Source organism: Hemitrygon akajei, chromosome 15, assembly GCF_048418815.1.
Source record: "Hemitrygon akajei chromosome 15, sHemAka1.3, whole genome shotgun sequence".
Taxonomy (NCBI): Eukaryota; Metazoa; Chordata; class Chondrichthyes; order Myliobatiformes; family Dasyatidae; genus Hemitrygon; species Hemitrygon akajei.
In genome coordinates, this window is record NC_133138.1 from 71,828,114 (window position 1) to 71,889,061 (window position 60,948).

Below are 60,948 nucleotides of genomic sequence, written 5' to 3' on the forward strand. Positions count from 1 at the left end.
ATTTATATGTTTATATGTTTAAAGGAGATTTGTATACATTTATAAGTTTAAAAGAGCATTTAATGTTTTGGGCCTGTATTCACTAGAATTCAGAAGAATAAGGAGTGACCTAATTGGAACCTACTGCATGGTGAAAGGCCTTTGGACAATGGATGTGGAGAGGATATTTCCAGTGGTGGGAGAGTCTAGGATCAGTGGACACAGCCTCAGAATAGGCAGGTGTCTTTTTAGAATGGAGATTAGGAGGAATTTCTTTAGCTGGAGAGTGGTGAATCTGTGGAATTTGTTGCCACAGGCAGCTGTGGGGACCAAGTCTGTATGTATATTTAAGGCAGAGTTTCTGGCCTAAGTGCTTGAAAATGCAGTGAGCAAAACAGTTCTGAATTGTCTTATTGCTTATTTCTCACCACTAATAGTGACAAACGATCATTGTTTTTAAACATAAACACATGCAGCTAACGCTATTTGAAAGCTGTTCACAGTAAGCACAGTGCAGTGTCTAACGGGCATACAAGTACACTTGACTGTCACTTGTTGGAAACTGCTTGCAGCAAGCTCCACCCCACTTAAGCGTCATTATGTCAAAATAAACAAAGGAAATTTTGATTAGTTTTAGTTCTTTACAACTTGTCCTAAATCAATGGCTGCCCCAATTAACCAGAACCAGTATTTATTTGACTTTTCTACTGATCCACAACAAGCACCAACCACCCTTTCCATTAATCCTATGTTAATGTTGTTTTAGTTTCTTTGCAATTCCCATCAATGACATCAGATTCTACTATTCGCCTACACACTAGGGAGAATTTAATGAGGCCTATCAATCTACTGGCCCACACGTCTTTGGGATGTTGGAGGGAACTGGAGACATGGAAGAAACACAGACAGTCAAAGGAAAACATGCAAGCACCACACAAACAGTAAGGGAGATCAGAATTAAATCCAGGCCACTGGAGCTGTCACTACCTGCATCGCAGTGTACCTTGTCACATATTAGCCAATGTTGTCACGATACGGCTGTAGGCGAGCATTGGTTACTCAGCACTAGATGTTGCTGGGAAAGAATAGTCTGTTGATTCAACCAGATTCTTTAATATACAAATGAAAGGGACATAATGAAGCATTCAGAGTCAAATTTTCCTTAAACTGATAGGCGACACATTGACCATGCCCAGTCACCGTGTGTAGATGAGTTGGGCCAAAGGGCCTGTTTCTGTGCTGTAATGCTCTATGACTATTATGGATAGGAAAAGTGTAATAGGCATGGAGTTTTCTAAATCACCTATATGTTCAAATTCTTGATCTTAGTAATCTATTTTTTAAATGATTACTTCACATAAAAAGGCTTGGATTACAAGTCCCCAGTACCACACAAATACAGCGACAATGCAAAGGAAATTACTCCATTGATGCTAATTATTTAAGCTGCACAAATATAATGCCACAGTACATCTGTGACCTTTATCTTGATTTATTGTCCCATATTAATTCACCTGCAACTTTTCTGATTATAGTAAGGGAGTGAGGCAGGAAACATCTGAAAGCAGTACCAGGAACTGTGGGAACACATTTCTTGGAAATTATGCAACACAGCTCCACTCACGAAGAACTATTTGTTAACATCATCATTAAGGTTATCAGAAAAGGTTAATAAATGTGATTCAGATATGGAAAGAAACAAGGAGAATTAATTTATAGAGCAGTTTCACATTCTTAGAGTGTCCCATAATACATTAACTTTTGAAATTCATCATGAAGTAGTAACACGTAGAGCTAGCTCCAATGAACAACAAATTAAGGAAGTGCCCAGTTAATTCTCTTTGGTAATATTTGCTCAGGAATGGATGTTGGTCAAGGTATAATATTAGAACAATTCTTTTCAAATATCATCCAAATAGATTTTCGTCCTTTGGAAAGTAGTTTCAGTGAAATGCTTCATGCAAACAAAAGTCTCTTAAAGAATGGAATACACTCCAAGCCCAACACAGATAACTTACTCGGGTACTGGAACTGAATCAAACTGATGTTACTGAGTCACAAAGGAATAGGGCAGTAGAGAGTAATGCCAGTTAAGTAAAACCCTTACAATTCATATGATAACATAAAAGTCAATAGATATTAAGCATTTTCTACCCATTGTCCATACTGTATCCGGATGGCATTCAGAAGATTTACATTTGTGGCATTATATTGGGCAGAGGAGATTAAACATATGACCATACATTGTATCAATGAACTGTACTTTCTATAATTCCTGATAATATATAATACAGAAATTAAAAAAGTAAAGACAATAATATTTTCATGCCTTTTTCAGAGATTTCTTTAATGAAGGATATGAGTCAAAAGGGAACAGTTTAAGATTACATCCTACTTACCGAAATCTAAACAGTTCCTATTTTACTAATTTAGCAATAGAAAGCCAATTGAAGTCTCATCAACAGTGCACCAAATATTTGGATTTGGAAATTTTTTTCATGTTGCAACAGAGGCTAAAATTGTTTCCATCATGTCCATATGGGTGATAAACTGACGCTCAGAAGACAATGGGTACCCACAGGCACATCAAAAGACACAGAATACTCACTTGACATCACGTGCACAAACCATTACAGTTCATGTAGGGTTTGCTCATTCTTAGTCCTGGCTAAAAAGCCAAGGATTATAGGATTAGACTTCTAGGAAATGTCTCCCAGACCTTCTATCATCCTCTGCCCGAATGACTCATGCCATCATCTGCTAGACTTCCTGAGTCCTATATCACATGATTTACTTAACCACTCAAATTTACAACGAAGAGGAATCACTGAGGAGGATCTCTGTGCTGTACACAATTTTGAAAGTTCTTCCACAGACCATACCAGAAGTTGGTCCAACATAAATGAGGCCCACATGCTATAGTTTGTGGTGCCTGACCTAGGGTGGACATCTTGGCAAGTGAGTGATGCCACTGTAAGTACACATGATGCATAACTGGTGTTAGAAAGCTAATCTTCATGGAGTTGATATAATACTCCCAACTAGTGCTTCAATTATTAATTTTGAATGAAAGCAATGCTATTATGAGGCATTTAACATAAATTCAGTATCAACTGAAATGCTGTTTCTTGGACTTGAAAATTTAAAACAAACAGTAGAAAGGAAGGGAAATAGTTTCAGGATAAAGCATCAGCCATATTGGACAGAGAAGGAGCTTTGCATCTTTGAATACTGCATTGGACAATGAATGCTTCCAAGCATATATTCAGGGTGGATGTTGATAGATTTTGAAGCACTAAGGGCATGTTTAGAAAAGAATATTAGGCTGATTGGGTGGTTATGTGACCTATTCATTCATTTTTCATGGCAAGCTGTACCTGAAAAAAGTGAAACCAATATCATAAAAATAAAATAGACTTGTAAGCAAGACATCAGACTAATAATATAGAATGAGAAATCTGATTAAAAATATATAGAAATGTAAACAGGAATGAACAGGAATAGAAACCAGAGGACAAATTAAAACAAGGCAGATTATTAATCAAATGGCCGAAGACTGGAGAAAGCCAGAATGTAATAGTAATGGAACTACTGGTGAACCAGGAATGAAAACAGTAATGCTCAGAGCTTTCAAGATAAAGTGGATGGCTGGGAGGCCTTAACACCTAGAATGAAACTTGATACTTTGTGTGTAAAATGGTTTCACGAAAAAAAGAGTGCTCATTAAATATTATTGGATATAACATACGTGAGAAGAAAAGTATAGAGCAGCTATACCAGTTAAAGGTGCTATTTCAGCAATATCGTAAATGAGGAAGCTTGCTGAAAGAGAAAATGAATTCATTTTGACTGAGGGACTATGGCATTCACCATAGACTTCTAAACAGCATGAGGAAATTGGAGTGAGAAATAAGCAAATCTGCAGGACATTAAATAATAACTATGGGAGATTTCAGCTCCCCACAATTATCCTGGCTGAGAGAAGTAATTCAAGGAGAGAAAGCAGTCAAGAGAGCCCTTTCTCTCAATGCACAAGAACGGAATCACCACTGTACCTTACAGCAGAAATTAGAGCAGATAGATCAACTTAAGAGCAGGAGGGCTTCTTCGTGATAGTGATCGGAACATCATAATGTTTGATTTTAGGACTAGAAGTAGCATAGAAAGAACAAACAATAAAGCAATAAATTTGAATAAAGCAAATGAGAATAAAAGAATAAAGATGGGAGAAAACCATAGAAACATAGAAAACTTACAGCACAATACAGGCCCTTTGGCCCACAATGCTGTGCCAAATACATAATTAGTTTAGAAATTACTTAGGGTTACCTGTAGCCCTCTATTTTTCTAAGCTCCATGTACCTATCCAGGAGTTTGCTAAAAGACCCTGTCGTATCTGCCTCCACCACTGTCGCCGGCAGCCCATTCCATGCACTCACCACTCTGCGTAAAAAAAATTAACCCCTGACATCTCCTCTGTACCTACTTCCAAGCACCTTAGAACCGTGCCCTCTCATGTTAGCCATTTCAGCCCTAGGAAAAAGCCTCTGACTATCCACACGATCAATGCCTCTCATCATCTTATACACTTCTATCAGGTCACCTCTCATCCTCCAATGTTCCAAGGAGAAAAAGCTGAGTTCACACAACCTATTCTCATAAGGCATGCTACCCAATCCAGGCAACATCCTTGTAAATCTCCTCTGCACCCTTTCTATGGCTTCCACATCCTTCCTGTAGCGAGGCGACCAGAACTGAGCAGAGTATTCCAAGTGGGGTCTGACCAGGGTACTACATTACCTCTCGGCTCTTAAACTCAATCCCACGGTTCATGAAGGCCAATGCACCACAAATAGAAAAAGAAAAACTTTGGAAAATGATTAAAGCCGTAATCAATGACATTCTACAACAATTCAACAAAATGCTTTTGTTCTCAGTTCTGATGAAGGGCCTCAAACCTGAAGTGTTAAATATTTTCCTCCTTACAAGCCTGCTGATCTTTTCCAGCATTGTGTTTTGATTTCAGATTTCCAACACATGCAGTACTTTTTAAATTTTGCCTCTTCTAAAATATAGTCATTATATACTAAATAGTGGGAACCTAAATAGGGATGCATTGGGTGAACGACGAAATAATGGATAACATTACAAAGGAAAACAAACAAAATTTATATTCTAAATGAGAGAAGTATAAAAGGAATTACATGTGCTCCCTGAATTACAGACAACCTGACTTATGGAAATACAACTTTACAAAAATTCTCCCACACATTTTTAATGTGCTTTTCAAGGCAGTAATAATAATGAACAAAATGATAATTGGTTTACTATTGTCATGTATACAGTGAAAAATTTTGATTTGCATGTAATCCAGATAGAGTAGATAATTCCAAAACATAAATATAGTGCAATACATAAAGTTAGTACAGTACTGTGCAAAAGTTCTGGGCACCCTACCTATATATACGTACCTAAGATTTTTGCAGAGTACAGTAATAATTTTATACATTGCACTATAATGCTGCAGCAAAACAAAATCATGACACGTGAGAGATAAACCTGATTCTGATATGTGTCTCTATTGTGTACTGAGATTGGGAAGGGGGTATGGAATCATGGTTGAGAAAAGGGGAAGTGAGTGGCGAGGGAGCGGGAAGAACCAGAAAGACATTCAGTAATGATCAAAAGACCTGGTATTTTAGGGCTAGGTGTGTCTACTACTCCCACCACCGCTCCCCTGGAACTCCTTCTCTGCCACCTATCCCATACCATTCTCAACACCCTTTGCTCCCACCAGATTTACAAACCTGCTCTTTGCACTATGTTGACAAATACAGTACTGTGTGAATGTGTTAGGCAACCTAGCTATATTATTGTTCTTGTTCCTTTTTGCGCCTTGTGGTGCATCGGGTGGCATTTTTGCTGCTTCCTTAGCATTTGACTCTTTCTTTACAAGGCCAGGTTGCTAGCTCAATGCTCAGTCTAGCACAGATGGAAAGCATGCAAGGAGCCGGCTGAATTTGAACTTGAGACCGTTCACATTGAAGTCTGGTACTGATGCCACACCACCACCAGTTGGCCACCCTAGCTATATATATGCGCCTAATGCTTTGTCACAGTCCTGTACATCAATGTGGTACAAAAGTAAAAGCATTAATACAATGCAGAATCTAATGTTTCAGTTACTGTTACCGAAAAAGTGCAGAGCAGGTAGGCAACAAGGTGCAAGGTCCACGAGGGGCAGGTTGATAGATCAACAGTTCATCTTTATCATTCAAGAGGTCCATTCAGGGGTCATAAAACAATAGATAAAATATGTCCTTCAGCCTGGTGTCCAGGCTTTTGTATCTTCTGTCCAACGGAAAGGGAGAGAAAAGAAAATGACAAGGGTGGGAGGAGTCATTCATTATGTTGGCTGCCTTTTCTGAGGCATTCATTAATGACTGGATACAGTACATATTGCATTAATTTAACTGTAGGTAGTGTTAAGGTTAAAATTTGATGAAATAAAAGAATTATAGCAAGCGTCAATAGAATGATTCTATATGAGTAGCTGTAGGAAACAGACATTTCTGATGTACAGAGAAATTGGTTTATAGATAGTTCTCAGGAACTTGGGGATTGCCTGTACCAAGAATATAATAGAAAAGTTACAAAAATCATGAAGACAAAGAAGAATTACAAAATTGAATTATCAAGGGATTAAAAAGTGATGAAAGGTTCTGAACTCAGAGACATAAGAAAGGAGGACTCAAGAGCCTCACTGTTCTCGATAAATGGATGAGGACACATTTATTCAATATGGACACTTAACTAGAGCATAAGCTTCAGAAGAAAATAAATATAATTGGCAAATCACCTAAAACCAAAAGAGGATAAAGCCACAATCCTGTAGACTTCATCAGAGAAATGATTACATATGTGCTTATACAATATATATCTAAATGCTTTGTAGTAGAGTGTATAATAGCAGAATGTTTGCAGACAGCTAATGTTTAAGGAAGTTAAAATTACCTCTGGAGGCTGCTTCAATTTTCCCAAAGGCACCTGAGAAATCCCAGTTCCTTAAATTAGCACCAAAGCAAGCCTCAATCTTCCATTGAAGGCCTCCATCAGTGTTCTCGGCATGCAACATGTTGTCAGTGTGGTACAATTTTCATAAGTGATATCAAAATGAGAATTGTGCACTATCATTGTGAAGAGTATCCAGGCAACAATATTTTCCCAAATTAATTGCATGATTTTTTTCCTCTCCAATGTTAATTTAAAAAAAAAATTCTATTGACCCCATGCCATTCCACAGAATATTTAAAATCTCTCAAGGGTGTGCAGTCTTCATTATTTATAATAAGGTCCTACAATCCACCTTTAATCCTGTCTCTCTGGGCTCTCAAACATTTTCTTTATTTTGCGTCCTCTGCTATCAGAGGTACCTGTAACCAGAATGTTAACCCAAGACAGAAATGACCAGGTAATCTTGTCATTCCACTTCAGTATTTCTCAAAGTGAAAAGTGGTCATGTTACTGAAGGTTGAAAATCAATAGAAGGAAGTTGAAAGAATTGGAATACAATGAGTGTTAAAACAAAGAGTAATTTATACATCGATCGAACTATAACCACAAAATCTATAATTGCACATAATTTCAATATTGAGGCCAGTTTGATAATAATATATACAGAGTGAAATTTGCACAAAGATTCTTCATCTTCTTAAGTTGTTTGGACAAATACAGATCTTTATTTCAAAATAGGAAAGAAACCGGCAGCAAACAAATTGAATCACACAGTGTCAGAACACTGACAATTAAACCTTTTAATAACACAGGAAGAGCATTAGAAAGCAATATTCCCTGACAATTTGGACAATAAACAAGATAAAATACAAAATATACTCTGAGGTATAAAGAAATAGAGCATATAAAAATGAAAAACAAATGAAAAAAAGACTGCCTCCAGTCACTGACTTCTTCACTTGCCTTGCTATAAGGGAGTGTTGCTTCATTCTGTTGGTATATTGATTTAGTCTCCCTACACAGAACCATGTTTTTTTCTCTTTTCAGTTGATTGTTTGTGGAATGAAATGCCACAGGCAACTGAAAAAGCTGCAGTACTATTAAAGATACATTAACTTATGGGGTTAACAAGCTGTTTCTTTCACAATCACCACAACTCCCCTCATGGCCAACAGATGTTCTCTTGATAAATTGTTCTGCGACAATTGGGATTCTAAAGACACTTCTAGCAGTTTCGCACTTGAATAATCTACACTCAATGACAATTGAGTTTATTAGAGTTAGTTCAGAGGCATAAATTATTTGAAAACTTTGCCTTCAAAACAAGACGGAAATATCAAAAGCAATTCAGTGATTCATTCCCAATGACCAACAGAGGGTACAAATGGATGGGTTAAAACTGACCATTATGAGGTTGGCAGTGACTTTCAATATATAGCTTCATCTGTGCTAGTCTTGGATGTGAGGTGTAACTTGCACTGCCCAGATGCAGAATGGACAATATTCAAGATTCACTAGTGTAGGTTTTCACTGCTTCCTAAATTAATCCAAATCCTGCAATCGGAACAGCAAAGGGTTTGCTGCAACTGAGTCTGGATGAGAACTTTAAAAACAGACAGCTAATCTACGCAAAATGCTGGAGGAACTCAACAAAGCAGGCAGCATCTGTGGAGCTGGAAAAACAGTCAATGATTCAGGCCAAGACTGCTCTAAAATGTCGACTGTTACTGTATTTTCCTCCATAGATACTGCCTGACTTGCTGAGTTCCTCCAGAATGTTTCATGCGTTGCTCAAGACTTCCAACATCTGCAGAATCTCTTGTGCCTAAGACTTCTAATTCAAAGTCTTTTGGAGATAGACCTGATACTTTTTAACATAGAAATTAAGGAACAAAAAGCATATCTCAGAAATTTAAATTTAATTCACACACATTAGAGATCTGTTAACGGATACTAAAAGTGTCACCCACAATCAGCAATTCTCAGGCAGAAACAATGGAAAAGAAACCACAATGCTGCAAAAGGAATTACTTTAATGAGACCAGGGTGAAAGCACATTACACTGGACAACAAAGATCTTGTATCTTACGGATGTTGGGCTGCTGATTGTGAAAATCGCCATGAAATTTCCATATCACACACTTTTTTATCGACTATATTTGTTATTTCAATTCATAATTCAAGTCAGAATAACTGGTTGCAAGATTAAAACTGGTCCCCAAATTAAACAGGTCATTAATGGCAAGAAATTTGAAGAAGTTCTAATGGGACTGAACAAAATCGCATGGAAGGCATTCAAAGATGTTGATGGGTTTTTTTAGCAACTAAAGAGCACTAAACTATGTGCAGCTGGTTAACAAAATGTTTTCAACATACAAATACTTGAAGTGCAACATGTCACTAAAGATTCATTTTCTGCATTTCCATTTAAACTTCATCCCTGTAAATTTTGTCGCTGTCAGTGACAAATATGGTGAAAGGTTTCAATAGGACATTGTGATCATGGAGAAATGCTAACAGGCCAACTGGAATCCATCAATGCTGGCTGATTATTGTTGGACACTTAAGCGAGAAGTCTTAGACACTGTATACAAACAAAAATCAACAAAACACTTTTAGCATAGTTGAGCAAAGCTTAGTTAGCAAAGTGTCAGCACCATTATGGAATTAAACACATTATATTCAATAAAAGTTAATTTCTTGTTTCTCCAAATTCCTACGTGATACAAGTAATCTGAAATTATATTTGTGTTTGGCTTCAAGTGGTTTATCATAAACAAAGAAAATTTCTGAGAAAGCAACACTTCTGAAAAGATTTGCTGTCTGTTGTGATCATGGATGTGTGAAAATAAACAGCCTGCATGATTCCCATCCTGAACTCTGGGAACTATTGAATTCTAGACTTCTATATGATTTTCTCCAGGATTTACTTGGATACAGGAATTGCTAGGTAATTAAAGTACATCCTTAAAACTGTCAATTTTTTTCCATCACTGTTGTCTTCATGAAAATACATTGAAAACCATTCATAAAATCATAGACAGTATAGCACAGAAATAGTGTACACCAGCCCTTAAACTATACCAATTTTTTTCAAAGAACTATCAGTTAGATAGATAGATAGATACTTTATTCATCCCCATGGGGAAATTCAACTTTTTTCCAATGTCCCATACACTTGTTGTAGCAAAACTAATTACATACAATACTTAACTCAGTAAGAAAATATGATATGCATCTAAATCACTATCTCAAAAAGCATTAATAATAGCTTTTAAAAAGTTCTTAAGTCCTGGCGGTAGAATTGTAAAGCCTAATGGCATTGGGGAGTATTGACCTCTTCATCCTGTCTGAGGAGCATTGCATCGATAGTAACCTGTCGCTGAAACTGCTTCTCTGTCTCTGGATGGTGCTATGTAGAGGATGTTCAGAGTTTTCCATAATTGACCGTAGCCTACTCAGCGCCGATGTTAAACTCTCCAGTACTTTGCCCACGACAGAGCCCGCCTTCCTTACCAGCTTATTAAGACGTGAGGCGTCCCTCTTCTTAATGCTTCCTCCCCAACACGCCACCACAAAGAAGAGGGCGCTCTCCACAACTGACCTATAGAACATCTTCAGCATCTCACTACAGACATTGAATGACGCCAACCTTCTAAGGAAGTACAGTCGACTCTGTGCCTTCCTGCACAAGGCATCTGTGTTGGCAGTCCAGTCTAGCTTCTCGTCTAACTGTACTCCCAGATACTTGTAGGTCTTAACCTGCTCCACACATTCTCCATTAATGATCACTGGCTCCATATGAGGCCTAGATCTCCTAAAGTCCACCACCATCTCCTTGGTCTTGGTGATATTGAGACGCAGGTAGTTTGAGTTGCACCATATCACAAAGTCCTGTATCAGTTTCCTATACTCCTCCTCCTGTCCATTCCTGACACACCCCACTATGGCCGTGTCATCAGCGAACTTCTGCACATGGCAGGACTCCGAGTTATATTGGAAGTCTGATGTGTACAGGGTGAACAGGACCGGAGAGAGTACGGTTCCCTGCGGCGCTCCTGTGCTGCTGACCACCGTGTCAGACCTACAGTCTCCCAACCGCACATATTGAGGTCTATCTGTCAAGTAGTCCACTATCCAATCCACCATGTGAGAGTCTACTCCCATCTCCATTAGTTTGTGCCTTAAGATCTTGGGCTGGATGGTGTTAAAGGCACTAGAGAAGTCAAGGAATGTAATCCTCACAGCACAACTGACCCCATCTAGGTGAGAGAGTGATTTGTGCAGCAAATACGTGATAGCATCCTCCACTCCCACCTTCTCCTTATACGCAAACTGAAGAGGATCCTGGGCGTGCCTGGTTTGCCATCTTCTGCCATTTCTCTGTTTCCCATAACAATTTCACCCAATTCATTCTTCAAGGGCCCAACATTGTTCTTAACTATTTTCTTTCTCTTCACATACCTAAAAAAGCTTTTGCTATCTTCCTTTATATTCCTGGCTAGCTTGCGTTCGTACCTCATTTTTTCTCCCTGTATTGCCTTCTTAGTTAAGTTCTGTTGTTCCTTAAAAACTTCCCAATCATGTGTCCTCCCACTCACCTTAGCTCTGTCATACTTCCTTTTTTTTAATGCTATGCAATCTCTGACTTCCTTTGTCAACCACTGTGACCCCTTTCCCCCCTTTGAATCCTTCCTTCTCTGGGGGATGAACTGATTTTGCACCTTGTGCATTATTCCCAAGAATACCTGCCATTGCTGTTCCACTGTCTTTTCTGCTAGGCTATCCATCCAGTCACAAAGACAAAGACCAGTCAACCTAGGCTATCCGTCCAGTCACATTTTCAATGTGTCAATTGAAAATAGCACATGAAATTCAAAAAACAAGGGATTTTGCCGATGTTGGATATCCAAAGTAACATGTACAAAATATTGTAGAAACTCAGCAGGTCAGGAAGCATCTGTGGAAGTGAACATTTCAGGCCAAGACCTTTCATCAGGACTGGAAAGGAAAAGGGAAGAAGACAGAATAACAAAACGGGGAGATGAGAAGGAGTACAAGCTTGAAGGTGATAGGCGAAGCCAGGTGGGTGGGGAGGGGAGGGGATGAAGTAAGAAGCTGGGAGGTGATACAAACGTTTGTAGATGGAAAAGGTAAAGAGCTGGTGAAAAAGGAATCTGATAGAAGAGGAGAGTGGACCATGGGAGAAAGGGAAGGAGGAAGGGCATCAGGAGGAAGCAACAGGCAGATGAGAAGAAACGGTAAGAAGGGACTGGGGAATGGAAGAAGAGCTTGTAGTCCTCTTCCTCTTCCCCCCACCTTCTTATCTTCTTATCCTTCCTTCTGTACTCTTTTTTCCAGTCCTAATAAAGGGTCACGGCCTGAACTAATGACTGTTTATTCACCTCCTTAGATGCTGTCTGACCTGCTGAGTTCCTCCAGCATTTTGCGTGTATTTCTTAGCAGCCAGGACACTATGTTGCAGTTATACAAGTCATCGCTGAAACAGAACTTGAAGTATTGTGTACGGTTTTGGTCACCCATTTATAGAAAAAAAATCATCAGGCTGGAGAGGGTGCAGAACAGATATACAAGGAAGCTGCCTGGATTAGAGAGCCTGAGTTATGGGGAGAGGTTGGCTAGACTAGAAATGGAGCATAGGAAAATAAGGGTGACACATAAAAGTTTATAAAATCATGAGGGGTATGATAGTCATCGTCCTTTCCTTGGGGTTGAGGAGTCAAAAATTAGAGGACACGGATACAAGTGGGTAGAGATTTAAAAGAGCCATGAGAGATAGAGGACAGTATGTACCTGGAATAAACTGCAAGTAGAAGTGGTCGATGCAGATACAATAGCAATATTTATGAAGCATTTTAGTAGGTAAATGGAGGGGAGGGGCTTTTAGGATTATGGCCAAATGTGGGCAACTGGGACTAGCAAGGAGTAAGCTGTAGTTGGCATGCATCAGTTGGTCCGAAAGGCCCCTTTCTATGCTGTATTACTCTATGAAATGGAATTTAATCCCAAAAGTACAAAGCTTAGATATACAAAAATAGCGCAAGAGGAACAGAGGGATTTTGATGTAGAAATTTAATGATCCTTGAAGGTTATATCATAAATAGATATGACATTAAGAAGAAATATGGAAACTTGCCTTATTTAGCCAAGGTAGACTGTAAGAGCAGGGAAGTTATGGTGCAAGTTTATAAAACATTGGGTAGGCCGCCGCTGAAATGATGTATCTGGTTCTAGGTGCCAAACTATAGAAGGACACAGAGGGTGGCAAGGAGATTTCACCAAGTTATGGCTGGGATAGAACACTTCAGTCCTGAAAGTTGCCTAGGCACAGAGGAAGCTGAGCTGGGACCTGATGGAATTATAGTAAACTCTGAGGCGTATAGCTGGGAGGTTTAGAAGGGTTTTCAGGATGATTTTCTTTTTCCCCACCCAGCTGATTGGAGTCTGGAGCACATTTCCTGATAGAGTAACAAGCAAGTACTGCCACAACCTATTGCTAAGTATGTGTACAAGTACTTGAATTGCAGGACGCAGAAGGCTGGAGAATGGGATTAGTGTAAACCACCAGGATATTGAGGAAAAGATGTGCAGGCAGATTAAGGGAAGATGTAAAAACAATAGGCTTGTTGTCATGGGAGACTACACCTTCTCTCATATGAACTGAGACCTTAGTGCAAGAAGTCTAGATGGAACAGAATTTGTTAGGGGTATCCAGGAGGGCTTTGTAAATCATTATGTAGATACTCCAACAAGAGGAGGGCTGTACTAGTGTTGGGTAATGATCCTAACCATGTGATCAACCTTTCAGTGGGTAGTGGGTGAGTAGTTAGGGAACAGTGACCAGAAATTCTTAAGTTTTAAGATAGCTATAGATAAGGATAAGTATGGACCTTTTGGAGAAGTATTAAATTGAAGCAGAACAAATTACAAAAGTATTAGGCATTAACTAGAGAGAGTTAATTGGGAATAGCTGGTTTTGTGCAAGTCCACATCTGACATGTGGAGGGTGTTTACAGATCAACTGCACAGATTACATAACAGGTATGTTCTAGTCAGAAGGAAGGACCAGGATGGCAAGATAAGAGAACGTTGCATGTCCAATAAGGTGATAAATTTGGTCAAGAAGAAAAAGGAAAAGTATGTGAAGCTTAGGAAACCAGAATCAAGCAGAGCTCTTGTGAATTATAAAGAAGTCATTAAAAGAACTCAGGAGGGAATTACAAAAGACAGGAGAGGCCATGAACAGTGCTTGGCAAGTAGGACTAAAGAGAATGCCAAGACATTCTATACATACATCAAGAGCAAGAGGACAACTAGGGGAAAGGGTAGGACTACTCAAGGATAAAGGGGGAGAAATTTGTTTGGATGCAGAGGATATGGGTGAGGTCCTTAATGAGTACTTTACAGTATTTACCAAGAAAAACGATATGGTGGATAAGAAGATCAGTTCTGAGTGTATTAATATGCCAGAGGGAATTTCAAGGTTAAGGAGGAAGTAGCTTTGGGTCTCTAAAAGAGCATTAAAATAGGTAAGTCCCCAGGGCTTGATAGCATATACCTTAGGTTATTGAGAGAGGCGAGAAATAAGCTTGCCGGAGCCTTGATCAATATCTTCCTGTCCTTGCTAGCCAGAGGACTGGCAAGGAGCTAATGTTGTTCCATTATTCAAGAAGGGAACCAGGGATAATCCTGGAAATGATAGACCAATGAGCATTTCAGTGGAAGGGAAATTACTGGAGAGAATTAGGGATAGGATTTATAAGCATTTGGATAACAATGGCCTAATTAGGGGGAGCCAGTATGGTTTTGTGAGGAGCAAGTTGTGTCTTACTAATTTGATTGAGCTTTTTGATGAGTGGTCAAGGGTGATTGATGAAGGTGGAGGTTGATGTCTAAGTGGATTTTACTAAGGTGTTTGACAAGGTCGCTAATGGGAGGCTCCTCCAAAAGATTAAGATGCATGCGATCAATAGTGAATTGGCCCTTTGGATTCATAACTGGCTTGCCCATAGAGGACAGCAGATAATGGTCAATGGGACTTACTGTAACTGGAGCTCTATGATTAGTAGTGTTCAACTGGGACCTCGGGTGTTCGTGATGTATATAAGTGACCTGGATGAAAATGTAGATGGATATGTTCGTAAGTTTACAGATGATACAAAGATCAGTGGTGTTGTAGATAGCATAGAAGACTGGGAAAGAACACAGTGGGATATAGATCAGTTGCAGATATGGGCAGAGAAATGGCAGATAGAGTTTAACCCAGCCAAATGTGAAGTGTTGTGCCTGGGTAGTCAAATGTAGGCAGACAGTATAACTGTTAAGGGAAAGACACTTAACAGCGTTGATGAGCAAGAGGATTCTTCCTCGTCTTCTCCTTCTTCTTCTTCCCATCACCCCTACTCGGACATAGGCCACCGACAGCAGCTTGTCAGAGTCCTGTGCCCTGGACCAGTCTTTCAGGTTTTTGCAGGTGTAGCCCATCTTCTTGGGGTATCCTTCTTCTCCCAAGGATGAGGTCTTGGGAGCTTTTGTTGGCATTTCTGTAGCACTGGGTTTTATGGGATGGGGTTGCTAGCCCCATGCTCATCCTCCTCTTGAAGCTGGGCTTGGGACCTTCCATGGCTGAGTTGGGAAGTTGCAGCTTTATAAAGTTCTAGTTAGGCCTCATCTGGAGTATTTTGTGCAGTTCTGCCCCCCCCCCCCCCATTATTGGAAGGATGTTGAGGCTTTGGAGAACAAGTAGAAGAGGTTTATCAGGATGCTCTAATCCCTGCTGTGCTTTCATCATTCCCTTTGACCTTCCCCTCCCTGAGGCAGAATGTTCTGAACTCAGCAAGAGCCTTACCTTTTACTCCCTTTGCCAGCTCCTCAGTGAGTTCTGTACCCGCCACAGCACCAAGCTTCTCTTCTTTAGCAAGAATTCCCCACCCTACACTGATGACCCCTTCTCCCATCTCCAACCCTCCTCCTCTTCTTTGGCATTCCACCCTGGTTCTCTGCCTGCTCAAGATCTTTTCATCTGTAACTGTCAATGAGGCATCAACCATCTAGACTTCAGCGCCTCTCTCTCCTCCTCAAACTTACCCCCTCTGAACGCACTGCCCTCCACTCTCTCCATACCAATCCCAACCTTACCATCAAACTCACAAAGGAGGTGATGTTGTAGTGTGGCGGACTGACCTCTACCTTACTGAAGCACCACAACCCTCCTCCATCTGGGAGAACTGCTCTTCACCCTCAACTATTTCTCCTTCAGTTCTTCCCACTTTCTCCAAACTCAAGGTGTAGCCATAGTTACCCATATGGGCCCCAGCAATGTCTGTTTCCTATTGGCTACTTGGAGCAGTCCATGTTCCAAGCCTTCCCTGATAATACTCACTGACTTTTTCTGCACTACAATGATGACTGCATTGGTGCTACTTCATGCACCCACGCTGAGCTCGTCAATTTCATCAATTTCCACCCTGCCCTTAAATTCACTTGGTCCATTTCTGACACCGCCCTTCCCTTTCTCGATCTCTCCGTCCCCATTACTGGAGACAAACTGTCTACCAATATCTTTTATAAGTCTACCAATTGCCACGGCTATCTTGCCTATACCTTTTCCAAGCCTGTTTCCTGTAAAAATGCTTTTACATTTTTACAAAAGGAAGCACTTTTCTCGCTTCCTTTGTCTCCGCCGCATTTGTTGCCAGGATGAGGTTTTCCTTTCCAGGACATCACCAATGTCCTCCCTCTTCAAAGAACAGGGGTTTCCTTCCTCCACCATTGATGCTGCTCTCATACCCGCATCTCCTCTGCACCTCAGACATCTGCGCTCACCCCACCTTCCCACCCCCTTAGCAGGGATAGAGTTCCTCTTGTCCTCACCTACCATCCCATGAGCCTCAGCATCCAACATTCTCTGTAACTTCCGCCAACTTCAACAGGATCTTACCACCAAACACATCTTTACCTCTCCCACTCTCCCCTTTCCACAGGGATCACTCCCTCTGTGATCCCCCTGTCCATTCATCCTTCCCCACTAACCTCCCTCTTGGTATATCTCCCTGGAAGCGACAGAAGTGCTATGCCTGCCCATTCATCTCCTCCCTCACCTCTATTCAGGGCCCTGAACAGGCCTTCCAAGTGAGCTAACACTTCACCTGCAAATCTCTTGGGGTTGTCTATTGTATCCAGAGCTCCCAATGTGGCCTCCTTAACATTAGTGAGACCCAATGTAAATTCACCTTCACTCCATCCACCAAAAGCAGACATTTCCTGGAGGCCAGCCTCTTTAATCTTATCCCCATTCTTGTTCCAACATGTCGGTCCACAGCCTCCTCTTCTGCCAAGGTGAGATCACCCTCAGGGTGGACAAGCAGCACTTCATATTCTGTCGAGGTAGCCTCCAACCTGATGGCAGGAACATCGATTTCTCCTTCTGGTATTTTCTTTTCTTTTCCCCTTCCCTCTTCTTCTATTCCCCACTTTGGCCTCTTCTCATTTGCCTATCATCTCCCCTGGTGCCTTCTCCTCCTTCCCCTTCACCCATGGTCCACTCTCCTCCCATCAGGTTCCTTCTTCTCCTGCACTTGAACTTTCCTACCCACCTGGCTTCACCTATCACCTTCCAGCTAGCTTTCCTCTCCTCCACCCACTTATTTATTCCGACATCTTTCCCCTTTCTTTCCAGTCCTGCTGAAGGATCTTGGCCTGAGATGACAACTGTTTATTCATTTCCATAGATGCAGCCTGATCTGCTGCATTCCTAAAGCATTGTGCGTGTGTGTGTGTGTGTGTGTGTGTGTGTTTTGCTCTGGATTTCCAGCATCTTCAGAACCTCTTGTGTTTGCCAGGACATTACCTGGATTAGAGGGTATGTGCTATAAGGAGAGTTTGGAAAAACTTGTGTTGATTTCTCTGGAATGGTGGAGGTTGAGGGGATATACATTCCCAACCTCTTTTATGCCCCTACCATTAAGCGACAGGTCTGTGGAACCCAGGTTGAGAACCCTGTATAGAGATTTATAAGGTCGTGCGAGGAGTAGAATAGACAGACAGTACCTTTTTCTCAGCACATCCATTTAAGGTGAGGGGATAAGTTTGATTAAGATCTAAAGGGCAAGTTTTTTTTACACATAATGATGGGTGCCTGAAATGCACTGCCTGGGGTGGTAGTGGAGGCAGCTACATTAAGGACTTTTAAGAGATGTTTGGATAGGTACATGCATGTGAGGGAAATGGAAAGGTATGGAAATTGTGTAGGCAAAAAGGATTAGTTTCATTTGGCCATTTGATTACTATTTGAAGCAGTTTGGCACAACATTGTGGGCCTAGGAGCCTCTTCCTGTGCTGTACTGTTCTATGTTCTGAGAAACTGCCCTGTCATTCAACAAGACCATGGCTCTCCTTCTACCTCAAACATGATTTCAATACCATAACCCTAATGTTACTTTGTTTAACATGCAAAAATCAGTATGTTTTGAGTGTAATAATTAGACAGGCTTCTACATCCCTTAAGTGCAAAAAAATTCCGAAGATTCATCAAACTGACAACCAACAACACCAGCTCTTTCCCTTTCTCTCTCCACGTATGCTGACCAACCTGCTGAGTGTTCCCCACAGGTTGAGCTGCTTATTTGAGATTTCCACCATATATAGTTGATTGATTTTCATTCTTCTAAAGTCAATAGTGACGCAGATAATTCAATCTCCCTTCAATGACAGGTCTGCCGTGCCTTAAAAAACATTCTATGGCGAATCTTCGAATGATCTTCTACAATAAAGTGTAGCTCGTTTAGAGAGAGGCCAAATGACATAATATTGCAAATGAAGTCTCATCAACTGTTGCAAAATATCTCTACTGTTGTGTTCAGCTATCTTCTGGAGAAGGTCAACGAAACTGGATGAAATTGTGGATTACAAAACACCATGACAGCTCAAAAAGATTACCCTGCTGAACCACGAAGAGTGTTGGAACAACCGGTTGACTTGCCGCCCCACCTGTCAATTAAGGTCCGCCGTCGTCCCATGATGCCCGGCGAGCCCGCGGGGCACCCTGGGCCGAGTTGTAGTCCGATTCTCTGAAGCGCGGGGAGGCAGTGCGTGCGCCCGTCTTTGCATGACGTCGGCGGAATGTAGCGGCGTTCTCGCCGAGCTGGGAGCTGGTCGGTGACAGAGTGTCAGCCGCACCCCGGAGGGCGGAGGGACGGGGCCAGTCGCTGCCCGTTCAGCAGCTCGTCAGGGGCTGTGGTGGGGGGGGAGGAGGCCGTGACGAAGCTGCCGGCGAAGGGAAAAGGGGTGAAGGGAGCGGGGGCTGCACCCGGCGCTCCGGCTGGCTGCAGTGGGAGGAAAGGAAGGCTGGATTGGTGCTGGTACCGGGCGAGGGCTGCGACCTGCTCCGTCCGATAACACTGCACCAATCCGCGCCAGTTTACCGTCGGTCGATCGTGACAGCTCCTTCCTTCCCTCCCTCCCCCTTGGGTAATCCGTTCAGCCCCGTCTATCAATAGCACTGAGGCGAGTCAAACTGGGCTTTACGGTGCGGCTGGTAAATCATCTGTAACAACATGAAGATCAAAGACGCCAAGAAACCCTGTGAGTTCATTAATTTATTGATCCGTGGCCCTTTTTAACTTCGAAAAATAACGCCATTACACGATACAATCCGTGGCTGGGATTAGTTAAAATTCCGATTTATTCTGCATCGTAGTAGATTTGACGATTAATCAATGCGCGATGCCTTGAGCTCCGGACGAGGAAGACAATTTCTAGTAAATCGAAGTGAAATATCCACTGAATTGAAACGACGTCCGACAACCATCTTTCAGGAAATAGCCATTCGCTGCTCTGTTTCCCTCCTCCTTCCCCAGGAAGTAGAGCCACCATAGTAATGGAAGAGACCCGTTGTGTTCTCGTTTGCGAGAAGCGTGCAGATTGGTTTGATTGTTGGTGATAGGATGTGTGAAAGTGTATTTGCCACTTGAGATCACGTCCGCAGTGAGATATCCCTTTGACTGACAAAGGCGGAATTGGCAGTTTTAGATTTTATTCACCATTTTTGTCTTTACCAGGAGAGCTTTTATATACGAGTGCGGTGTAAGGGTCGATCTGATAGGTTATCTGATAGAGATCACTAAATACGCCAATAAAATATACTATCAGTTTTGTCGAGAGTAACTTATCGTGGCAAGCCGACATATTTGTAAAAATCCCCTCTTGAATGAATATGACATTAAATGTTTTCAATTATATTGGTTTCTGGTTTGTGTAATGCGATTGGGATTTTATTTAGGGATCATACAATAATTCAGTTTCTCCGTATTTTTGTATAATCCTTGGAAAATAATATGTATATAGTGGAGCAATAAGTTGACTTCTGATAACTGACAGTGGAAAAGAAGTAACTAAATGTACTGCTCTTTTATCATTTTAGTGTAAATTTTGACTTGCTTTTAAAAGCTAGTGAAATATTCAAATAAATAGGAATGAATGGCATCAAGGATAGCGTTCTCCAAAAATAAATAGTTAATGTATATGACAGACAGACATACTTTATTGATCCCGAGGGAAATTGGGTTTTGTTACAGCCACCAACCAAGAATAGTGAAGAAATATAGCAATATAAAACCATAAATAATTAAATAATAAGTTAATCATGCCAAGTGGAAATAAGTCCAGGACCAGCCTATTGGCTCAGGGTGTCTGACACTCCCAAGGGAGGAGTTGTAAAGTTTGATGGCCACAGGCAGGAATGACTTCCTATGACGCTCAGTGTTATATCTCGGTGGAATGAGTCTCTGGCTGAATGTACCTAACCAGTACATTATGGATTGGATGGGAGTCATTGTCCAAGATGGCATGCAACTTGGACAGCATCCTCTTTTCAGACACCACTGTCAGAGAGTCCAGTTCCACCCCCACAACATCACTGGCCTCACGAATAAGTTTGTTGATTCTGTTGGTGTCTGCTACCCTCAGCCTGCTGCCCCAACACACAACAGCAAACAAGATAGCACTGGCCACCACAGCCTCGTAGAACATCCTCAGCGTCGTCCGGCAGATGTTAAAGGACCTCAGTCTCCTCAGGAAATAGAGACAGCTCTGACCCTTCTTGTAGACAGCCTCAGTGTTCTTTGACCAGTCCAGTTTATTGTCCATTCGTATCCCCAGGTATTTGTAATCCTCCACCTTGTCCACACTGACCCCTTGGATGGAAACGGGTCACTGGTGCCTTAGCCCTCCTCAGGTCTACCACCAGCTCCTTAGTCTTTTTCACATTAAGCTGCAGATGATTCTGCTCACACCACGTGACAAAGTTTCCCACCGTAGCCCTGTACTCAGCCTCATCTCCCTTGCTGATGCATCCAACTATGACAGAGTCGTCAGAAAACTTCTGAAGATGGCAAGACTCTGTGCAGTAGTTGAAGTCCAAGGTGTAGATGGTGAAGAGAAAGGGAGACAGGACAGTCCCCTGTGGAGCCCCAGTGCTGCAAGTGCACATACTGTGGTCTGCCAGTCAGGTAATCAATAATCCATGACACCAGGGAAGCATCCACCTGCATCACTGTCAGCTTCTCACCCAGCAGAGCAGGGCGGATGGTGTTGAATGCACTTAATGTGTAGTGAATTGGGGTAGCATGCATTTACATAACTGGTATGTTGTCTTAATTCAAAATTCAAAGTAGACAATCAGCTCTTTCTTCTTACTGACATTGAGTGCCAGGTTGTTGCTGCGGCACCACTCCACTAATTGGCATATCTCACTTCTATACGCCCTTTCGTTACCACCTGAGATTCTACCAACAATGGTTGTATCATCAGCAAATTTATAGATGGTATTTGAGCTATGCCTAGCCACAGAGTCATGTGTATCTAAAGAGTAGAGCAGTGGGCTAAGCACACACCCTGAGGTGCACCAGTGTTGATCGCCAGCGAGGAGGTTATGTTATCACCAATCCGCACAGATTGTGGTCTTCCGGTTAGGAAGTCAAGGATCCAATTGCAGAGGGAGGTACAGAGGCCCAGGTTCTGCAACTTCTCAATCAGGATTGTGGGAATGATGGTATTAAATGCTGAGCTATAGTTGATGAACAGCATCCTGACATGGGTGTTTGTTTTGTCCAGGTGGTCTAAAGCCGTGTGGAGAGCCATTGAGATTGTGTCTGCAGTTGACCTAATGTGGCGATAGGCAAATTGCAATGGGTCCAGGTCCTTGATGAGGCAGGAGTTCAGTCTAGTCATGACCAACCTCTCAAAGCATTTCATCAATGTTGATGTGAGTGCTACCAGGCGATAGTCCTTAAGGCACTTCACGTTGTTCTTCTTAGGCACTGGTATAATTGTTTCCTTTTTGAAGCAAGTGGGAACTTCCACACATAGCAGTGAGAGGTTGAAAATGTCCTTGAGTACTCCCGCTAATTGGGTGGCACAGGTTTTCAGAGCCTTACCAGCTACTCCATCGTGACCTTCCCCCTTGCGAGGATTCACTCCCTTTAAAGGCAGCCTAACATTGACCTCTGAGACTGAGATCACAGGGTCACTGGGTGCAGCAGGGATCTTCACAGCTGCATTTGTGTTCTCCCTTTCAAATTACCATAATATGTTTATAAACTATAAACTTGTAAAGTGTCAGTCATTGGCTTGTGTGAATTCTTCTACCTGATGGCATTAAACATGTTTTGAAGAAACTGACTATTGACTTGTCCAATACACTAGATCTTTGTTTTATTTCTGGTAATTGTTTAGTATTTCTGATTGTCAGTCTGCTCCAGCAACCTATCACCCACTTTGGCCCAACAGTCTGTGTTTTTAAATTGAGAGTGATAACAGACTGAAGATGTATGTCTGTTGTGATTTAATGGTATTCATTGTTTTGCAATTTTCATCAACATTACGGATAAATCAAGCAAAAATTGAAAATTCAGGGTCGTCAATCAATGCTTTAAATGCTTAAAGTCCATCCATTCAGTTTAATCATTTTAAAGATGGGTGTCTGTGCATTAAAATATAAATTATGTTCAAGGATAATTAGATGAAAATCTACAAAACTGCAGATGCTACCATTCTAAAAGAAACAAAGAAAATACTGGGAACAGGCGGCAAGGAAGAGAAATAAACTTCATAACTCAGGTCAGAAACAGTTTGCCAGAGAGCCAGGTTAATTTCTGTAAAGGAGAGTGAATTTTGTAAATTGTGGGTTTTATGACCTCAAGATATCGCAAAGTACTTTGCAGCCAATTTTAGTATTTATGAAGTTTGGACATAGGTGAGGTTGAAAACTCTAATGCTAGTTTGGCAACTCATGCAATAGCAACCAGATCATCTACTTCAGTGCTATGAAATTGGGTTGTTTTTGTCACATGCGCCATGATACAATGAAAGGCTTGTCTTGAATACTCTTAGAGATCAAGTCATTGCACCGTGCTTTGAGATAGAACAAGGTAAAATAATAACAGACTGCATAATGAAGTGTAACAGCTACAGAGAAAGTACAGGTAAACAATAGGGTGCAAGATCATAACAAGGTAGATTGTTAGATCTTATCATACCAGAGAACAATTCACTAGTCTAGGTGACCTACCTCAATAACTATCATCCAGTGGCACTTACATTCACCCTGATGAACTGCTTTGAAAGTTTGATTATAAAGTATATCAACTCCTGCCCAAGAAATAATCTGAATCTGCTCCAATTATCCTACCATCACAGTAGATCAACAGCAGATACCATTTCATTGGATCTTCACTCAGCTCTGGAACCACAGAACAATGAAGATATATATGCCCGGATGCTCTTCGCTGACTTCTATCATCCCCCCAACTCATCACTAAGCTCCAAGAATTGGGCCTTGATACATTACTATGCAACTGGATTCGCAATCTCCTCACTGGCTGACCTCACTGGGTATGGATTGACAACAACATCTCCTCTACAATCGCCATTAGCAAAGATGCACCCCTGGGATTAGCCCCCTGCTCCATTCACATTTATTCTTATGATTGTGTGGTGAAGTACAGCAGGGACCAATTGTAAGTTGGCCAATCAAAGATGGTGACAAATCAGCATATAGGAGAGAGATTGAAAATCTGGTCGAGTGGTGTCACAACAACAACCTCTCACCAAATATCAGCAAAACCAAAGATCTGATTTTCAAATACAGGAGAAAGAAGCCAGAGGTCCATGAGGCAGTCTTCATTAGGCGAATGGAGGTGGAGAGAGTCAGTAGTTTTAAATTCCTTGGCATCAACTTATCAGAGGATCTGTTCTGGGGAATGGGGAAGAAATGTGATCTAAGTGACTTTAACCGTGGAATGATTGTTGGAGCCAGACAGGGTGGTTTGAGTATCTCAGAACTGCTGATCTTCTTAGATTTTCTCTAGAGTTTACAGAGAATAATGCAAGAAACAAAAAAATCCACCTCGTTAATGAGAGAGGTCAGAATAGAATGGCCAGACTGGTTTAAGGTGACAGGAATTCAAATAACCATTTATTACAGCAGTGGTCTGCAGAAGAGCATCTTCGAACACACAGCACATCGAACCTTGAAGTGGATGGGCTATGGCAGCAGAAGACCACGAACATACACGCTGAGCATTTTATTAGGTCTGGGGGTACCTCATGAAGTGTAAACTTTGACAAATATGCAAAGGAAGACAAACTGTGCAAATAAATAAAACTGAGAATATGAGTCGTAAATAGTCCTTAACAGTGGGTCTGTAGGTTGTAGAATCAAGTTAGAGATGTGAGTGAAGTTATCCACACCAACTCAGGAGCCTAATTGTTGTAGGATAAAAATATTCCTAATCGTCATAGTGTGGCACCTAAACTTATAACAGCAGAGTAGAAACTATTGTTGAGCGAGAGGTACATGCTTTTAGGCTTTTGTATCTTCTGCTCAGTGCGAGTGGGGAGAAAGGAGAACATCCAGACTGTGTTTGCATTACTGAGGTATTAAGAAGTATAGACAAGTGTTCATAGAAGGAAGACTGCTTCCTGCGATATGGTGGCCTGTGTCCACAAACTCCTCTGCAGTTTCTTGCAGGCACAGGCAGAGAGGTTGCCAGTTCAAGCTGTTATTCATCCAGATAGGATGCTTTCTATGGTGCATCAGCTAAAATGTGAAATTTCATTAGTTTCCAAAGGAAGTGAGATTTATTAGCCATGGTTGGACCAGAAGAGGCATTTGGTGATGTTCACTGCTAGGAACTTGAAGCTCTCGACCTCAATAGCTTTGATGTGGACAGGAGAATATGCATTGCTCCCCTTCCTGAAATCAATGACCAGGTCTTTTGTTTTGCTGACATTGAGGGCATGGTTGTTGTCGTGGCACCAACAGTTCTCCATCTCCTTCCCGTGTTCCAATTTGAGATACAGCTCACTGCAGTGGTATCATCTGCATACTTAGAGAAGGAGTAGAGCAGGGGGCTGAGGTTGCAACCATGTGAAGCACCAGTGTTTAGGATAATCGTTGCTGAGGTGTTGCTGCATATCATTTCTGATTGTGGTCTATCGATCAGGGGTCAAGAATCCAGTTGCAGAGTGAGGTGTTGATCCCAGGGTCCAGAGTTTGGTGATGTTTTCTTCTAATAGTATTGAAGGAGAAACAGTAGTGTATAAACAATGGTCTAATGTGCAGTTGCAAGAAAAAGTTTGTAAACCATTTGCAATTACCTGGTTTTCTCCATTAATTACTCATAAAATTACTCACTAATTAAACCACATTTTTATGAATAATGCAGAAAACCAGGTAATTACAAAGGGTTCACAAACTATTTCTTGCAACTGTATCTTTACAGTTCAAATGCTCCAGGGATGAACCTGGAAGGCTGGAGTAGCATGCCAGACTAGCGCCTCATAGCATTTCATGATGGTGGATGTCAGACCCACTGGGTGGCAGTCATTAAGGCACATTATCTTATTTTTTTGTAGGTACAGGGATGATTGTGGTCTTCTTGGAGAAAGAAAGAACCATGGATTTAAAAGGGAAGATATTTTAAAACGTATGCAAATACTACCAACCAGCCAATTTGCTCAGGATCTAAAGACATTGCCAGGAACATCATCCAGACCAGATTTTGTTTGAGGGATAAATATTAATCAGAAGTACCCTACTTTGTTTTTGATTTAGTGTTTAGGGATCTTATGCTTCCTCTTGATGGGAGTGTTGATTTGATAGTGTGTCTACAAGATGGTACACCAGCAGTTTCTCAGTTCCACATTGAAATGTCAGTCAGCAATTTATGCTCTAGACTAGGGAGGGAATCAATACACTGATCTGTAACAAAGGGCAAGGGTAAGCCATAGTTGATCCATGCTTGTTCCAAGTGCTTCTACAGTTGTGTTTAATGTGAATGCTGTACGTGATAACTTGCACTGAATATAGCGATCGATTGCCATGTCCTTTGTACAGTAAATAAGCAAATTATGATTCTACTTTATCAAGATGGACTCATAAAACTTGTCCTGCAGCTCCACTGATCTGAATTTAATCCTGACTTTAAATGCTCTCTGTCTAGACCAGGGGTCCATGGACCCCTTGATTAATGGTAAGGCTCCATGGTCTTGAGTGTGCACATTCTTCTGATGACAGCAAGAGATTCCTTGGGTGGACTGGTTTCCTGTCTATCCAAAAATGTGTGGGTTGGTCTGTTAATTCACCACAAAAAATAACTTCTGTCATGTAAGTGAGCATTAGAAACTTGGGGAGGGGGGGGGGGTGGGGGAAGGGTTGATGGAAATGTGTGGAGAATAGAATGGAGTTAGTGTAAATAGATGATGAATGGTTGGCAGTGAGTCTGAGGACCTGTTGCTATGCTGTATGAAAATGAAATCAGTGGGTTTGATATCTCATTTATTTAGAGAACACAAACATTATCCAAAGACAAAATTAATCTATGACTACAAAATCAGGAAGGTGGCTTTGTACAGATCAGTTTGTTTAATGCTGCAGATTTATTTGATAGAAATGCTCTCTGTTCGTCCTCAGAGGATCAAATGGTCCTAAAATACTTTGTGCCATTAACAATAAGCAGCAAAGTTGGGTTAGTATGTGTAAGTAAATAATGACTTGAGAATTGTCAAGAAGGGCTGTGAACAGATTTCTCCTTTACTTTTTTATTTTACTTTAATGGTTCTACCATGTCATGTCATGCCAGATCAATGAATCTGGAACATTGCAGTATGATTACAAAATCTTGTATCTAACTAGCTGACTTGTAAATTGGTTAGTTTTTTACACTTCTCTTTAATGGTAACAGTTTCATGCACGTGGAGGGAAGTATGCAACAGGAACTGAAAATTCTACCTCTTCTGAAGTTTCCAGTGGTTCCATGTCATCTGAGTTTTTGGCCTCTCAATGTATTTTCATTCTATTCCTAATCACCTTGTTTCCTGTACCTTGTACTAGCTGTCTGAGCAAATAGTTTCTCTCTACTTCTACTTGAATATGGGGCCTCTCCCCTCTCAGAATCCCTACAACATCCTGTCCCCCAAGTAAAATAAAAATACCTGTGACATCTTTCCTATCAGCGATTATTCTGTTGTCCTAATGTGTTTTTTCCCCTTAGGCTCTTTTTTAAGTCTTCAATTCCATGCATTTCATAGTCGTAGAAAAGTACTGCACACAAACAGGTCCTTCAACCCATCTAATCTTTGCCATGCCATATAAACTGTCTAGTCCCATCAACCTACATCCATGGCCTTCCATTTCCCTTCCAACCGTATACCTATCCAAACTTCTACTAAATGTTGAAATTGAGCTTGCATGCACTTCCTGTAGTGAATCACTCTAGCTTAACCATGGTATAGCACTGTAAGTGTCCAACCTCAATGTGACAGTGATTTACTGCCAGTTTTCAATGTGTCTGCAGCATTGGCAGTAGTTGACTTACAGTCTCATGCCACTGCACTCATTGAGTTCCACTGAATCGTTACTAAGATCCTGTTCTCCTCCCCCACATCATACACTTTAGAACTCTTCAGTACTCAATGCTTCCTCCTACCTTCTTTATGCAACTTTGTTATATGATTGTGAGATGTGATGTTAGTTTTTCCATTAATACCGACAGAATCCCTTGTACCTGTCACCATAGATAATCTGCTTGAGAAAGCCACCAGGTTGAGCAGATTTGCGGGAGGAAAGGAATTGACAACATTTCAGATCAGTACCATGCAACAGGACTGAGAGTGGAAAAGCAAAATGGTCAGCATAAATAGGAAAGAAGTAAGAGATAAAGGCCAAGGTAATCGGTGGACTGAGGAATGGTTTTAGTTGACAAACTGTAGTTCATTTGGAGGGATTTGAGTGGTGGATGATCTTAAATGATAGATGGAGGCAGATGGAACTGTTAGAGGAGAAGTGAATGGTACTTGGAACTGGAACCGGAACCAGAACCAGATGGGATACAGGAGGTAGATGTCTGTGTTGAACTGTATATGCTTAGAAGATTGATAGAGCTGTGGATGAGCCTGGGTGCTAGGGCACGCCAGAGGATAATAATGCTAAAATGAAGATTCGGCTTCATGCAGATACTTCCCACCATCCACAAGACACAGGGTAGGACTGCAAGAGAAATTCTGTGCAGCTACCAAGACCTAAAGAATGCTCTTTATTGGTCTGCGTGTGCGGCTGCAAGACTATTGAGGAAGCTTTGAATTTCTCAGAAAAAAGCTACCTCTCAATCATTTTGAGCTCCCATGTTGGTTCAACAGTGACAAATTTATTGGTGTAAAATGTCACTATTGAAAATGGCGATTACTTATTGAGGTTTAAGCTCCATCACAAGAGCGTGTGTGACCTGTACCATCTGGGGGGGGGGGGGGGGGAGAAAACAGTTGAGTCAGAGTGTAGAGAGATTGTTGGGAAGGGCAGGCAGTATTTCAGCAGTGGGATGTTTTTTTTTAATTCAAGGAGTATCAGGAGCAAGGATGATGAACTTTAAGCATGAGTCAGTACATAGAACTATGGTATTGTGATCATTACAGAGACATGGCTGCTGGGTCTTATGGGGTTTAGATGTTTCAAAGGGACAGGGAGGGAGGTAAAGAGGTGGGGGGGGCAGCATTGCTAAACAGTGATAGTATCACATTGCAGAAAGGGAGGACATTATGGAGAGATTGTCTACTGAGACTGGGCAAGTCAGAAACAAGAAGGGAGCAATCACTCTATTGGAAATCTTCTATTGACCCTCTAAAAGTAACAGAAAACAGATCAGGAGGTAGATTTTGGAAAGGTGCAAAATAGCAGGGTTGTTATCATGGGTGACTTCAACTTCCTTAATATTAATTGACACCTCCTTAGTGCAAAGTGTTTAGGTGGGGCAGAATTTGTTAGGTATGATAAGGAAGGATTCCTGGCACATTGTGTAGACAGGCTGACTAGAAGAAAGGCCATACTAGATCTGCTCTGCTACTATGCTATGAAACTTGTCAGGTGTCACACCTCGCAAGAGGGTGAGCACTTTGGAGTTGGTGACCACAACTCCCTGACCATTTCCATATGCTTGAGAGGGATAGGAGCAGTCAGTATTGGGAAGTAGCTAATTGGAGAAGAGGAAATTATGATGTGAACCTGGGAGCATAAATTGGGAATAGGTGTACTCAGAGAAATCCATAACAAAAATGTGGAGATTGTTGAGGGAGTACTTACATGATATTCTGGATAGGTTTATCCAGTTGAGGATAGGGTGAAGGAACCATGGTTATCAAGAGGAAGAAAGAAGTCTGCTTAAAGTTTTGTAAGAAAAGATCAGGCAGGGATCTAGTGAATTACAAGTTAGTCAGGAATGAGCTGAAGAATGGACTTGGGAGGGGACATGAGAAGGTCTTGGCGAGTAGGATTAAGGAAAAGCTGAAGGTGTTCCACACATGTGAAGAAGAGGTGAATGACTAGAATGAGGGTAGGACTGATTATGGGTAGAAGAAAAAACATGCCTGGAGTCGGAAGTCTTATTTCAGTGGTGGGAAAATTGTTGGAGAAGGTTAAAGATGGGAATTATAAGCATTTGGAGAAGCGCAGTCTGATTAGGGATAGTCAGGGGCAAGTTATGTTTTCAGAGCCTGATTAAATTTGAGGATGTTACAAAGCAGACTGATGAAGGTCAAGAATGTGGTGTATGTGAATTTTATTAAGATTTTTGATGTTTCTCTGTCGTTGCCTCATTCAGAAAGTCAAAATGCATGGGGGTAAATGGAGTATATTCTGCCTGGAGGTTGATGACCAATGGTATTTAGCAAGGGTCTGTTTTGGGGCCCCTGCTCATTGTGATTTTTTGTAAATAACTTGGATGAGGAAGTTGTAGTGTTGGTTAGTAAGTTTGCAGATGACAAGAAAGTTGATAAAACTGTGGATAGTGCAGAAGGTTGCTGTAGGTTGCAATGGGACATTGACAGGAAGCAGAGATGGGCTGAGAAGTGGCAGATGGAGTTCAACCCAGAAAAATATAAAGTGATTCACTTTGGAAGGTAGAATTCTAAGGTAGAATATGGAGTTAATGGTAGGTTTCTTAGCAGTAACAGAAATATCTTGGGGGGGGGGGGGGGATCTACATCTATAGATCCCTCAAAAGTTGGTGCACAAGTTGATTTTTTTTTAAGATAGCATGTGGTGTGTTGACCTTCAGTAATCGGAAGTCAAGAGCCATGAGGTAATGTTGGAGCTCTGTAAAATCATGGTTAGCCCATACTTCGAATATTGTATTCAGTTCTGGTCACTATTATAGGAAGAATGTAGAAGCTTTAGTGGGGGTGCAGAGGAGATTTACCAGGTGCTGCCTAGATTAGAGAGCATGTCTTATAAGCATAGGTTGAGTGAGCTAGAGCTTTTCTGTTTGGAGCAAAGAAGGATGAGAGGTGTTTTGATAGAGTTGTACAAGATGATAAGAGGGTGAAAATGGCCTGATTTTAAGGCAATTGAAGAAAATGTAGCAGGGATGTCAAAGGTATGTATTTTACACAGAAAGTGGTAGGTGTTGTACTGTATTCAATAATTTCAGTGATATTTGAGTAACATTGCAAATATATTGTTTGATCAAGCATTCTTTATTTACATAGTTCATTATATATAAAGTACATGAATGGCATATGTCATTATACTACCACGTCATACTCGCTAAAAAACTAAGTTGACATGCTACCCTGGCTCCTATGTTTTTCTGCCAGTTACTTTCTGGAATTACCAAATGCAACAGGGGCAATGAGGAATCAAAAGGAAGGAGAGGCCTTTTCAGCTTGCGTGGCTGAAATGAAGAAATTGTCTGAACATTGGCAGTTCAGTGATGGCTTAGTGATGCACTGAAAGACTATTTAATTTGTGAATCTTACAAAAAAGCATACAAAGACAGCTCCTAACGGAAGCACAACTCACCTTTAAAAGATCAGTTGAAATCACTGTATCAATAGAAACAGCAGCCAGAGACTCAATTGAGTTGCTGTTGAAAATGAAAGTGAGCATGAACAAAATTGCAATGTCGAAGCAGAAACCTGCTTGGCTGAACAAATTGCGTTACTTTGGGGAAGGGGTCCACCTACACCAGACCAGAGCAGTTGTAGAGGTGAAGTTTGCAGAAAATGCCACAAAGTACGACACAGACCAAGAGTATGTCAGGCTGACAAAAATTAATTGCACAGAAAAGAGAAAAAAGATAGCTCATGTTGCAGTTTCAAAAAGAGTATTTGTATGCTGTTGATGAAAAATCTGATAATGACGAGAGTGACACAGGACTGGTAGCTTTGAGATTTCCCGTGTGATAACTAACAAGATGCAAGCAACGGAAGTGAATGGAAAATTAACTAAAATGGAATTGAACACTTAATCAGATGTTTCAGTCATTCCACAAAATGAGATTGAATGGCATTTCAAAGGTACTGAATTGAATTCTGTAGATATCGAACTAAGAACTTTAACTGGAGAAAAGATAACTCCTGTGGCAATGCAGCACCAAGTAGCCTTAAGATTTTCCATGTGAAAACTAACAGAAGACAAACAATATGACTTACACCAGAAGTGAATTGCAAATTAATTGAAATGGAATTGGACACTGGCTTGGCTGCGTCAGTCATTATACAAAATAAGTTTAAATGACACTTCAAAGATACTGGATGGAAGCTTGTTGATATCTAGCTGAGAACTTATACTAAAGAAAAGATAACTTCTGTGGGAATGACATTCATAAGAGTGGAATACAACAACAACAAGGCACATTGGGCTTGAATGTGGTTAAAAACAAGAGGACCAGCATTGTCGGGGTGTGTTTGGTTGAGACAACTACATCTTGATTGGAGATCCATCCACTATTTGCATGCCACATCCCCTGCAATAGAGTCAACTGAAAATGAATTAACAAAGGTACTGGATGATGCCACAGCAGTGTTCAAGGATGGTAATGAAAAGCTCAAACATATCAAGGATAAAATAGTATTAAATGAAAATGCCACACCCAAGTTTTGCAAAGCCTTTCTATTTCCTCATACCATTTGTGTTAAAGTAGCCAGTGAGCTGGATCTCATGGAGGGTGAAGGAATTCTTTCCAAGGTTGAGTGGAGCCCATGGCTGACATCTTTGGTCCCAGTAGCCAAGAAGAATGGGTCTGACAGAATCTCTGGTGTTTTTAAGGTCACCATCAACTATTTCATGTATTGAAAAGTAGATCAATACCCTCTGCCCAGGATAGGGATATCTTTTCAAACCTTTCTGGAAGGAGTTGGAAGAAGAGTCCAAAGTGTTTCTCATCAGAAACACTCAAAAAAGAGCCTTATCACTTTAATATGCTTATTTTCAGAGCAGTATCTGCACCTGCAGTCTGGCAGAAAGCTATGTATCAGGTGCTACAAAACTGCCCAGGCACTCAGTGACGTCATTGCTACCAATGAGGATGACAAGGAAAAACTCAAGACTGAGGTAAAAGACTAGAAGATTAATGACTCAGAGCATGATGCAAGAAGTGTGAATTCTTTAAACCAAGTATCACTAAATGTGGGCGTGCTATTGAAGAACAGGCATTACACAAATGCGCTGAGAAAATTCAAACAAAGTTGGGTGCCTTAAGGCTAAAAAACATGTCACAGTTGGAGTCCTTTTTTAGAATTTGTTAATTACTCTTAACAGGTTCCTGCCAAACCTGCCTACTGTGCTCCACCCCTTGAACTGATTACTACAGATGGGGAAGAAATGGCAATGGACAAATCAGTGTGAGGTGGCTTGTCAGACACTGTATCCACATGTTCTGATCCACGTCGTCCAGTGAAGCTTGCCTGTGATGCCTCACCTTATGGTATACTGTAGGTGCAATCATGTCACATGTTCTGAGTGATGGAAGTGAATGTCTTTCCGTCATGTTCCCTTACTAGTGCAGAGCAAAATTACACACAGATTGACAGAGAGGTCTTGAGTCTGGTTTGAGGTGTAAAATGTTTCAGTCAATATTTGTATGGGAGAGAGTTTACCCTCATTATTGATCATTAACCACTAGTGTCTACTTTCAATCCACACAAGGATGTTCTACTAACAGCCACAGCACAACTGCAGAGATGGGTTCCGTTTTTTGGAGGAACAATTACAAGATTGAATTCAAGAGGACAACTAGTCATGGAAATGCTGATGGTTTGTCCCATTTACCCTTGGAAAGGGAAGTACCAGAAAAATTCAGAAAAGAGGACATTCCTCTTGACCTACTCTCCTTAATGCACATCAAAAGTCTCCCTATTACGACAGAGATGATCCAAAGGGAAACCAGAAAAGACCCCATACTGTCTCAGGTCTACATGGCAAAACAAAAGGCTATAATGTGAAGCAAAAATCCCAGTTGCCCCATGTTTTACCAACACTGGGATGAACTTGCCCTTGACGGGGGTTGTCTTTTTATTGGGATTGAGAGTCATTGTACGATCTGAATTGACTGCTAAGCTGTTGAAGGAGCTACATATCAGTCAACTAATTATGACCAAAATGAAATCATTGGCTTAAAGCTTTGTCTGTTATCCTGGGATCGATCAGCAGATTGAGCAGCTTGTTATGCACTGTTTGGGATGCCAGCACATCCAAAAATGCTAATGACAGTGCCTCTCCATCTCTGGGAATGGCTTGCTTTGCCCTTACAGAAGATTCATGTGAATTTTGCTGCCCCATTCATGGGCAAAAATTTGTTGGCAGTGGTGGATGCAGCTACAAAGTGGTCAGAAGTGTTCCCAATAGCCTCCACTACAGCCTCACACACTGTCGATGTGTTGAGAAGCCTCTTCTTGAGGACTGGTGTTCCAAAACACTTAGTGAAAATGGACCATAGTTTGTTGTGGTACAGTTTCATTCGTACCAGAAAATGAATGGAACATGGCATGTATCTGCTCCGTACCACCCAGTTACAAATAGCTCGATGGAAAGATTTGTCCAGAGTCTAAAGAGTACACTGTGAGCAATGTCAGCAGAGCACATTACACTAAAACTGAATCAGAATCTCGCCAATTTACTCCTTGCACATCGCATTACAGCACGCTGTGCAACCAACAGCTCACCAGCTATGCTGTTCCTGGTTTGTCCCTTGCACTCATGCTTGCGTCTCCTCAAACCCAATCTCAGAGGAGTATGCAGAACAAAGAACTGAGACAAATTGAGGGGATCCTCAAACAAGGGCAATTGATGTCTCACTCCCGGACAAGCAACCCTGGCGAGGGACTATAGAGGTGAGCAAAAGTGGGTACTTGGAAAGGTTAAGGACAGAACTGGACCACTCTCCTACACAGTGGAGATTGCATCTGATGTCACCTGGAAGCAACACATCGATCAGTTGAGGAGAGTAGAGTCAATTGTGAGAGAAGAAAGGTGTTCAGAGTGATCAAACTACCTACTGCAGTGCCAAAGTCAACTCCTACAAGCACCACAGAGGAGGCCCCAAAACCTGAGATTGTTTCACAGCTACCTCCCACCTGCCAAGCAGAGTGACTGCCCCTTCTTGTCAGCAAATACCTTATCCTACAAGAGTAAGAAATCCTCCACAGCAGTTAAATCTTTAGGCCTGAATGGGGCAACTTAAATTTACTATGCTGTGGATATCTGTATAGTAGTTGTACTATATAGTGTACTGGGTAAGATAATTAGAGAGAATATTTGAGTTGAGATGCATTTTATACTGAGTTGGACTTTATAGCTAAACAGGGAGGAGTGTAGTGTATTCGGTAAAATTTGAGCTCACAAACAATTATTGCATTACCTTTGAAGCACTTCACTGCTTTGTATATTACAACTGGATTTAATAAAGTATGAAAGTCTCTTGGTTTTCTTTATCAAAAAATACATATTATACACATCTGATATGAAAAGAAAATGCTGGAGGTACTCATCTGTTTGAAATATCTATTGAAAGAGAAACAGTGTTACTGTTCTGAAAAAGGGTCTTTGACCTGAAATATCAAACTTCTTTTCCCCACAAATGCTGTCCAACTGCTAAGTGTTCACAGTATATCTGTTTTTTTATTGCTTTTTATTCTATGGTCACATTTGGGTCCTTTGATCAGTGAATCTCTTTTCAAGTTTGTGTAAATGTTCTATATATGAAATTATTCTGGGTTTCTAATGTTAGGTATATTAAGACACTGGTATTATTAATTGTAGATATCAATCATTCACTGAAGATTGCATTTATGGGAAAAAGGAAGGACAGGTATCTTCTTGTAATCTTTAAAAGTTTAATGTTTTTCCTTTTAAAATGAACACTGAGTAAAATTCTGTACAGTACAAGTTTGAAGAAAAAGGAGTTTATTTTTCCCATTTTTAGCCATTTTAAAACCTTCTAAATGTTGAATGTAGCAAACCAATCTAGATTTAAAAATGGCTGAAAGGTTGTTAATTATATTAACCTAAATAAAATGTATTTAAAGGAGACTAAAAACCCAAGAATAAAGCCCCAACTGTATGGTAAATAAGTGTTCTTACTTAGCAGCTATTTTTTCCCCTTCTATTGTACATTAGTGCTTTTTTTTAAATCTTGCTTGTTTTTCTTACATATTTTGCTGTTCCTTTTCAGCGTTCCCCTGGTTTGGGATGGATATTGGTGGGACTCTGGTGAAGCTGGTTTATTTTGAGCCCATTGATATCACAGCTGAGGAAGAGGAAGAGGAGGTGGAGAGCCTGAAAAGTATTCGCAAGTATTTGGTGTCAAATGTTGCCTATGGGTCCACGGGCATCCGAGATGTGCACCTTGAGCTCAAAGACTTGACGCTTTGTGGCCGCAAAGGAAACCTGCACTTTATTCGATTTCCAACGCATGACCTACCTACCTTCATTCAGATGGGGAGAGACAAGAACTTTTCAACACTACACACAGTGCTTTGTGCGACTGGAGGTGGTGCTTATAAATTTGAAGAAGAATTTCGTACGGTAATAACATATTAATGATGTCCTCCACAAAACCATTCTTATCCAATGAAAAGCATATTATTTCCAAGAATAATGGGAAAATAACCTAATTGCCCCAATTCCATCTCTATCCCATTTTGTGGATGTGGAATATTCAGGATGTCTGGTGACACTCTTTAAGGTTTGAGCCTTTGTAAATGATCGCTTGAATGCAGAGGTAATGGCACCAATTGTCACACTACAGAACAGGTGACCACAGGGCAGAAATGGAACAAAAATTAGAAAATAAAATGGTGAATGATGTTAAATGTATTATATGTAATAGACTTGCTGCAATTTCTTTACACTATTTTTGTAGAAACCTCAAAATTGTAGAAGGCACAGAAGTAGATCTGTCATTCCACAATGCCAGCAGAGAGTCGTGCTTGAAGAATGCCCACGTTAGTCAATGCTACCACAGCGTGAAACTGATTCTCTGCCACTTTTCAGTGACGTACTATTACGCATCCTACAAGCCTTTAAAGCCTCATCTCAATTTGCTTAAGTATTTCCTCCTGTTGCAGCACAATTTAGTCTTAACATCTGACCTCATAAATAGTCATTTAAAGTGACTGCAAAACACTGGCTGCAAAGACTGTCTACCTTCAGAGCATAGCTGGTTGTAATCCAGTCTATAGAATGTTAGGATCACCCTATGATGCACAGTAGAAACATTATGCATGCAGTTCTGACATTATGAAAGGTAATTATAATAGTCTCTTTCAATGCGGGAGGTTGCAAAATGCTTTTCTGCACAGATGGAGATATTTTATACAGCTCTGATTCACAGACTATAGTGAGTTCTCATTTGGAACTGAAGCAAGGTAGTATGCTTCAGATAATATGAAGTGCTACTGTAGCATACCTTGGAGAAAGTTGTTTTGGTACAGAAATGGGTGCTATTTTTGTTCTGAATAGTGAATGGTAGTGCTGTGTCCTATCAAAGACACTGTTATCAGTATCTATTCACTCCAGGTCTGGTTCATTTATAATTTTCTTCTTTCTGCCTTGCATTTAACTTTCAATCCCCAAACGCTACCAGAATGAAAATCCTCATCCTTAATGCTTAGCCTGCTCGCTCGGAGCATTCAACCCTGTCACATTCTGTAATCTACCCAGCTCTTTCCTCTGAGCCTTCCTCCTCCCCCAGTCAACTTATTCAAGTGACTCTAACCTTTTCTGTATCTCTTCAGTGATGTTAGAAGCCATGTCTTCAGCTACCTATGTTGCAAATTAAAGCATTCCCTTTCCCCCATACATACAGTGTATCCACATCCTCCCTCACAACAACTCTATTTCAGTTCTAGTTCTGGGTGATTATTCTTATTTATTTCCTGTTCTGTTTTTTGGCTTTTGTGTGATTATCAAAGTAAAACAACTTCTGGTCTCTATGTTTGAAGCTGCCTTGTAATGCAGGTTGGTGCTTCAAAGGGAATTGTTTTGTACCAAGAGCTGTCAGCATTACAGCATGGGTTTGCTTCTTGCTTACTCCAGACACAAATTAATGCATTGCAATTTAAGTTGTATAACATCAGGATGGTGTTGGAGTGATTACAGTTTAGGTACTGACACAAGTGTTAATTATCACCGAATTTTGGATTATTGAACTAAAAGTGTCAACTGAAGCCGTATTCTCCCCATATTTGTATATGTAACTGTGTTCAGTCACAGTGATATATGGTATACTGCACCACCAACATAAGTGATTCTAATGAAATGTACACAAGGCAGATTCTCTATTTTGTATTGTTTTTAGCTGATTTGCGAAAGCAAGCAGCATTCTTAAGCAACACATACAAATTGCTGGAGGAACTGAACTGGTCAGGCAGCATCTATGGAAATGAACAAACAGTCGCCGTTTCGGGCTTCAGCATTCTTAAATACTAAAAAAGCAAAAGCACAACCCTGCGGAAGCTAGCAATCTGTAACAAATCTGGAAATTGCTGGAAATGCTCAGCAGATTAGGCAGCATTTGTGAAGAAAAATCAGCATTAATGCTTCTATGACCTTCCATTAGAACTGAGGAAAATGCAAACTATTAGCACGTTTTAAGTTGCAGGGGAGGGGATGAGGGGATCTCATTGGAAGGAGACCGAGAGATTGAATGATGTGCGTTGTTAATGCTGACTGAGAGAATTGTGATTGCCTGTTAATGCCAACTGACCTATCTGGAGGGCTAGTAGATAGAAGATAAGAGGAAAATATGGAATTAAGATTGCAGGTTGATGATTTTGCATCAGAACTACCGGTAGAAGCTAGCATTTCCAGCTTATGCAAAGTAAATCAGTGTTATGCAAGGTCACCAACCGGTAGCGTTAAGTTTTACTCTGTACACAGGTGCAGCCTGATCCACTTGGCATTTCCAATAAATAGGCTGTCATTTTATATTTCCAACACCTGCTCTGTATGTCAAAGTTTCAACATTGTTTTTTTCTCTCTCTCCTCTGTCTCATTCATCTCCCTCATATTTACACTTGAGGCAAATCAGGTGTAATTACCAAGCCATCGTCACCTTCTGTCAGACATACAAAATGTGCTGGAAGTCTTGAGCAGCACAAAAACTGCTGGATGAATTCAGCAAGTCATGCAGCAACAATGGACAGAGATAAACAGCTGAAATGTTGTGCCTCCATCAGGGCTCTCAGCTTCTCCTAGCTGCTATTTGACATTAATTCTTTCTTGGTCTCCACCCTATTGCTCACATTCTTTTTGTTCTTTCCACCACTCCCATTCTCTGTAAGTTAAAACATGTTTATTGCGTTAACTTTTCAGGTTCTTAAAGGTATCGGCTTAACCCCCTTGATGCTGTCTTAATTAGGTTGATGTTTCCTGCATTTTCTTCCTTCGTTCTTAAAGTGCAGTTACAACTGGTGCAGGGAGGTGTACTCAAGTTTTTTGTTTCAATTTGTATTTATTTTCCTTCACACTCAATTTTATAAGGAGCAACCAGAAGTAGATTAGACTAACTACAGCCATACGGTCTTCAACATTTGTTTTCACGTATGGTAACAAGCATTGTGCCTTACTGCTAATTGTTGTTTACTGAACAGAATTAGAAAGTTTGCTAGAAATTTACTTGCTGTTACATATCACTTCTTCTGAACATCAGTCATAAAAGTGAACAATGGGATGGTAGAACTTTAGTGTTTTGTTATTAATTATTATCAAGTAAAGATACTGGATCTGTTTTCCAGAGCAACTAATGAACTCAATTCCTTTCAGATTGGTAATCTGCAGTTACACAAACTGGATGAACTGGACTGCCTGGTTAATGGCCTTTTGCACATTGATTCTCTCAGCTTTAATGGCCAGGCAGAATGTTACTACTTTGAGAATGCCTCTGATCCTGAGAAATGCCAGAAGATGCCTTTCAACCTTGATGACCCTTACCCTTTGCTCGTGGTGAACATTGGTTCAGGAGTCAGCATATTAGCTGTTTACTCAAAGGACCATTATAAAAGAGTAACTGGAACCAGGTAAGTTATCAGTAATTATGAGAATTCAATGTTTTAACCTGATTAAACTTATCATCCTACATCACTGGAGTGTACATATTTAGGTGTAAGAGCAGTTGTACAGAGTTCCAGTTAGTTCACTAAGTTGCCTTGAAAAAACAGGCAACGTTGTGGCTCTTACCCACATCACTGTAATCTCAAACTGTGGCCACTGCATGATGTCTCTCAAAGCATGGAGGTAGCTGTAGCCAGCTTGTTTAAGGGCCTTGCTCATCTCGTCTGAGTGAAGAAGCATCAGTTACATGAAAGGAAGCTACTTACTTTGAAATGTTCAGTTTACTATTCCTAAAATAGCTATTCTTGCATTGGTTGTTAATTATTCTTGTAATGTTTCTTTCAGTTTAGGAGGTGGAACCTTCCTGGGCCTCTGCTGTTTGCTTACAGGTTGTGAGACTTTCGATGAAGCTCTTGAAATGGCCTCTAAAGGTGACAGCACAATGGCCGACAAACTAGTCCGGGATATCTATGGAGGGGACTACGAGCGATTTGGTTTGCCAGGTTGGGCAGTAGCTTCCAGGTAAGTACAAGTGATGGTGCAAATTGTATTATTGTAAGTGATTTAATTTAGCCCTTTGGTCACTCCTGCAGCAGTATATTTTACACTCCATTCAGAAAAACAGACAGTGCTGGAAAGAACATCATGCCTTTAATGTGGGAAAAGAGGCAACAAAGTCCTCCAGAGGCCTGTGAGCAAACGGTTGGCTAGATATTTATTTATTTTGTCTCTTCCTCTTCCCTTTGGTCCTCACCAATTTTTACTGATGCACTATAGAAAGTATCCTGTCTGAATGCATTACAGCTTGGTATGGCAACTGCTCTGCCTGTGATCACAAACTAGAGGGTTGTGGACACTGCTCAGCATAATCATGGAAACCTGTCTCCCCTCCATGGATTCTTTCTGCACTTGTCACTGCCATATTGAAGCAGCTAGCATAATCAAAGACCCACCCAAGTCATTTTCTCATTTCCCTCTTCCATTGGGCAGGAGATACAAAAGTCTGCAAGCGTATACCACCAGGCTCAAGGACAGCATCTATTCCACTGTGATGAGACTGTTGAATGTTTCCCTACTATGATTAGATGGACTCTTGGTCTTAGAATTTACCTGATTGTGATCTTGAACCTTGCACTGCACTTTCTCTGTACCATAGTACTTTATTCTGCACCCTGTTATTATTTTACCTCGTGCTAACTCAATGTATTGTAATTAATTGATCCATATGAATGTTATGCAAGGCAAGCTTTTTCACTGTTGCCTAGGTACATGTGTCAATAAACCAATTTATCCATTAATTCTGCTCTCTATTACTGTTTTACCTCATACTACCTCAATGGACTGTTGTAATTAATTTGTATGAACGGTGTGCAAGGCAATTTTCTTACTGTACCTCAGTGCATATGACAATAAACCAATTTACCTTTTTTCACAACAAGAGAAAATCAGCAGGTGCTGGAAATCCAAGCAACACACACAAAATGCAGAAGGGTTTTGGCCTGAAATGTCAACTGTACTCTTTACTTTGATGCTGTCTGACCTGCTGAATTCCTCCAGCACTTTGTGCGTGTGTGTGTGACCTTTATTTTGTTCTTCTGTTTTTCCTACTAATTGTTGGGAATGTTTACAATGCATGGTTATTACCATAAAAATACTTTGAAAAACACTTCACTGCCATTATGCCTGCAGGGAGAAATACAAGATGGAGTGCAGTAATAATTACTAAGTAAGCTTTTAATTAAAATGGAAAATGTCTATTTGAAGAGTATGTACACCAGCTTACAATGTTAGAGTTTAGATGCCCACATTTTATTAGATAGTCTGAGTATTACATCAGGGACTCACAAGTTTACAGAATAGATGTAGGCCAGTCATCTTTGCCTTTACATGCTGTAGAACGGCTATCTTGTCTTTTGATTTTTGGCTATTTGTCCATGGACTTTGTACTCAGTACTTTATGTTCATCTGTTTAGTTTTTGAATACATTGCATGTTCCTGTTTCTACCATTCCTTTAGGTAGTAAATTTGAGAAGTCAAACATTTTTTGATTAAAAAAATATTTCATCTGCTCTTTAATCCTTTGACCAATTGCTTTAAACCCATGACCCATTCTTATAGCCCTTGTTGGTGAAGGAACCTGCTGCTTCTCGTTATCATAAAATCTATCAATTTTGTTAGCCACAAACAGCGGCTACTGTAATTATGAAAATGATCTGAAGAATAAATAACTTCAAAGTTCAAAGTAAAATTTATTATCACAGTACGTATATGTCACCATGTACATACATACTTAGCAAATCTGTAGAACAGTAATTGTAAGCAGAATCAATGAACAACAAACTGTGCAAATACAAAGATAAATAGCAATAAATAACTACAGCATGAAGTAACAAGCTATAGAGTCCTTAAAGTGTAATAATTGCTTGTGGGAACACCAGAAATAGAATATTCTCTTTTGTTCAAAAGCCTGCTGACTGAGTTGTAGTAACTGTCCTCGAGCCAGTCCTGAGGCACCTATACCTTCTACCTGAAGGCAGCAGTGAGAAAAGAACAGAGAGAAGAGTTGGCTCTTTTGAAGTAAAGCTGTCTATATTGTTTTTGATTTCTTGTGATTATACGTATGGGTCATGTGGATTAAGTTAACTGATACCTAAAGTACCTTGTATTCCTGATTTTCTCCTTGTGCAGCAAAATTGTATGGAGCTGAGGGATTGAATTTGTGCTTATCCAGTTAACTTTAACAAGAGTGGTTAGTGAAGTGCTAAAGCTGTCCTCTTCTCCTCTTCTGGCATTTTTCCGATTTGATCATTCATCAATAATCCCCAAAGAAATACTTGTTAGTTTAGGACAACATTCGCTTAAGCTGAGACAACCCCACAGTTCAACATGCTGCTTCCAGGCTTTCTCAGGCTGGCACATATATAATGATCAAAGACTCAAAGTACATTTATTATCAAAGTATATATGCAGTATACAACCCTGAAATTCATCTTCCTCACAGACAGCCACAAAACAAAGAAGAGCTATAAAACCAATCCGTTCAAAGAAAAATATCAATCCCCCCCATGTACAACACCCCCATTACACAAATTGCAACAAAAAATATTCAAAAATGTAAATTAAGGTAAATATAGGGCAAAAGTACATTTCAACTCAGTGTTCATTATCAGTTTTATCCATAAGGGTACTCAGCAATTTCATATTTTATCTCAATTTGTCAAGTTTTAAGGTAAAAACAAAATGACAAATGGATTTTGTGTAGTAGTGGCAGAAATTTCCAATTATATGTCTCAAAAAGGATTCACAGTGAACCCAAAACAATAGAGTTTGAGATTGATGAAGATATGGACTGGTTCACTTTAATTAAAATTATTATGGTCAGTACCAAATGTGTGTTATTGTTTTGAGTGAGTAATATTTTGCTTTTTTATTCCCTTGTAGCTTTGGCAACATGATTTGCAGAGAGAAACGTGATTTAGTTAGCAAAGAAGACCTAGCAAGAGCTACCTTGGTCACCATCACAAACAACATTGGATCCATTGCACGAATGTGTGCATTGAATGAGGTATAGTGGCTATCACTAATGTTTTGTAGGAGATAGTTGTCTTTACTGTACTGTGTATTTCCATGAAGTCCCCAGAAATGAGAGACACCATAGTTAATTGAGAAAATAATCAACTTAATCTTGTTTAGTTTTAACATAGAAATTATTTTTAATATTAGCTTTGAGCTTGGCCCTTTAGTGTTGTTTTGAAGCAGCAGGGTAAGTTCCTTTAATAAGATCATAAAGGTAACCTTTTAGCCATTGAATTCTGCTTTGTTACTTCATTCTCCTAAACTTTACATATCATAATGAGTAGTTATTCTGATATTGAAGTTCCTGTTTCTATACAGAACTGATAGGAGTAGAATTTTTGGCCTCTGGCTTTTTGCTATGTTTACTACAACTTGTTATTGATCACCATAAACTGATTACAGCTTTGGACTTACAATTGTAATTTACTAGAGAAATTTCCTCATTACCCATCATTTATGATTGCTTACTACCGATTAAGTGGTAACAAATTTTACATATTTTAGGATATATTTTCTTGGGAATCAGATAATCAGAGCTCTGTTGAAATAATAACTGCTGAATTTGTAAGATTTTTAATGAACTATTGAATATATCCATTTTTTTACTGGAGATTGAAGACATTTTTAAATTGTGCTTCTGATGCAAGATAAATTTAATGCAATTTCAGACTAAGTTGCATTTTGCTTATTAACGCAGTTAAAATTGTCACAATATCAAAAAGCTGCATGTTTTATCTATTGCTATTTTAGGACTGGTTAACTTGTTCAAAAATGAGCACATTACAAAATTGAGTAGTGTTTTTTGGGATCGTATTGTATAACCTAATGGGTTCATGGCTTATCAATTTCATAATTATGCATTCAGTCAGTGATTTAAAAAGTAGACATTTGGATATTGTGTAGATGAAACTTCAATCACCTTGTTGTAGTTCCTGGTTCAGAAAGACCACCAGCAGAAGTACCACCAGATGTGTTAACATTATTTTCGATACATGCCTACTGTATTCATGCATTCAAGAGAGTAATAAATTTTGTCTCTTTAAACCAATGCAATGTCTGCATATCTTATGAAATAAGAATCTCTTGATGTGGATGGTGTAAATTTGGTCAGAAATATGCGAACACATTTATGTTCATTCACTAATACTTTAAATGTAGGTCAACATTATATTTCTCACCAAATTTCTAAACATAAATCACTCTGAAGTCATTCTCCAAATTAAGTAGATGAACATAGGTAGTAGCTTCTTATTCAACACGATCCTATCAGGATATTTAGATGAATGATCAACTAATTGCCATTTTTGAATCAGAATCATGCCATGTTGTGAAATGTGTTGTTTTGCAGCAACAGTTCAGTGCAATACATAAAAATAACAAAGTATAAAAGTGCCTTTTCAAAGATGTTCTCAATTGTGGGGGGGGGAGGGGTATTGCCCATTTATGAAGCTGGCTGAATTTGCAACCTTCTGAAGCCTTTTCCGATCCTGTGCAGTGATCCCTCCATACCAGACAGTGATGCAAACAATTAGAATGCTTTCCAATCTGCAGAAATTTGGTAGAGTCTTCAACGTACCAAATCTCAAAATCTTAATGAAATACAGCCACTGTTTTGTGCCTTTTTTGTAATTGCATCAAAATGTTGGGCCCAGAATAGACCTTCATAAATGTTGTCACCCAGGAACTTGAAATTGCTCACCCTTTCTGCTCCTGATCCCTCAGATGAAGGCAGGTGTGTGTTCCCTCGACTTACTTTCTGGAGTCCACAATCATTTCCTTGATCTTACTGATGTTGAGTGCAAGGTGGTTGTTGCGACATCACTCAACCAGCTGACCTGTCTTGCTCATGTACTACTCCTCTTTACTGTCAGAGATACGGCCAACAACAGTTGTGTCATTGGCAAATTTATTGATGGTGCTTGAGCTGTACCTAGCTACACAGTCATGGGTGTAGAGCGTACAGCAGTGAGCTAACCACCCATCCTTGGAGGTGCACCAGTGTTGATTGTCAGCGAGGACAGATGTTATTTCTGATATGCACTGACTGTGATCTCCCAGTGAGGAAGTGAAGGGTCCAGTTGCAGAGGGTAGTACAAAGCCTGTTGATCAGTGCTGAGGATACAATGGTGTTGAATGCTGAGCTGCATCCGATTTTTGTCTCTCACTTCAATTGGAATTGTTTCTTCACTCATAAACTAGCCTTCTGTAAGTCGTACCTGGATTTGTATAGTTCTGGATCATCAGTCTTGAATGCCACAGATCTAGCCCACTGCAGACAACGAATCTCCTGGTTCATCCACAGCTTTTGGTTTGGGTATGTCTGCTATGTTCTCGCAGGCACTCATCCACACAGGTCTTGAAGTTGGTGACAACTGTGGCATATTCGTTCAGATTCAAAGATGAATCCCTGAATATTGTCCAGTTCACTGATTCAAAGTAGTCCTTTAAACACTCCTCCACCTCGCTTGACTATACCTACTGGTGATGCAGCCCTCAGTCTCTGCCTGTACACTGAGACTGAGAGAGACAACCAGGTGATTGGACTTGCCAAAGTGCAGGTGTGGGATGTCACCGTAAGTATTCTTGATGGTGGTGTAACAGTGTTCAAGTGTGTTAGCTCCTGTTTCCTCAGGTGATATTTTGATGATAATTGGTCTCCAAGCTGGCCTGGTTGAAGTCCCCCACGTTGATCATGAAGGCATCCGGGTGTGCTGCTTCGTGACTGCTCAGGTCCTCCAGTGCCTGCTTGATGCTGGCCTAGGGTGGAATGTACATCACTACCAGGATGATGGCAGAAAACTCCCTTGGCAGATAAAATGGAAGAAACTTGCCCGCTAGGTGAGCAAGAATGAGATAGAACTGCCACAACCATGCACTATGATGAGTTAATCACGAAGTATGCTCCACCCCTTCTACCTTTTACCTTTAAGAGACTCAGCTGTTCTGACAATATGGTGAAGCTCTCAAGCAGCAGTGCTGCGTCTGAAATGGTAGGGGTGAGCCATGTTTCCATGAAGCAAAGTGCACAGCAGTATCTGGTACTGCAATCTTCCTCTAAGGTCTTCCATTTTATTTTCCAGAGACTGCATTTGCCACCAAGATAGTCAGAAGTGGGGGTCTAAGGGCCTTGCATTTCAATCTCACTTGTAGTCCAGTGTGCTTTCCGTGTTTCCTTTCATGGAAAACTTGCACCCTGAGTCTAAAGTTCGAGAAATGCCTGCTTTGAGGATTGTTAGATATCTTAAACATCTTAAAATGATGTTGCTTACTGAAGTACCCATGGCCATGACTGCAGATTTCAGCTGTGGTAGTCCTGAACAGGAATGTTTGATGATTCCCTTCAGAAGGCATGCAGAGTTTCTCGTCACTTTCCGGCACCATCTTATAAGTGGCTGTGATTGAGAAGACTGGTTTAGGCCTGATAAACGTGATTCAGACAAATGGCCACTACCTAGTGGAGTTTGCACAGTAGATTGGTTTGCTTAGGGTAGACAAGTTTTTTTTCTGCCCCCGCCCACCAAAGGACTATTAATTAAGAATATTGGCCAAGCTGTCAAGAGATCTCAATATATCTTTTTGCAGTGACAGCTTCACCATCTACTTATTCTGTTCCCTGCAAACAATGCAACAATCACCCCACCTTACTGCACTGGAACAACTGCAAGGATTATCACTCAGGACTTGAACTGAGGCTTAAATGCATAACCTTCTGACTTGGATAAGGTTTCTGAATGGATATTAAATCTCAATATTTTCAGATAGGAAAATCTGTGCATCACACAAAGAAGATTTTTTTTTCTGAAAGCTGCAAAGATGGTCAAAAGCTGAAAAGATCATAGATTCTCTATACTTTCGGCTTCTTTACAGTGCTGCCTTGTGACGTGAAAATCAAGCAGCATTGTACAGGGCTATGAAAGTGCAGAGACTTGGCATCTTCTGAAGATTGCAAGAAATCCTCAGCTTACTCAGTGCAGCCATTACTTTCCAAATCAAGTTACCTAATTCTATATCTATTTGGCATTTCATTATCATATCTACCTGTACTGGTTTTTGAAAAAGCCCAAAGAAGTTTATAAGCTGTAACATAAGATGCAAGTTATTATTAATTTTGTTGTTTAAGTTAGAAAGAAAACAACAAAGCAAGTGAAAATCATTCATCAGAAGGTATTCCTTATATTTCCCGGTTTTTAATACTAGCTTCAGTAAATGCCAACCTTCAGAAGCCTGTTTTTCAGGACTGTTTGATGATATTGTTGGAGATGTGTGTATTACAGTTTGAATCTAACTTTAAAGTATGGTGAAGAAATATCAGAAAATGGTCCAGTTAAACTTATGTTCAGTTGGAATGCACTTTTATTTGCACCACTGGTGTTTAACTTCAGTTAAGTCCTGAAGCAACGTCCTGAAAAGCATTCATTAAAAATCATACAATTTGTGATGTTCACTGTGATCAACTGTAATGACCACATGATTTTAAGTGCAAACTGAGATGATACAAATTAATACACACAAAATGCTGGAGGAACTCAGCAGGCCAGGCAATGTCAGTTCTCTTGTTTGAGATGACACAAGTGTTTATTTCAAAAGTTTAACCCTTCAGAAGCAGTGTTTCTTGCCTCCCTAAGCAGTTCTCAACATTTTTTTGGTCAGGAATCAGTGTATTGGTAAAAGATCATTCAAACACATAACTTCAGATTATAATATTACAATCTAGGAATTGAACCCAATGTTTCATCCCTTTGTGCTTCTGTTGCTCGCAGAAAATAAACAGAGTTGTTTTTGTTGGGAACTTCCTGCGAGTTAATACACTGTCAATGAAGCTTCTGGCCTATGCATTGGACTACTGGTCAAGGGGACAACTGAAGGCATTATTTCTAGAGCATGAGGTATGTACTTCAATGGGTAGTTTGTGGTTTGTCATCTAAAGTAACATTGCTGTATGCTTTTGTGTTTGGTTCAAATTAAATATTGAACTTGCTTTAAATTGACTTTTTAAAAAAGTGTGCAAACTCTTAAAATGTCCGCTTTAAGGGAAGTCTTTGAGTCTGATTATGGACTGATGCCTGTTCTTGTCACCTGATGTGACGAGTCTGAATGAGCAAGCAGGTGAAACCTAAGCACCGGCTTCGGAAAGATCAGACTACAGATGTAGAACTCAGATTTTAAGGAACACAATACAGTAACACCATAGATTATCATCCCAAATGATATAGGAGAAAATAAATAATACCATCAGGCATGCAAATAGTCAACTGTTTACTGTCCCAGTTTAGCATTGCTGGATACCAACCAAACAATCTCAGCTTTGAGGCACTGAATGTTCCTACTGAGCTTATGCAACCTCATTTGCAATGACAGGCTATAATTGGATTTAGAGCCCCAGGCAATGAGACCAAAAAAGCTACCTCGTTCATAGTAACATTGTTTCTTTCAGACCTTATGCATGTTGCTCCATTCAAGTAGGTCATGGTGGATCTGTGCTTCACCCTTTCCATCTACTTTCATTTTGACTGGTCGAGCATCCAAGTCTGTAAGGGAGTGAATTCTCGATCAGCTCTATACCCTCTGTGAAAACGTGCTCTCTAATTCCTGTGTGGACTGCTACTGATTTTTAAAATTACCTCCCCCACCCTTCCCGTTTCTTTATTGAATTGAGTCACTTTATCATTTTAATCAAGTGTCTAGATCATCCAACATCACTCCAAACTCAAAATTAATAAACATATCTTCATGACTCGATTCTTTATGTCCTGACAAGATTTCGGCAAATCTTCACTCTCTGCTTCCTGAGATGTTTTGTCCAAAACAAAATGTAGTATTCCAGATGGACCCTGACTGAAGTTACTACACTTGAAGCCCAATGTTCCCTTTGTTTTACACCCACCCAAAAAAAGTCAATTAACAGTCCATTAGATTTATTAATTGATTACTTTTTTACCTGTGCAAAGTTTTAGTGATTTAAGCACTCAAACTCTAAATTCCTATCACTCCATTTTTTTCTAGTTTTTCATCAAGGAAAGTAGTTTCCATTCATTATTAAATCCTGACCAATAACCTCACATATTCACCATTGCACTACCCACCTCTCTGTACCAATTTGCTTAATCTTGTAACTCACATCTGCATGACCTGAAATATCTCCTAACTCAGAAAATGCAAACTTGGCTGTAACTTTGTTCTTTTATCCTCCTCATTCAATAATGAGACTGCAGTACAGATCATGAGCAGTATCACATTACAGTCCATGATTTGGGTTACATACCAATTTTCTGTTTTCCAGCCAGTTACTAGCTGATCCCCCAACTAGCTATCAATGGAGCTTGGCACTATTTACATACACAGCCATCATGGGAGAATAGCTAAGCATTGGACAGTGATCTTCATTGGTTAATGGTACTGAAGTTATAAGTCAACACCCAGGTAAATTTTGAGAGAAGGAACGTATATGTAGCTGGGAAATACTGCTGACTTTACAAGATCTTTATCCTGAAAAAAACAAAATTTGTGTATTTCACAGTAATAGTTTTTATACTGCTTTAGATAAATACGGTCAACAAAATATATAAAGAGCAATATCTCAAAAATAGCATGATGTTGAGAAAATAGACTTTAAGTATTAAAAGCAAGGAGAACTGCTTGATCCGTACTGCCTTTTGAGATGTTAATAGTCCTGTTGTTTCTGGAATAAGATCTATGCTTTCTTGTTTTTCTCCATTTCAACAATATTGCAGGGGCTACTACTTCATAAGAAATAGGAGCAGAAGTAGGCCATTTGGCCCATCGAGTCTGCTCCGCCATTCAATCATGGCTGATACAATTCTTCCATTCATTCCCACTCCCCTGCCTTCTCCCCATACCCTTTGATGCTCTGGCTAATCAAGAACCTATCTATCTCTGCTTTAAATACACCCACTGACTTGGCTTCCACAGCCGCTCATGGCAACAAATTCCACAGATTTACCAGCCTCTGACTAAGATAATTTCCCTGCATCTCTGTTCTAAATAGATGTCCTTAAATCATAAATGTCTTGGCTTCAGTTTTTCTGAGCACAGATGAGGAGAACAAGGTTGAAAATAAGAGTTTGGAGGAAAAATTGTACTTTTTGGACCTTGTCAGAAAATGACACAACCTAAAGAATAGTAGTTTGGAGCAAATTTGAGTATTAGAAAATTCTGTAAGGAAAATACAATGTTTTTGATGCTAGTTGGTGCTTAGTTTCAGCATTTCGGAAATGAATGACCTTGGCTTGAGAGTCGAAGAGGCAAGGAAGGGTTTTTGATAGGTAAAGAATTGGGACTTAAGCAATTGAGAAGAGGAAAGTCGATAGTTGTTAGCAGGAGTTTAGTTCACCAATCTCAGTGGAATGGTGTCACTGAAGTGAACAGATTCAACGTTGCTGGCTGCAGTGTGTTTGAGGGGAAGTTAGATATTGTGATTGAGCCATTAATATGCAGAGGTGTAGAAATTTGTGACTACATAAAGTGTGCGACATGAAGAAAAAGTAGAGTGGAATTTCACTAGCTGCACAGAATGGGAACAGGCCCTTCAGCCCAGTGAGTCTACTCTGACCCTTGAGCACCTACTTAATCTCTTTTTTAATCCCATTTTAATCATCTCACATCTTTCTAATCCTGTACTTGCCCTTCACCAAGGACAATGTACAGTAGACAGTTAATTTACCAGTTCACACATCTTTGGGGTGGGGAGGAACCAAAGAACCCAAAAGTAACCCCAAAGTCGTGAGAACGTGCAAACTCCACACAGACTGGGCCCAACATCACCATTGAACCCGGGCTGCTAGAGCTATGAAACAGTGCCTATGTTACACCACTGTATTGTCCAATAGCAGATGATTTAGTAAAATATGGAAGTGAAGAGCACTTGAGGTCATCTCATTAATGTGAAGTTAAAGAGGAGTCAGACTTTCGTCTCCTTAACATTTAGTGTTTGGGGAAGAATTTAACTACCGCATTTCTGTCTGGAAGGTTACTGTTTTGGGGAAAAAAAGGAACTAAGTTTTGGTGAAAAGATATTGCACTGAGGTTCTATTAATGACTTCATTTTAAAATTGTAGGGTTACTTTGGAGCAGTAGGTGCCCTGCTTGGACTTCTCAATTCTACTTGAGGTATTCTACATCCTGCTGATAACAGAAGAAAGGTGCACAACTGGGAAACAAATACATTCTTCCAGGGGTGAAAACCTGGTGAAAATATTTGACAAAATTGAGCCACACTACAGGCTGGTTTATTAATCTTTGTACTTGAATTGTGAAAAATCATAGTGTTTTAATTGGGGCCACTATATTGGGCATTTAAATGCGGTTTAGTTTATTAAAACAATGTTGCTAAATACTTTGTATTGCCACATCAGCATAATTTATTTGGGTTTGTCGATCTAATCTTGGTTTACTCTTTAACCTATTCAGATAGTCTCCAAAGTACCGATAAACCTATGCAAATCAAGGCCTTATTTAGAATTATCTTATCTCAGATTTATCTATTGCTTATAGAAAGATAAGTACTGATTTGCACAGGTATTATGAAGAAATTGTCTGTAACAAGATCTTTGATTGGGTATCTGCCCAATGGATAACATTAGGAAGTTGCAAGAGCGTTCACTTTGCAATACAGTGTTTAAGCGGGCTTTCTTTTAGTAATAACTCTAGTGAAAATAAGTGCAAAATTTCTTAATGTTGCCAGATTCAATGTCAGCAACTAAAATGTGACCCCTGGGAGGCCCACCTGATATCTCTGTATGTATTTGCCGAAAGTGGCTTTTATTTATTTTATAAAGTAGTTGTTAATTTTATTTGGAAAATGTGCATTTTATAAGGGAGGGATGGAAACCTACCTTTGTGAAATTACTAGAAATCTTTTGATCTCTAAAATGCCTTAAGCCTGTATCAGCTAAAGCTGCACAATGTAACATCCTTACAGAAAATGAGGAAACCTAAACTTGTGTACCATTTTTTTTTAACCACAGTTAAAGTTATACTTTTTGTTGAAGATCCTGAACATAATTTCATTGCTGGATATGGTATATCTGACGGTGTGTGGTTCTATAAACCATCAGAATCTGAACAAATTTTACGCTTGTTGTCTAAACTGGGTTATCAAATCATTCTTGAAGTTCTTTGATGTTAGTTGTTTTATTATATGTGAATTTTGTAGGGGATGTTAATTTAATGTATTTTTTCACTGAAAGGTGCAATAGTCCTGGACTAGTGCCTTCCACATTGATATATGATGATTTCTGACTGAGTGACTGTGACATGCAATAATTGCTGGAGATGTTGGTAATCACTTGACAATTACGAAAGGATGTGAGCAGTATTAAATGTACTCTGACCTTGTGTATTCTGCTAATTGGCTGCAACTGTCAGTCCCTCACGTGTATAATGACTATGTGCCAATTGCTCATCTAATCTTCACTTTCCACTTGGATAGAGAATATTGTTGTTTTATTCTCAGAAAAATAGACCACCAGTTTAGAAAAAAATGGCCACAATCTTACCTGTGGATAGGTATGTATATCACAACTTTATTTTCAAAATTCCTTGTACCTTCTGTAATTCTCTGAACTGTAATCTCATTAAACTCTACTGAAAGAGGGAATCCAATTAATAGTTAATAGGATTGGACCACTGTTAGAAGGCTCCAAAATTTGGCGTCTTACAAATGCTTAGTGCTTACAAATGAAAATTAATGACAATACATAACTAAAAATATAAGCAGGTAGTGAATTGAGGCCTGGACCAATAGAGGCAACTCTAAATGCAAAACATTGGTGTTCACTTCTTGCATAGGATATTACCTTAAGTATTTCGGATGGTTGAATTTTTGATGATCGTTCATTTTTGTCAGCAGCATTTACACTGTCAAACATTTGCTGTAGTCCTCCTATGGTCGTTTCGCCGTGTCAGAGAGCAGTTAATTAACATAGCTCAGCTACGAATAACAGAGTTCATTCTACAAAGCACATTTAGGTTTTTATAACAATCTGTATTCTCACTTGTTTGTACATTTCTACTTTTTCTTTAAACCGACTCTAACTCTGATCAATCCTGGCGTAACCTTAATTTCTATTATTTGGATTATGAATTTTGATGTCTGAATAGAGTGATAAAAATTTCAGTAATTGATGTTCACTGTTTTTTTTCCCTGCATTCCAGTCATTAGCATTTTGGTCAGAACTGCTTGCTACATTTTTTTTAATTGCATATTGCCACAAAAAGTAAACATGAGGCTTGTTTTATTATTTTGTTTTCAGGCCTTTATATTTTAGTTTGATGTTACCATTAGCTTCAAAGAGACAGAAAATAGTACCATTTATGTCCCAATGGTTCTTGCAGATATTGTTCCTCTAACTTGCTGGGATTCAATTGGCTTGAAGTTTTAAGCTCTTAATTTGGGAAAAAAAAAGTTTCCCTGCTTGTCTTGCTTATACTAAAACGTCCGGAAAGTATTTCTCCCATTTTCATGTTTTCATAAACATCAGGCTTATGAAAAGGAAAGAATACTGCAGTTGAGTCAACACTTTCATGACTTTGTACAATCTGTACTCATCCATGGAGAGAATGCACTTTCTGGCTACCCCACTTATTTGTAATTACAACTACAGTTAATTGCATTTTACATTGTAAATATTGCGGTATTTCATAACAGTATGCTCAGATGTGAGGAGGACGCTTGAAACTAATGACCAAACGGTTGTTCACAAGAAGGTTTCAGGCAGAATATTGGGGCATGGACACTAGTTAGGCACAGCTTCCAGTGGTGGGGACAAAGTCAATGAGGATGAGAGAAGTATAGAGTTCTTGAAGAAGTGCATTCTTGGAGGATGTAACAGAAATAGGCAGAGGTAATTCTTAACAGAGGGTTAGAATTTAAAACTGAGGAGCTAGTAGTATGCCAACCAATGTTGATCTGGTAAATTATAATATCTTTTGAAACCGTCGATGATTATCCATTGACCTTTTTCGGCTTCTATCTCCCTCCACTACTGTTGCATTCCACCTACTCAGAACAAATTCCTGTTAAAATACAGGCTACAAAAATGCATAACACCTACGAATACTGAAAAAGGTGAACCCAACCAGCTAAATATTGTCGTATTAACCGGTAATATCAAGACTGAAAGTTTCAGCAGCAGGTAGACTGAGGTAGAACATATGAGGTCTGCTTGCAAGATTGAATTGGGTGGGTATAGCAATGGAAAGCATTTGGCCTTTGAAGCTGGGTTCTGAGGCTCCCTAGCCTGAAGTACTAGGGACAAGGCTAGAAATAGTAGTTAAAGAAATGATGGTGGCTGCAGTCTTCCTAACATTCAATTGGAATTAATAAATGCAGTGACATCAAGGTGGTTGGTCACCATTCTTTAATTTGATTAATTTGCCTTTTTTGATCTAACTACATTATCTCCTTGGCTCACAATTTTAAAAACTGAATCAGTAGTAATTTAAGTTGTTATACTTTATTTCTTTCTTTAAATATTTCCTCAGGCACCTGAATCAGCTATACAGGTGCATTGGAATTCTTTGATCTGTTCTGCAATTAATGAAACTGTTCAAATCATTAAGTTTAATTATTTGCATTTAAAAATTTTATTTTTTGTAGAAATTGATGGGCAGAGCAGTTTTAAAAAAAATATATATAGTTACTAAAATAAGTGGTTTGGGGAAAAGGTGAGAATTCAAGTTTCACATCTACCCTAAATCAAAAAGTGAATTCCATTTTGTACCAATTGTTTTTTTCTGGATTTTAAAATGTTCTTTCTCCTAATTGCCTTAATTTCAATAGCAAGGCATAAGAGTTTCTTTTGAAGACTGATTTATTAGTTATTTTTCATCATTTAAGTCTTGGTACCGTTAGGAATTGCATAACATCTCTCTGGTATCTAGTATGCAGAAGCAGGGGAGGGACATACCTGAGTCTCACTGATAATTTCACAGAAATTTCTCTTCTAAACTTGTCATGCTGTATAATCTATTTCCTACAATTTAAATAAACCATAGCCATTGTAAATTTCCCTGCTACATTCATTTGAAGCAAAAGGAAGTGAATCTGAATCAGGCAACCAATTAGAATGTTCTTTCAGAAATTTGCTAGAGTCTTTGGTGACATACCAATTCTACTCAAACTCCTAGGCAAATGCAGCTGCTGTCGCTTTCTTTGTAATTACATCAATATGTTAGGTCCAGGATAGATCCTCAGAGATATTGACACCCAGGAACTTGAAACTGCTCATCCATTCCATTTCTGATCCCTGGGTGAAGATTGGTGTGTGTTCTCTCGGCTTCCCATTTCTAAGTCCACAGTCAATTCCTTGGTCTTTCTGATGTTAAGTGCAAGGCTGTTGCTGTGACACCATTCCTTGCTCTGTTCCATGTACATCACCACACTACTACTACTATTACGTCAACTCAGGCCTAGGGGGCCGGCGTCGGGCATGATGACCAGAAAGAGTTTTAAAAGCAGGATTTCAGTAAAATTGAAGCTGCATGTAAAATTTTGTCAGAAGTTTCTATTTTGGATCTAAACTTAATCCTGCTAGCTGTCATCTTACTAGGCATCATTTGCTTAGGCAGTGGCCTGAATTTTATTGAGAGGCAGTAATACAATCCTCAGAGTATTTAATTTGTCTACAAACTGGTAGCTTAAATAGTAAACAATTCCAGTAGAATATTGGGAGCAAAGAAATTGTGAAGTCACCTTAATTATTTCATAATGCATAAAGATGTTATCTGGTTTTTGCATAAATAAACAATAAATCAATTTTTAGTGATGCTGTGTACTTTAACATAATGCATCAAGGTTCTGTTTTCAGAGTGCCTTGTTGAATTTTAGTATAACTAGACAGCATGCATCTTGGAGCTTGACGATTACATTTATTTAACGAGCAGTCACTGAAGATGTATGTACAAGGTCCAATTATGTCTGGATCCTCAAAATATAATTAACTTAGGCAAAACTCTACCCTGTTATTTAAATATGTAGCTGACATGCTAAATATTTTATTTTGCTATGATAGGATCTGTTTCATTTGCAGAACTCGAGGCAGTGAGGCTTAACTGAGCATTATTTTTCCTGTAAACCATTGGTTCAATCTTTAAATACAAAGTTGTCATACAGTTTTGAAAGAAATTTATGATAAGCCATTTTGTACAGATGCTTTTCTCATTGATAGTGATAGCAATCTAAATAGTAGTAACTTTATTATAGAAAACAACTCATACAGATGATGTAGTTCAAAGTGCTTTACATTGGGATAAAGTGCAAACATTAAAATAAAAATAAACATGAAAATAGAAGACAAAGATGTTGGTTAAGAGCAAGGTTAAATAAATAGATTTTGACCTGGCGTGTAAAAGTGTAAACTGAGTTTGCATCCCTTGTAGTTTTAGATATTGAATTCCACAGTTTAGAGCCGCAGTTCAAAAAGACTGACCTGCCAGTTATCGTTTGAGGGAGATTGTTTAAATTTAAGAGCCTGGCAGCAAAAGACCTGAGAGCTCACGTAGGATTATAAAATGAAAATGACTCTGATGTAAAAGGTACATTTTTCATAGCAAGTTTTGTACTGGGAGCAATGATTTTACACCCCACTTCAAATACTGACAAGTCTTCTACAAGTTATAACTAATATCCTAATATCCCCATCTATTGCCTGCAACAAAGTTACTCTTGCAATGCTTCCCCCCCCCCCCCCCCCATTCTCTGTTCTCATTGAAGTTGATCTGTTTGGTAAAGGTGATGCATGGCCTGTGTAGAAAATTTGTATCTGGAAAATTTGGCTATTTGGCTGATATTACTTCTGATGTCATTTGGGTATGTCACACAGTTTAAAGTGTTTTTTGGAGAACATGGGATGGATTTAAAAGTTATAGTAGGGAAGAGCTGTTATCAACCTCTTGAAAAGTCACACAGGGCTGATTTCCTAATTTTCAGAAGTGCCCAAAACAAAAACACGGCCAAGGTGGAGAGAGGCAGGAGATAAGAAGAAACTGTTGCTTTTATTGGAACAAGTTCTAACCTAATGTCTCAGAAGTGGATCTTAATATGAGAATGAGGAGTCTGAAAAAGGGACCCGCATGATCTGATTTAAATTGTATAGTTTGGGTTAGTTTTCCGAATTCTGTTTTTTTTCCCTAAATTTGAATTGCGTTCAAATTCGATGTGTGTTAGGTGATGTAAAGTGGTTATTATTATTCCAAGATAATGAAGGAAACTAGTTGATCCAGACAATTTGTAGGCATTAAAATCTGAAGGACCTAATCTTGAACTTTAAAGGGCCTGAAATGATGTAAATAATACAGATATTTCCTGCTTTACTTGACAACTCTGTGATATAGATATCCACCTTTACCTCTACTCCATTACATTCAAAGCTATGATTTAAATTGCTATTGGTTAAAAATGACACAGCATCTGTTTCGTCCACCTTTTTTTCCTCAGCAATATTTTAATTGTTTTTTTTTTAAATCATGAAAGCATAGTATCTTAAGTTTTGATTTTTTTAATTTATAGGTATTCATGAGTATATTTCAATCCTATTAACCTTCTGTTCAATGATCACACTTGGGTAAGCTGTCATTTAACTAATATCAAACTGTATATCAATTGGTATTAGTCTTAGATAGTTAAAACGGTCTTACAATAGACTCATGTTACCATTTGGTTAAAGTAGAAAGATAGTGCTTGTGTGCAAAATTTAAGGAAATGCATAGTTTTGAGACAGTTGTTCAGATCTGAAGGGTGTAAAATAACGTGGCTGATTTGGAATAAAATCCAATCTATTCTAAATGCTGTAACCAGTTGAATTGTAGATATTGAACCTTCCGTGCTGTTGAATCTTTGATAATAGTTAAAGAGAATCAAGAGGCAATATCCTTAAGATATTCCTTTCTGTCTCCACCCCCTTGTAAAATGAGTCAAAGCGAATGGTACATATAATCAGTCACATGTTCAATTAATATTAACCAGAAGTTTATCTAAAACATTGTTTATTATTCATGCCTTGTAAAGATCAATGTTTCAGGATATAGTTAAATATTTAAAGAATTTCCCATGTTGCTCAAGCACCATAGATTTAAGACTTGCTAAAAACACCTTGAACTGATGAGCACTTGAGTAATTTTCTGGACTCAGAGTTAAATCTGTAAGCATTGGGCTTGATGATTGTTTTATGATATCATTCAAAGTCCAAATCCAACCAGGAAACATGACAGATAAATCTGAGGTTTTGAGTGCTAGGATTTGCCTTTTTGAACAAAGTATTGCCTTCATCTGAAGGTTAAATCTGATCAATTAATTAGAAGTTATCAAAGTTAAAACAGGCTTTTGATTTCAGGATTATATTCTTACCTTTAAAATAATAACTCTGGATTAACGCAGTTCAATATTTTGACATCTCAGCTATGTCTTGGAAATCAAGTTGATAACAAAGTAATGAATATTTTTAAAAATCTCATAGTTTATTGCATGCATTTAAGAAGTTGCTGTCTTGGAAGAACTGAGGCCTGGACGAAACCAATAATATACCAACTTCAGTATGTTATGAGTTGCCAATTTCACTCATTCCTTGGCAACTCCTTATTGTTGCCATGGAACATTTTCTATAGAGTATTTTTATGGGTTCCCTGAAGTCCAGCCTGACTGAGGGCAAACTTGAATAATTACACGAAGATGTCAAGTTTTCCCCAGAATTAAATCGTGTGGCCCCCTTAACAGCTTACCGAGTTTCTTTTGGAAAGACTTCAGCTCAGGAAAATAACACTCTTTGTAGCAAGTTTCAGGTACTGTCCAACATCAGCTTATTGGTTAACTAAAGCAATTGTTGAGATAAGCGGTCACAAGCCACGTGAAATTATCAATCCGGAGCATGAATAAATTGGCCACTATGCTATGAGGAAAATGAAGATGTAATAAACAAATAGTCTACTATGTCTTAGAAAAAACTTGCATTTGGAATTCTCTGTAATACTTAAATTTCACTGCAATTCACTAACTTGAAATGAGTGTACTGCGTAAAGGTGCTGTTTAAATGACCTGGTATAACACTGAACATTTGTACAGAAATTGATCAAATGAGTTGTAGATTATTGTTTTAACATTTATTTAGATACAATTGTAAATAAATTTTAAAATGTTTTTGCCCGACTGAAGTTAGTATATGTGTTCTATGATTCATTGCCTTGCTGCACAAGCCTGTTTGTTTTGTGTATATATTTTTTATTATTGTGAGGTGTCTTGCTTTTAAAAGCTATTTTTTATTTTCTTTCACAAAACTTCTTCAAAAGGCCAAAACTTGTACTGGTACCATTCCCATTTAGCTACAGTTTGTTGTGTTACCTGTTGCCTTATTTGATCTCTGTTCCCACTTACAAGATACATTGTATTTCTGATGTGCTTAATAAAATGGAATTCATCCTCTGTTTTAATCTATCTGATTTAATTTTGTTTTGCATTTTATTACATTTTAAACTTTAGTCCACAGTTAAAGTTCAAAGTAAGTTTTATCATCAGATTACATATACGTCACCATATACAACACTGAGATTCATTTTATTGTGTGCATACTCAGCAAATCTATAGAATACAGGTAGTAACTATAACAGGATCAATGAAAGATCAACTAAAGTGCAGAAGACAACATACCATGCAAATGCAAATATAAATAAATATCAATAAATAATGAGAGCATAAATAAAGAGACCTTAAAGTGAGATCAAACATGAGGAAATCTGCAGATGCTGGAAATTCAAACAACACACACAAAATGCTGGTGGAACACAGCAGGCCAGGCAGCATCTACAAGGAGTAGGACTGTCGACGTCTCGGGCTGAGACCCTTCGTCGGGACACACTTCCTGACGAAGGGTCTCGGCCCAAAACGTCGACAATGCTTCTCCTTAAAGTTAGATCATTGGTTATGGGAGCATCTCAATGGATGGGCAAGTGAAGTTGAATGTAGTTATCCCCTTTTATTCAAGAGCCTGACAGTTGAGGGGGAGTAACTGTTTTTGAACCTGGTGGAGTGAGCCCTGCAGTTCTCGTATCTTCTACCTGATAACAGGAGTGGGAGGAAAGCATAGCCTGGGTGCTGGGACAAGGCAGCATCTGTGAAAAAGATTAAACAGTCAATGTTTTAGAACAAGCCCCTTCTTCAGGACTGAAAAGGAATGGGAAGACCCCAGAATATAAAAGTGAGGTAGAGGGGAGATTTGATAGATGAAGCCAAGTAGGTGGGAAAGATAAAGATCAAGTTTATTGCCATTGACTATATGCATATATACTGTCAAATGAGATGTTTCTCCAATCCAGAATGTAAGGCACAGTAGTACTCATAACATTAACTTTTGAAAGTAAGGAAGGTAAGGGAAGGAGGGGGGGGGGGGGGGTCCCGGGGGAAGTGATAGGCAGCCGAGGAGAGTGGAGAATTGAGAAATGGGGGAAGGGGGTTTCACTGGATGGAGAAA

At 39.5% G+C, this 60,948-nt stretch overlaps 1 protein-coding gene across 2 annotated transcripts; it reads left to right on the forward strand.

Moving 5' to 3' along the window:
- Positions 1-19,107: 19,107 nt before the first annotated feature.
- Positions 19,108-53,943, forward strand: LOC140739441 (pantothenate kinase 3). Of its 2 annotated transcripts, none has more exons than XM_073067736.1 (7): positions 19,108-19,596; positions 36,015-36,367; positions 39,608-39,861; positions 40,241-40,417; positions 43,337-43,460; positions 48,232-48,357; positions 49,752-49,924. In XM_073067736.1, the coding sequence occupies exons 1-7, from the start codon at positions 19,569-19,571 to the stop codon at positions 49,764-49,766; spliced, it is 1,077 nt and encodes a 358-aa protein (XP_072923837.1). In that variant the 5' UTR covers positions 19,108-19,568; the 3' UTR covers positions 49,767-49,924. The 2 variants fall into 2 exon arrangements, with proteins under 2 accessions (XP_072923837.1, XP_072923836.1); XM_073067735.1 differs by lacking the exon at positions 49,752-49,924 and adding an exon at positions 51,547-53,943 and having other exon boundaries at positions 19,110-19,596.
- Positions 53,944-60,948: the final 7,005 nt, after the last annotated feature.

Excerpts from the sequence above, each read along its gene's own strand:
- LOC140739441 (XM_073067735.1), top strand. The coding sequence starts at position 19,569 with ATGAAGATCAAAGACGCCAAGAAACCCT. Across the intron at positions 39,862-40,240 it reads AAAAGAGTAACTGGAACCAG|TTTAGGAGGTGGAACCTTCC; the intron begins GTAAGTTATCAG and ends TGTTTCTTTCAG. Across the intron at positions 43,461-48,231 it reads GAATGTGTGCATTGAATGAG|AAAATAAACAGAGTTGTTTT; the intron begins GTATAGTGGCTA and ends TGTTGCTCGCAG.